Source organism: Crinia signifera, chromosome 7 (assembly GCF_055691185.1).
Source record: "Crinia signifera chromosome 7, ASM5569118v1, whole genome shotgun sequence".
NCBI lineage: Eukaryota > Metazoa > Chordata > Amphibia > Anura > Myobatrachidae > Crinia > Crinia signifera.
In genome coordinates, this window is record NC_139223.1 from 109,738,339 (window position 1) to 109,810,427 (window position 72,089).

General features: G+C 42.5%; 2 protein-coding genes across 7 annotated transcripts; one reads left to right on the top strand and one right to left on the bottom strand.

Annotated features, from left to right (window-relative positions):
* Nucleotides 1–5,911: 5,911 nt before the first annotated feature.
* Nucleotides 5,912–25,950, bottom strand: EAF2 (ELL associated factor 2). Its single transcript, XM_083153621.1, has 6 exons — nucleotides 25,697–25,950; nucleotides 17,347–17,441; nucleotides 14,939–15,075; nucleotides 14,536–14,681; nucleotides 10,848–11,072; nucleotides 5,912–6,252 (listed from the first exon to the last, which is right to left on the bottom strand). The coding sequence occupies exons 1-6, from the start codon at nucleotides 25,797–25,799 to the stop codon at nucleotides 6,206–6,208; spliced, it is 753 nt and encodes a 250-aa protein (XP_083009747.1). The 5' UTR covers nucleotides 25,800–25,950; the 3' UTR covers nucleotides 5,912–6,205.
* Nucleotides 25,951–25,962: 12 nt separating this feature from the next.
* IQCB1 (IQ motif containing B1) lies at nucleotides 25,963–58,733 on the top strand. 6 transcript variants are annotated; one of them, XM_083153618.1, is made up of 14 exons: nucleotides 25,963–26,118; nucleotides 33,485–33,600; nucleotides 33,685–33,847; nucleotides 35,519–35,648; nucleotides 35,771–35,864; nucleotides 35,936–36,035; nucleotides 36,600–36,772; nucleotides 43,917–44,026; nucleotides 45,787–45,896; nucleotides 47,839–47,981; nucleotides 48,618–48,766; nucleotides 50,857–50,988; nucleotides 51,599–51,755; nucleotides 57,889–58,733. In XM_083153618.1, exons 2-14 carry the CDS (start codon nucleotides 33,492–33,494, stop codon nucleotides 58,119–58,121), a joined length of 1,803 nt encoding a protein of 600 aa, XP_083009744.1. In that variant the 5' UTR covers nucleotides 25,963–26,118; nucleotides 33,485–33,491; the 3' UTR covers nucleotides 58,122–58,733. The 6 variants fall into 6 exon arrangements, with proteins under 6 accessions (XP_083009744.1, XP_083009746.1, XP_083009742.1 ...); XM_083153620.1 differs by having other exon boundaries at nucleotides 25,991–26,118; nucleotides 33,488–33,600; XM_083153616.1 differs by lacking the exon at nucleotides 25,963–26,118 and adding an exon at nucleotides 26,205–26,353.
* The last annotated feature ends 13,356 nt before the right edge of the window (nucleotides 58,734–72,089 follow it).

Genomic DNA, 72,089 nt, shown 5'->3' on the forward strand with positions numbered 1-72,089 from the left:
TTATCTTGAGGTAATCTAACGGATTTGCCTCCTGAAATTCTCTGGATCATAGAATCCAATTTAGAACTGAACAGGAAACCTCCTTCAAAGGGCAAAGCTGTCAATCTGTTCTTGGAACTGGCATCCGCGCTCCACGGTTTGAGCCATAGTGCCCTTCTGGGCGTGACTCCAGCTGCTATGGTCTTAGCTGAAAAAGACACAGCATCAAGCGAAGACTCACATAGATACTCTATGGTCTTTGCATTATTTGTAAACGTCTTAATAGTTACTGTTTAGAAATGTTATCAGTTATATCGGTGTTCAATTCTGAGGACCACAATCTTAGTGCCCCAGACACGGAGGCAATAGCCACGCTAGACTTAAGAAACAGTGCCGATGGCTGGTGTAATTTCCTTAGAGAATTTTCCATTTTTCTTTAAATAGTGTTCTTAAACGCTTGCTCCATCCTCTAATGGAATTGTTGTTCTAGACCATGGGTCTTCAAACTGCGGCCCTCCAGATGTTGTGAAACTACAAATCCCAGCATGCCTTGCCACAGTTTTAACACTCCCTTATAGCAAAACTGTGGCAATGCATGCTGGGATTTGAAGTTTCACAACATCTGGAGGGCCGCAGTTTGAAGACCCATGTTCTAGACGTTAGTTCCGCCACTGCCGCATCCACCTTTGGAACCTGGCACCATTTTAAAAAGTCTTCATCTTTGAACGGAAACATTTTATCCATTCTGGGCCAACCTCCCAATCTCTTGTCAATGTTAGTCCATTCTTTATTAATCATTTCTCGGACCACCTTATGAACCGGAAATGTTCTGCCTATTTTAGATCTCTGCTCAAACAATGGATCCTCCGCTGTAGCAGAAACTTCTTGGTAGTTCATAGATTTATATATTTTTTTAGCATACTCTCCACTGTGTCAAGATTGAATGATCTGACCTCTTCCCCCAATTCTCCTGATTCAGCTGTATCACCATCTAACTGATCTATATCCTCAGACGAACCACCTGCTTCATAGCTCATTCCGGCTTGTTCCCTAGATCTCTTAGGATGTTGGGACGCACTAAATTCATCCTTGGAAACAAGATTGTTTCATCCAATCCATCAAATTTTTCAGCATATCAGATTGGTCAGGTTTATCCACCACTTTATGCTGATACTTTTCACAATCCTCACACAAATTTCTCTTGGAAGACCCAGAAAAAAGTCTTATCGCAAGCCATGCAGGTACATGTTATAATATTTCTTTTTAGCAGTCCTCTTCTTCTGAACAGGAGATTGAGGCACACTATAAAGAAAGAAAAGCCTAGCTAGTATCATAAAGAAAAAAAATCTAATGCCCGTAAAATCAAAGGGCTTACCTAAAAAGGGCATTATCAGGCTGTTGGGGAGAAGGAACATCCATGATGATTCAATCCAAAAGCCAGAGCAAACAACCCAGCATGTTTCCTGCTTTTAAACTTTTCACAATTGGTGAATTGACCCTTCATATGGCAGCCAACTTAAATCATAGAGAAACGTCGGCGAGAGTAACCAAGATTACCAGCCCGGTTTCCGGGGGACCTTATTCCGTGATGCACCTTCTGTGAACCGCCGGCGGAAGTGAAGTCCAAGCGCACTTCCACCCTTCGCGTCCGTGCACCTGGAAGCTTCTATACTGTTCTGCGCTAGAGACACAAACATTGTCCGGCCAGCAGAGACGCAGTCCGCCGTACCCTCCGCACTTGCTTCAGCAAAGATTAATGGCGTCATTAAGGTAACACTCCTCCAGATACTCAGCAGCAGGGGATATTTATGTGTAACAATCACAGGTGCCTGGGATGCAGTATAGCTGCGGTTTACTACTTACTGATGGCGCTAAGCACAGCCCTGTAACTTAGACGCTTATAGTGTAGGAGGCAGGAATCTAAAAAGGCCACACTCCTCCACACTCTTCCTCTCCCCGGGGTGCTACCCCAATCAGATACACTGAATACTGAGGTAACCCTGATTGAAATAAAACATAAAGCCCTAGATGGAGACAGGAGAAAAAGACACAGGGAGAAGGGAGGAGCTGGCTATTATACCCAAGGTGGGCGGTCCCTAGAAAAAAGTCCCGTCTTAACTAGTGGAAGGAGGGGAATACCCCATGGTCATGGCTGCCATGGGGATCGTAGGAGAAATAATGTACATGGATTTATTAGTCAAAAAGGTCTCAAATGTGCATTAGACAGTATCATCCAGACATTTGCTTTAATATCATCAATTTAAATATAATCATAAATAACGTTAGATTTTGACATTTATGCATGTCAAATAAGGTAGTTTATGTGTACAATCTGTTATTTACATGCAGCCCAGATACAAGTCGTACCTGCATTTGCCACTTTTTAGGACAGTTATTACTGTAAGTTATGTAACTGTAAGCTATACTTTAAGTTATAGCTTACTTGAAAAAGAAATATATATATTACCTGTATTGCATACACACAACAGTATTACCACCAGATGGTATAATGGGGCTGCGGTATATTAGGTTGACCCTGGAAAGGGTGAAAAAAATTTCAAAAGCTGAACACATCAATACCTAATTGGTGTCCCACTTTGCTCAGTATGCTGCAGGCCATGTGCCTTATTCCCAATCAGAGTCCTCATGAATGGAAAAGTATAAAAAAAAGTTAAAAACAATGAAAAATAAGAATCCTCCCCCCCCCCCCCCAACTTTTGCTTGGATCATTGTTTTGACCATATGGTGTCTACCTGTTGACAGTCAACCTAGATATGATCTACCAGCCATCTGGACACCGGCATAATGGGTCAGATTCAGGTGCAAGTTTAAGAAAATCTTTTAGGCTTTTCTGCATAATATGAGGATTACTCAGAAGGCCGATGGTGTTGCAGAATAATATAATCAGCGGTTCAAATAATTTTTTTAATTGTTTGATATAATTTTAATAGTGTATGAAATAGCATCTGTCGGCACATGTTGACTCAAAAAACAAAGCCCATGTCGACCTTCAGTCATGTCAACCCAATTCTTATCGACCTAGTGACCGTATACCACTAACTTATTGTACATTTAAAATCCTTTAAAACCAGCCCATGTTAAGATAAAAGGAAAAGGAAACTTTGGAAAAATGAACCTGAAGCATTAAAAACTAATAAAAGTTAAACATCAAGGGAGAATTCAAATCAAATAATTTTTCAGGCTCAAAATACAGGAATTTCTCTTACTTCAGCCTCTTTTCTGCACCACCAAAAAAAAAAAAAAAAGGTTTGTGGGCAAAACCACATAGAATCAGTGGGAAATTCATGGACCTGTGTATTTTCAATGCCAATTTCTGAAAATACTGTACTGTAAGCTAATGATCAGGGATATTTTGGAAGCCTGTTGAGGTCCCTATGACAAGTCTCTGATTGGGCTTTTTTTTTATTCATTCAGTTCTGTAGCTGTAATGAGATTATTTAAATCACATTTTTCTATGCTAAAAATTTCTCTGTTACTGCACTAAAGTCAAAGTCCTTGGGTTTTATTTGGGAAACAGTTACAAAACGTATCAGGTCAGACAACAAAAACCTATAGCGCAATAATGCCCATTAATACTGCATAAAAATGGTTTTCTAGTAATAAATGCTACTGTAAAAACCATAAAAATTACTGCCATTAGGACTTCATTTATTCATGTATCTCCATTTCATGTCCCAACAGTGAAAGAAGAGTTGTCAATGACACGCCCCCTCCAAATTACCTTCCACTCGGATTGGTACAATCACATGTAAATTACAGAAAATAAATTGTTAAAATAAACCACAGGTATATCATGTTACAACATACTGACTGGTAAGACATTAATATAAAACATAATATTTCACATATAAACCACATGTACATTTTAAATATTTTATTTATGTGATACTTGAAATTTTAGCAAGCTCTGTGGCAGATTGTTACACTTTCAGAGGTGTCCTCTCCATGGGATAAACCTGGATATATTTTACTTGTTCCTACCCAATGAATAAGTCGTGAAAAAGTCAGTCTGTCAGCTGCGGCAGTGCATACACTGCCTATGTGGCAGACACGCAACTTCTAAATATTGAATTGTATCAATATGCTGGACAATCAAGCATGAGCAACAGATCAATATTTTTTGATTGGATACGGTCCATTCATCTGGGGGATTGGCTGGACAGATAATTCTATATTTTATGCCCAGCATAAGACCCGCATTGCATTGAGCAAGGCTCTCTTCCCTGTAAGCACCTGTATCTGTCACAGTGCCCTAGATGTGCAGCTATGCAGAGGTTCATCTTCTTGTAATTAATGCACACCATTGCAACAACAGTATCCAAATAAGTGTTAAGAAAGGAAATAGGGTGCACAGCACTGAGAGGCATGTTTTGGAAAGGCAAGGTACTGTGAATACAGGAGTGGAGGTTAGGCACAGATTGGACCTGAGGGAACAACACGTTTAATTAAATCATTCACTAGATTTCTCAGACAAAGTGAACAACAACTATCCAACCATTGTCTATTTATATTCAGCTTTGTGTAGCATCTTTCTATAGTCAGATATTTAATAATGCTTTATATGGAAATGTATCTCAAACACAATACACAGTTCACGGTGTAATCTGTAAGCAGCTGGAGTCAGTTTGATGTAAATATTAATAACATTTTTTTAAATGGAAACCAATAACACACACAACTGGTGTAACCTTGGCACAACTAAGTAACTAAGCACAAGTAACTTTGGCACAACTTACCATTTGCCACTAGAGTAATATCTAACAATTAGTGGAGGTCAGAGACATCTTCTCTCAGCTACAAATAATGTCCTGTAGTATTATGAAGTCTCAAATAATGTAAATAACTAAATTACAACTGTAGATTTGGGCATAGGCTGCATACTGGAAGCTACCACGTTCTTGATTTTGGAAACGTTGCTGGTTTTTAAAGGAGGGACAATCAGTTACATCTACCCTGTTTCCTTTGGACAAATCACTGCACTAGTGACAAGACACTGGTTAATTCTGCTCGGTTGGAATAAACCAACCAGAGCCTCCTACCCATCTAAGATGAAGATAAAGGGGAACTTCCATAAACAAATTCACAATTCATTTATTTTGATTAACAACCCTGCGCTTGTAACAAATGACCAAGATCAGAGAACAGTGTGCAGAATTGATTTAAGTTCTAATAGTTGGCCATATGTAGGCCTTAAAGGCCAGATGTATCAAGCTTCCAAAAGTGATAATATGAAGTGTGATAAACAGCCAGTCAATCACCTCAGATGTTACAGGCAGAGTTTGAAAAATGGCAGGTAGGAGCTGATTGGCTGCTTGTTTATCACTCCAAATTATCACTTTTTGAAGCTTGATACATCTGGCCCTAAGCCTTTTGATGCTAAAAATAAGGCTCCTCGGTTATAAGTAATCATTAGTTCTATGGACTAAGCCTTGGAGAGAGATAAAGTAGACAGAAAGTACCAATCAACTAGCTCCTGTCGTTTTTCAAACAGCCTGTAACATGGCAGGAAGCGGTATATTGGCTGGTACTTTATCTCTCTCAAAGGCTTAGTACAAAGACCCTATAATCATTTAGAAATGTACCTTGGATGAAAAGAAACACACTACACCAGGTCAGTGCAAATAGAGGATGTGATCTGGGCAGGCTTTGTTCTTTACTGATAACTGATACTGGTAAAGTCATCTTCCAAACTGCTTAAAATCATTATTACTACCAGCCATTTACAAAAGCTCCTGTAGTTCTATTGACATTATCTTGGTGAATTTCTGGAGGTCTACATGAGATGAAAGTTATATATTCATCCCCAACAGAGATGAAATGTTTCTTAGAAAAAAAAAATAGTTTTGCTTTTTTTCTCCACCAAATATACCAATACTTTTCCTCACTGGAATGAGTCCGCATACATCAACGGTACCAAGTAATGTGCATTTTATTCTGATAAGATTGTATTGCTTTAGAACAGTTGATGAAAGTTAAAAGAGAAAAATTAAATATAGCAACATGGTCATCCTGAAAGTCCAAGAAGAAAAAGGCAGTGACTGTTCAAGGCAGCAGATAGAGGGGCAATGACTGCACCGATATGATAAACAGATCATGTATCAAATATTGTAGCAAATCATTCACCTCAGTCAGTCAATAAGAAGATCTAGTGCAAAACAAATACTGAGTTAATAGAATGTGGAAAATAAACATGTCCCTCCAGGACTTAGTCATCACTGTCGCTGCCAGATTCACTTAACTGTAGATCATTTCCTGAAAGACAAAAAAATAAAATAAATTATATTATATATAATTAATACAGTCTAACACAGGGCTGGGCAACACCGGCCCTCCAGATGTTGATTAACTACACATCCCAGCATGCCTTGCATCAGTTTCAGCATGGACACATAGCAAAACTAATGCAAAGCATCCTGGGATGTGTAGTTCATTAACATCTGGAGGGCCGGTGTTGCCCAGCCCTGGTCTAACACAAATGTAAGGAAAATGATCAAAATCTAAATAGTGCAAGGATCTCCCCACAGCAGATTCATTAAGAAGTTTAGAATAAAGTTATCAAGGAGACACCAATGCCCTAAATAAAATTACCCAACCTCTATAAAAGTAATATAGCAAAACAAACAAACCAAGTCAAGGTTACTCTATTCACTGGCTGAACAAATAACGGGATTGCAGTTCTTATTCTATATGATTGATGCTTTTCTCCAAGTTCCATGGAGGACACTCAAGAAACACTAGATATAGGTGGTTATTTGCAGGATGGTGGGCTATTAGCAGTTAAAGCGGATAGCAGAGGCTCCTCCTGCCCTATAGCATAATCCCTGCCCTAAATAGCCAGTTACCAATCACAATGCCCAAAAGGACATAGTTGTGGGAGAACAGAATGCAACCCCAGTGGGCCTAGAACTCCATACAAAAGAAAAAAAGAGACAATGCCAGACAAAAAGTAAAAGGCAGGATCCAGTGTCTACAATTGAATTCAGAGAAGGATTTCATCAGGTAAGAACTAAAACCTAATTTTCTTGTACAGTCTATGGGAGGGACTGTACTTGTGCTGTGTCCAGCACAGAGCATTTGTGAAGAGGTGAAGGTAGAAAAATCTATTTAAACATTTATGATCCATTAGTTAAAAAAATAAATAATGCAAAGACTGTATGACAGGCCATTAAAATATTGCATTTTGCTACAATTCTTTATGTACTAAAAACAAACTAAAAACCATTGGGGGGTTACTTAGGGCCACATTTGTCTACTTTACCAGTGCCATCGGAAATATGCAATGGCACATAATGGGTTAATGCTCTGCAAAGCTGCACCACTGAGCCACCCAAGATGTTCCAACTGACTGGGTCTGGTGGGTCATCGGCAAGTCTGGAAGTGGAAGGTTTGCCAAATAGCAGGCCTGGCGGATAACAGTTTGAATCTGCATAGCAAGTGTGCTTTGACTAACCACACTTAATGATCTCAGAGATCTCAGAGTACAAGATGGGTAAAGAACCTGTGGTGTATTTGAAGGCCTCAGTCTTGTCCAGCTATACACCACAATACCACGCTATGTCCAAGCCAGAGATGAAACCGGACACCGCTGATTGTCCATTGGAAGTGAAGGCACCATGATCTGGATTGATATAAATCTTAAGCAGAGTACACATTAAATGACCTGTATGACCAGCCAACAGCACATGCAATGCACCAATATATAGTATCTGGTGTTTGATATTGTTTCTCCCACCCCATCCAAAAGCATGGGGTAATCAGCCACACCTTCAGGTTGGGTTAACCTGAAGATGTGACATATCCCCAAGAGCCTGCAAAAAGAAGACACACTGGCCAATTCCTAGCTATCAGAACTAGGCAAAAAAAACAATGTCTGCCAACTTTGGAGACCATCTTCAGGGGTAAATACATTCCACTGGACAGCACTGCTCTCCCTGGGAGTAGGATCAGAAACTGACTTCGAGACAAGAGACTTACAGAAATTTTGGTCAGAAAATATAGCCAGGAGGAATACAGACTTCCATGTAAGTCTCCGTAGGTCCATTGAGTCCAAAGCTTCAAAAAGAGATCACTCTGAAAATACCACAGGGCCAGGACCATAACCAAATACCAAGGGGCAACCAAATACATAAACTAGAGGTTTTATGTAAAGCACCGCCCCTGGAAACACGGCTGCACCAAAGGAATAACAGCCATGTTTTACTGGAAATAATGAAAGTGATGATCCCTTTACCTTGGGGAAAGAGACTGTGCCTTTCCTGGTGGAAAAATCTGAACCTGTAAAAAGGTGGAAAACCACTTAATTCTCCTTCCTGATTGAACAAGCAAAGTAAATTCACTAACAATGATCAAAAAAAATGTATTAAAAAAGAAAAAGAAAAAAAAAAGGACTGATGATAGGCCTTACCAGAAACTTTATGCAAATTATAATGCACACAATAGCATCAGAAAAGCCCCTGTACTGTACAACAGGAGGGTTCTCTCAACAACCACCCTGTCAAAGCCAGTAGAGATAGACCCAGGTACAGGAAAGGATCTTGAGTGAGAAGCTCAGGCCTGACCGTAAGATGCAGAGGGGGATCCACAGACAACAGTCTGCATACCATGCACAACATGGTCAATCCAAAACAACCATTATGGATATGACCTGTATTCTAGCTTTAACTTGCAGAGTACTCGAGGCATTGACCTTGGTGGAAAGAGGCTATTAAGGGAAACTTCCATGGAACAGACAATGCATCTATTAGCAAGGTTTCTGGATCTACAGAAACCTTGCAGACTATATGAATGGCTTCCAATGTCCTGTAACAGAGGCTTTGAACAGCAAAGGGGAAAAAAAGAGATAAGTGGTGCAAAAAAAACCAATACATTTTAATATTATAAAATTTCATAAAGAAATAGTATATATAGTAACAAATAAAAACAAGGATGCAAAAAAACCGATAAATTGTTGGTATATAGTGGACCTGCATTGGGTTGGAGGGAGTCGCTGATATAGGCCCGTTCCTATTATGCTGCCAGAAAGTGGGTGATGTTTTTTAATGGCCAAATGGTGCAGAGGGTAGCAACTCAGATGATGTGAGTGTTCCTGCAAATAGTTACCAAGCTGCTGGAGGAAATTAATCAATTTAAAGAAAGCATTGCAGCAAGAGTCCACATGGAGTGCAGTGTAGGTGATGTGATGATATAGTCCAATTGTAATCCAATAAAGATGAAGGGCAGCCTTGTCCGGGTACATAGCAACATAAGGTGAACAAAGTCTAGGTCCACTAGTTGACCTGACGCCTTTCGCTGTCTAAAATACCACTTTATCAAAAGGTATGACTGTCCTAAGGTAAACTTGTTGTAGAGAACTGGCCTCAAAATACCTAGAACTCCAAAATACAACCTTGAGTCATAAAGCTTCTCACCCAAGAGATGGATATTGTCCCGTAGAGAACAAAAAAAAAAAAAAAAGGAAGAAGTTCTGACCTTTAGGATCACGTAAAGGAGGGGAGGAAGGTCGATTTGGAGGCAGCTGGAGCCACAATAAATGGATTCAATTCAGTCTGAAAAAGTACATAAACCTACAAATGGTGCAGCAAGAGAGCTCATCTCATACAGAAGTGTCCTCATACATCTAGCCTCATGAGATGCCTGGCACGAACGAGTCACCAAATGATGTATTTTTCTCTAAACGGTCTTAGACATTGTGATGGGGCTAGGAAGCACAGGAAATTGTGCTGCTTAATTTGTTATGGAACCCTTTGGCAGGCACCATGAAAAGAGTGGTGCGCAAAATGGTTGGCGAAGAGAGGATTAGAAAGGATGCCTTCCCCAGGATGACCTCTGTTATCACTTCCTCCATTGAGGGAGCAAGGCACTGGATTGTCACTGTGCTGCAGACTGATCTGCGGTTTACTTTTATGCAGCAGATCAATCTGGCAAATGTAACTTATGGTGCAAAAAGACAAGGTAAAAGCTGCACATATAAACAAACAGGTGCACAGTTATTCACTTGTGGAAATAAAAAGTCAAACCACAGTACTTCAGCACAGAAATGCTCATACCTCCCAGTGATCCACATTTCTGAAAGAACCGGTGACCATTACACAGAGGTAACCTAGCTCCTATTCTATACATTAAATGAAGATTACTAAGACCAGCTACTGAATGATGAAATTTTTTTAAACAAATTTCTGCAAACACTGATCACCATAATGCAGAACAAAAATTAACTAGATACATTAGCACTAATTCCTGGCTTATTACAGACCTTATGGGAGATTAAAGCAGTGTGGTAAGTTGTTTTACCCAGAAACTGCACACATTACCTGCTGCAGTCAGCGATTCCCTGCATATATAGATGCAAGCAAGTGATCTGGATGACCGAGGTAGTATGCACCACCCCCATTTTTGGCGCTACTATTAACCAGACAGGGTGCCGAGCATTGCCAAAGCGCTGTCCATATTAAACCATAAAGGGAAAAAGAAAATGTTTGATGTAGCCTGAATATCTTTTGTTTGTAAAGATCATGTGACCAGGAATGAAATGTTGTCCAAAGCTGAACTCTATATAATGTAATAGTACTAAAAATTCCAGACTCTCCCACCCAGACGGCATAATCCCACACAAAGTCAAAACATAATATAGGTAAGTAGATTACTAATAAACTGTAATCTAAATTGGAGCCTGACCAACCAGATACACTTTTACAAGCAACCCCAGCAACCACCCCCCCCCCCCCTTGAAGAACAGGTTCTGTAGGCTGCTTACATGAAATAAGCCAGACCCCGTAGACAGATATTTAAAGCAAGAGAAGAGCTCGTGCTCAAACTGCAAAACACAAGGGTTAATGGTAAGCACTCACTCAGTGTACTCATCAGCTGGCCGCCATTGTCCTGAGTCTTTTGTCCGCTTTCAATGCTGGTAGAGGATTGGTGCAGTTGTGGCATGGATGGCGGGTGGGAAGACTTGCTTCCCTCATCTTCAGATTCACTGGAGCTGTCAGCACTACTAGAGGAGGAGCTCTTTGACTCCGATGAACTATCGGAGCTGCTCATTTGGTCAATAACACTGGCCTCCGCCATCAACTCTGCAGAGAAATAAGAACAAATGGATCAATATTGTAAAAGGTTTACTGCTCCTAGAGAACTTTCAGAGGCAACAGCAATATGGCTTTTATATATGGAGGAGCGGCTACAAAATGAGAATCAGGCTGATACTTGAATTGTAAGAAAGGATAGTATTGGAAATGTCACGGTCCTCTAATGCACATAAAATAAACTGTTCTGTTATGTAAGAACGCAGTGTTCGTAAATCAATGGAAAAATGCTGAACAATAAATTCCAAGGAATCAGTGAAAATAGCCATGGTGCCAGTAGTGTGGGGTTCGCTGCGGCACAAACGGAGTCAAGTCAGCTTTGCAAAAATTCAATTTACTGTGTACAACACATGTCTCTGTGGGCACAGAGACATGTGTTGTACACAGTAAATTGAATTTTTTTGCAAAGCTGACTTGACTTTGTGCCGCAGCGAACCCCACACAGCCTATATATATATATATATATATAAAAAAATCTATGATAAATCAGAATTATTAACAGTAATATACGCTGTCCACCAATTAATAGATATCAGACAACAGCTGCTCCCAATTAGTTTACTGGTAACTACATATCACATAAATAGTTCAGAGACTGCTTAAAACATTTTTCAAGCACATATTCATAAAGAAAAACGCAAGCATTCAAAGCACATTGTGGTAAAGTCTGGTATGTATATACTCAAATTGTAAGCAGAAAACCACAATTATGGAAGCGGTGATATGTGCAAACATCCTAAATAGTCTTGAGCAACTGCTCCCCTACATTGACGCACGCTCATAGTGAACAGTGTTCTGCAGTTCTCTCTATCTGGTAATTACCCGGTTCAACTCGGACATCATTTTATGCCTTTCATGTTTTACATTTTTCAAATGTTTCTGAATGTCATGAAATATATTACATTTTTGTGTTGTACTACACCATGAGATATATATTTTATATTTTCAGGTCATGACGATCTGATGGATGAAATAAGTACAGCACGAGAATCCTTATTTAAGCTCCAGATACGTCATATGCTCCAATTCTCTTGGTTTACATGCTACTTTGTTGAAGGGTGTAAGGAGACCTTTCGGGCGTTGCATCAGTTTGGCTGCTATTTGCACACTATTTCTCTTCTATCACTATTGTACTATATATGCGCTCAGCAATTGCCAGCTGTAGTATAACAGTTACCACAAATCAGCGGCTCCAGAGGCTTGCATGCCAATTGGTCACTCTGGAGGGACGGCGTCTGGCTGGAATGGAAGCATATATTGGACACTGGACTGCTGTATTATGGGGCCCTCTCTCCGCTCTGGGTCATGGCAGTTTCCTCAGATTAACCATGGTTTGTGGTTAAACTCATGCCGTTTTTAAAAGTCCAATCCAGTTTCAGCGGTTAGTTTCAATCAGCAACAAGATGGGGTTAAAGTGAACTATCCACCATTGAACAGTGTTATATTTAAGTACATATATACTTTACAGAAAACAAGAAAAAAAAAAAAAAAAACACACACACACATAGTTATAAATCGAGAGGGACCGATTGGCAAGAATGTCACAATGAAGTATGAAGAGACACTGGTGTATAGATCTATACAGATGTAGCTGCGCTCAACTTTGCTAATAGCTGGCATAACTAGGGTTTCTGAATGGCTCATGTTCGCACAGAGATGTATGTAATGTGTGCTGGATGAAAATAGGCTCAGCCTATTGTGCCATGCAGCATCCTATCTTGTCTAGGTAGAAATCCTCTGATTGCACAAAAAAGGTAACAAGGAAACTTGTGTTACAGTCTCCTTGAGAAAGGCCTCTGGAGGATGGTATACCGGGAACACAGACCGCTATTTTTTCCCTATGCGATACAGTTCTCCAACCATAAAAAAAAAAAAAAAAAAAAAGAGTCCGCCTTTTGTCCTTTTAACAACCTGCTAATTGTGTTCCACATTTTATATCCATTTTACCTGCTTATAATACTACACCTATTGTCTGGAGAGTGTCAGTAATTTGCCCCCCATTCAGAGGCAGTGAATGCGGATACGCCCCACATACAGTAGGGACGTATTGATTATATTGGGGACAAGCGCCGGTGGAGAGAACACACTATTTGACAACGATTCTGTACATCACTTTGAGCTCATTTGCTGTGGGGACACCTTGGCAGTGTTTCCTTCATAGGCTGCTTAAAATGTTTGTGCATTTGACTGTTTCTCAACTATTTTCACATGTCCAATAAAAGAACAGAATCTGATGAAGATACATGCACAATGTGAAGAGCCAAAAAATGTATTGCTCTCTCTAGGTGTATTCTTAGAATGAATACATGTGGATACCTCAGGAAATGCATATCTTTAATGGTGCAAATAGCATGTGATGTGTAAGAAAATACACACTGAAGTATAGAGATGTGTACATTAAGGGGGTAATTTACTAAGATGTGTATTCTACATCACATGTGATATTGCTATGGGCAGCCAATCAGAATATACTTCTTATTTATTTAGCATCCTCTCGAAGATAGTAGACAGGATCTGATCGGTTGCCCATAGCAACATCACATGTGAAGTAGAATACACATCTTAGAAAATCCCCCCCTAAGTTTCCGGATACACACAAAGGTATTCTATTTACAAAACAATAAAACAGTTTCAAAGTATTCACCAGAGGAGTTAATGCAAAGTTGTTTAAGCATAAACCACTTGGTGAAGCTGATGGACCATTCTGAAGCAGGTGTGCCTTCTACTTGTTAGCTTCCGGTGACTCAAAACGAATCCCACCCACAGATTTGTGGGAACACAAAAACGACATCTGGGGTCAGGTCTGTATTATATGGTAGATGACAAACTTCCTGGATGTTCTCTTTCTGTTCTCGATTGAGATGATGGGGCACCTAGCTTGCAGAAACTGCTAAAGTTTGTGGAATAAATGCTGTAAAAGGAACGATTCTTCCAAAAAAAAAAAGGTGTTCCTAGGGTTTTTTTTTTTTTTAAATCAATGAACAAAATGCAAAGTTAATGAACGGAAGAGAGATCTAAATCAAATCAATATTTTGTTTCACCACCTTTTGCCATCAATTCAAGGAATACTTGTGCACACAGTTTATGAAGGAACCTGGCAAGGAGATTGTGGCACTAGCCACAGATCGTATGTGGATGTAGGCTTGCTCAAATCCTGCTGTCTCTTACTAAAATGCAAATGAAGAGCTTGAAAGAAACAAGAGACAGAATGACATGACGAACATTGATCCATCGGGTGTCCGAAGGTCGATCTCGACTAAATGGATAATCATATCTAAAATGGATGACACCCTTTCAACATAAAAAACCCCTTCTGCTTTTTGAGCTACTGAATGCACTCCTTGATGTCCCTGCATGCAGACTGCCAAAACAAACTTGATTATTGGAAGTGTTGATAATCTGGATAAATAACCATGTGCACAGCTATTGAAATGGAGAGATCATTAAAACTTACCCTTTTCAATGTCATCCATAGGGGAGGTGGGAGACAGTTTTCCCAGTGGGGAAGAGTTTTTGCCAGGTGTTGGTGTCTTTGTTGCAATTCGCATCTGTTGTTGCTGCTGCTCAATACGGGACTGTATCTTGCTGCTTCCTTCAGCTCTGGAATGAATGGGAAATAAAGACTTGTATACTATAGATACACACTAGGTATTCACAGTGCCCTGGGATACTCTCTGCTAGGTCTGAATAGTGAGTATTCCCTGCCAGTAAATGGGGTGCTCACAACATAGGAAGCTGTATTAAAAAGGAATACAAAAAAGGATAGCAAGAATAGAATGCACCCTCACTTATCTTCCCGCATACAAGAGAAACCACACGCCTGCTGCAACAGATTACCAAAAGGTTACACAACATACCTGGTCTTTTTCACACTGATATTACTACTCAGCTTCTCCAGCCGGCACTCGCCAGTGTCATGATTTACAATAAGTATACATTCCCTCAGGTATGGTCGCTTTGACCCTTTAAATACAGTGACTGGAGTAGTGGATCCCTGCAATGAAATATCATTTATTGGTCATTGCAATCACTACAAGTTTGTGATAAACGCATAGAAAATGGGTTACAAATGGGAAACCCACATTATCCCTGGATATCAAATGCATATCATACTGTGACAAACTATGAACAGCAGGTCAAGATCTTAAAATATTCCAGCAGAGGTTTCAACAGCAGGTTTTAGTATTTCTTCAGCAGTTAAGGTTACTCAAATGGTTATACTAGCTATTCACTGCAGGTTACAGAATTTCTATGTACTGACAAACAATAACGGTATAAACTCCAATGGTTCCTAATTTAACCGGCCGGGTTATCCAGCATCAGGAGCATTATCTTGGTGTACAAGATAGTATTCTCAGAAGCAGCTAACAGGTGCTACTAATCAACGTAGCTGCAGTTCATTCCTGACCTCAACCAAAACCTGGACTAGATCCATGTTCAACTGCTGTCATGTGTGTAACACACAATGTTTAAGACATAAGTTACATTAGAAACTTCCCACTATAAAGAACAGAACATTTTTTTTTCCAATTTGGGAAAGATTTAATTGATACTTTAAATGTTGATATGAAAAGACAATAAAGGAAGCAAGGATTGCTCCAATTGCACCCATCACATCTCTACGATCTCTTCTTTCCTAACTTCTATGACCCCCATCTCCATCCCCGCTAACCCCCTTCACCGCAGCCTTGCTTGTACAGTACTGTACTGTACTGTAGAAGCCTTTGAAGCCCCTGGTCCCAGGAATGCACTACGCCCTGCACATGTCACCGTGCACATCACACGGCTTCTGTACACGGCGGGAGCAGCGGCGCAGACACAAAACAAGAAGAACTGGAAAGTGAGGAGCAGGACTGGGGGCATGGTGCTATAAAAGGAGGAACGGGGCTGTGAAAGCAGGACTGGGAGCATGGTACTTTAAAACGAGGAATGGGGGCTCTGAAACGAGGACTGGGGGCATGGTACTTTAATAGGAGGAATGGGGGCTGTGAAGGCAGGAATGGGGGCATGGTTGATTAGGATAAGCCCTACCCTGAAAATAAGCCCTATGGTGTTTTTTGATGAAAAAAATAAAATAAGACAGTGTCTTATTATCGGGAAAACACGGTAGGTAGCACCACTTTTTGCCAAGAAACATATTTACGGGGCATAAAACCTTAATAGGTGACTTAATAATTTGAAACAAGATTGATATTACAAGATCTTCCAAATGTTACCGAAGACCACGCCACTACCGCAGCAGTCACTGAAAATTCACTACGGTTCCAGAACTCTGAGCTTAATTGCCTCCATTTCTATGGATGGTACAGCAGCTCAGAACCTATAGGTAACTCCAACAGGCGCTTTAGGCAATTAGAGTACCATGAGGGGGGCACACAGGCACATCCACCCTCTCAGCACTGTCTAGGTGTGGGTGGAGAGGAAAATTCTAAACACATCTCCGCCACCTCCCGAATCATGTTCTACCGTTCCATATTAAAATCCCTATTATAGTAAGAGGATATAGCATCCCATTATAAAACTCATGATTGACTCTTGACTACAGAGAGGTCACACAATTTGGATACGATTGTGGCCTTAAGCCGAGCACTTGTATTTTTAAAATATAATTTTGCAATAAAAGTTACATTTTAAGATCTAGAACCACACAAGTTCTTATGTTTAAGACATTATTGCTCCAACTACTGTATGATACTGTTATTCGATGTGGACTCTCACTTCTTCTACCAGCCCACATACTATGTAACAGTGCCCCAAAGTATTTTCTTTGTACATTTCTTCTGACTCAGGGAGCACCACCAACCCCTCAAAATTATCAACTCACTTTGGATAGATTATTTCATGGTAGTTGGTTTATTTAATAAAGTATCACCTCCAACTGATATCAGCCTTGATCACATCTAGGAGTCGAGTGTGGAAACTCAACCCCGGTTTTCTGCATTAATAATGTTCATACAGGTTTAGATCTTATATCATGTAATTTCTGTATAGTATTAAAGAATACAATGGTATAAGTTTTGTATACAAAGATCGCTTATGTATGACTAAAATGAATAAGTACCACGCATAGAGCAGGCATGTCCAAACTGTGGTCCTCCGGCTGTTGTGAAACTATTCATCCCAGCATGCCTTGCCATAGTTTTAGCATTCCCTAATAGCAAAACTGTGGCAAGGTATGATGGGACTTGTAGTTTCACATCAGCTGGAGGGCCATAGTTTGGACAAGCATGGCATAGAGTGATCGTTCTAGAGACATGATGCTCACCTCAAGATTAGGTAGTGTAATCGTCACCTGTTCTCCTTTACCAACTTCCAAGTCCCCTTCACAAGACGTATCAATTGAGGCTGGCTTGAAGTCATCTAGCGAGTAAAGAAACAAACTATATAAAATATTTAAAATATTGTAAGGAGTGCTGTGAGTAAATGTTTTCAATAAGAGAGCGTACACCCGTAAAGAAAAAGAAAAAAAAGGGTCATTAAAGTCATGTTTATTTTGTGCGCCTCCCAGCGCAGGTGAATATGCATGGAAATGTTGGGACACTGTACTCCTCTCTCCCAATAAATAAAAATGTACTAGGAGTAGTTTAAATAGTAGAATTTCACATGCCATATTTAATTTTTCTAAATTTGTCAAATTATATGAGACATGTAATGCTGAAGTGTTGTGTTGATGGAAAATTTAATTAACTGGGGAGCATCAAAAATAATTATGTTTTTATGTGAATTTACCAATGTATCTCAGCTTTCTTTTCCACATGCTATCCAGTTTGGTCAACCAATTAAAAAAAAAAGATTTAGATGCACGCGCACACACACACACACACGTATAAATAATCACGGACCCCCACAGATGTAGAGAATCAGCACGGCACTGCAGCATAGTGAAATTTCAAGTTTATTCACCTCAAGGTTTCGGGGAGTTACACCCCCTCTTCAGGAGGACATGTGCAAACATACAACAATACAAGTGCTCACCTTAAAAAGGATATGAAGGTACCCTCCCACACGCTAATCACCGCTTTGCTGCCCGGCTGGCTGAACCAGGTGTGCCGTCGCCAGAGACTGTTCTCATCGACGTGCACCTTAGATTACCATGGATACCAACCAACGCTTCACTGCGAATGTCCGGCTATAAAGCCGCGACTGCACACAAAGTACGCTGCAGGGCTACCATGACAACCGTCAACCACAGTCAACACGCTCAGCACCAGATCTGTGTGTAAGGAGGGAGACCATTCACCTAACAATTAAAAACACAGATTAACATTACAACAATTACAGTGAAAGATGTAAACATAATACAACTTAATTGTTAACTTTTTAATCCACAGTTAGAAAACTATCTTATTATTTATGTTAAATCATTCCAAATAATTCTTTCATTTAGACCCCTGGGGGCCACTGTGTGCAGCCTATAAATCAAAGATGCTTCCATTCTAAGCAATTTCTTAAACCGGTCTCCACCCCTAGGAGACTCAGGTACGTGGTCGTTCATCTGATATTTCAGAGAACACAATGGGCGGTATTCAATGTGAATACCTGCGAGGTGCAGCGAATCCTTTTTACATGTCGTAACGATCGGGTGCAGTGAATATATGGATATGTAATGAGCGGCTCGGCTCCGGCGCCCCCTGCTGGCTGCTGTGTAAAAAAAAAAAAATATATAAATAAATATATAAATATATATATATATATATATATATATATATATATATATATATATATATATATATATATATATATATATATATATATATATATATATATATTTTATTATTTTTTTTTTTTTATTAAATATATATTCATGTGCTTACAGCACATGAATAAAAATAGCATGCCCCTCCTCAGAATAAAATTCCTGATTTTTTGACACCAAATGTAAAAAACAAAACACTATTTTAAAAGTTCACATTCCACTTCTCCATAAAAAGATAGCGATTGCTACTCGGTGAATCATGGCGAAAAAAACCTTCAAATGTATTCGCCATGTGGTCATTGAATAGGGTGATTCACCGTTTTAGTAAAAAATTTGCCAAACAGCACAAATTCGCCATAAAAATATGGCGAATCAGGCTCATTGAATACCGCCCAATGGGTGGTTGTGCTCCCTAAAATGCAACACCACTGGTTGCTCGACCATCCAGTGCTGCCTTAATAGAGGAACGGTGAGTCACCATCTGTTCTGTGAATTTACGGCTCGTCATCCCTACATAATAGTAGCCACAAAGACAGATAATTATATAGACTACGTACCGTGTTTCACATGTAAGTACATGTCTGATTTTACATTCAGTGGACATATGGGGATGTTTAAATTTAGACCCTTGAATTAGATATCCACAAGTGACGCACCTATAACAACCTGGTTTCTTAAATTGAACTACTCCGGGAATATTCTTAGAAAAACCTGTAATGTCTGATTGGACTAAAAGTCCCTTAGATTCCGTCCCCTCCGATAGCAATTGAGAGGTCTTACTCCGGATAAAAAACTAAGATCTTTGTCTGTGGCTACCAATGGCCATAACGTTTTGGCCGCAATCGGTAAGACTGCACTGGAGGTGTCATAATTTGAAATCATAGGGAAAACCTTTGCATCTGTTCTTATTGCTGGAACTCAGTAAGGCCTGTCTATCCAAACCCAGGGCTTTTTGTTTAGACTGCAATAGATTTTTGAGGGGATACCCTCTCTCATGGAATTTTTGTCACAACTTTTTCTAATTCAGACGACAGTTGTGACCAATCACTGCTGATTCTTGCTACCCTTACCATCTGCGAATAGGGTAAACCCTTTTTCAACAGTGGAGGGTTGTGGATGCTGGCTAGCAGCAACGTGTTCCTGTCGGTAGGCTTGGAAAAAACCTTAGTGGAAATGGAGTCATTAAGCATCACATTCACATCTAGAAAATCAATCTCAGAGGCACTACACTTAAAAGTGAATTTGATTGGGGAATCCATATTGTTAATCTCTCCCATCATGGCCTCAAACGACTCCACTCCTCCATTCCACAACATGAATAGGTCATCTATGTACCTGCAGAACATCCGGATATGCTGACTGAATCTATGCTGAAAGAACATTACATGCTCTAATTCAAACATATACACATCAGCATATGATGGGGCGACCGCCGCTCCCATCGCACATATGGATGTCTGCAGGTACATATAACCATCAAAGATGAAATAATTTATTTAAAGAACCAGATCTAATAATGATAAAAACAATTGTACATCAAAGCCAAACCCTTCAGGAAGATCACTGAGAAACATATGCATGTGCTCAAGCCCCGGAGCATGAGGAATTGAAGTGTATAGGCTAGTGACATCCATCACACACATAATAGTGTGTGCTTCGATGTCCTCAACCTTATTCAGGCGATTCAAGAAGCTTGTGGTATCTTTCAAATAAGTGTCACAGCATAGAATATGTGGCTGTAATAACATACATACAGATAGTGGTAGATGCTCAATTAGTTCAGTAGCATTTCCCAGGTGCATGACATAACATGTCTAACAATTGTGATGTAGGTTGGTAAACACTCCCCCTGGCCGAGATAGTCGGTCAACCAGGGGGATTCACAGAGTCCTTATGTAACTTAGGGAGGGTGTATAGCACCGGAATGAGGGGGCTAATCACCTTCAATGCACCAGCACATTTCTGGTCAAGGGATGCAGTGTAAATCCCGGCAGTCAGGATCCCGGCGTTCAAAATCCCGATGCCGGAATCCCGACACTTTCTCCCTCCGAGGGTGTCCACGACACCCTCGGAGGGAGAATAAATTAGTGTGCCGAGCGTAGCGAGGCACCGGGCCCGCTGCGTGGCGAGCGCAGCTAGCCCGCAAGGGGGGGCGATCCACGTCCCCCCCTTGTCAGGATTTCGGCGTCGGGATTTTGAACGCCGGGATCCCGACCGCCAGGATTTAATACTGAATCCCTGGTCAATGAGACCCACAGTCAAGGCTACATCCACTATCCCAAAAAGTTCATGTTGGTATCTCTCTGTAGGGTCACGCTTCAGCCTAGCAGACATCCACGTTACTCCATTGCCGATAGATTTCTCTGCTTTATTGTTCAATGTCTTGTATCACTATCCCGCCCCCCTTATTGGCAGGGCGGATAGTGATACTTTTATCATCACCAAGCTTTTTTAATGCCTGAAATTCAACCTAAGATAAAGTGCAATGGTGAACAGGATTAGCATTAGTATATTTACTGAATCATCATACATATCCAGCAAGCGGGTGGCACTCTGATAAGCAATAATGTAGACGACACAAGGTCTCAGTCAACGTTTCAGGGATCTGGTCCCTTTTATCAAGACATGAATAATGCTGTACAATTGACCGAGACCTTGTGTCGTCTACATTTTTGCTCATCAGAGTGCCACCCGCTTGATGGACTTGTGGGTGACCGTCCCACACAGGCAGTTCTTATTATTTCTTGCAATAGCAAACACTGTTTAATAACTGTGCAAAACAATACGTAGGAAAAACGAAACAAATGTTAAAGGTACGATTGGCAGAACATGTCAGAAATGTGAAAAAAGTATTAGAATCCCAAAACGTTTCTGACCATTTAAAAAAATCTTTCTGTGGCATTAAAATTGTGAAGCCGCACTGGAGAGTGAACAACAGAGTTGAGACTCTCAAACTGAAATGCGGTCAATTTACGAGTTAAAAACCTTGGAGCCCAGAGGTATTAACGTGGACTTTGAACTCAAATGCTTTCTTTAAGTCCAATCATAACAATCTATATACTTTATTTTTTATGTAGGAGTTGAATTACTGTATAATTAACAGCATGTTTTTATTTCTTTTTTATGTTGTCGATCTACATTTTATGGAATACATATGATATGCATTCAAAGTGTTGAATACATCTGTCTAAAGAATAACACCCTGGCTGCGGTCCACTCCGGGATAACGCTTGCGTTCCAGTACTTCAGGAAAGGACGTCCATAACTAGCCATGTTTCCGGCTTGCGTTCCACACGGGTCATTGTGCGGTCCAACTGGCGCTGGGAATGACGTCTACATATACTTCCAGATTCCAACCAGGAAGTAACGCTATGCCGCTTCTCATTATGTTAATAGTGGCGTCTCATTAAGTACAGCAGCCCGACGTGGAATCTATACAGACCGGAGGGTCATAAAGATCATCACTTTGTTGACACTATATGAAATGTTTTCGATGTCCATGTCTATATTATCATGACGGATGTATTCTATAAGTATGTATTCTGAAATTTTTTCATTTATTTTGAATGTTTGTGTAATCAATTGTCTAGAGAACGGATTCAATTCCAGCCCTAGTTTTATACATATTCCTGTAACTGAGTAATGTCTCAGGGTATATAAACCCTATCTGCTGAGGTTTCCTCCATACCTTGAAAAGGAACCTTTTTATGGCCCGAAACGCGTTGGTGAGGAGGAACTAACACCATTTTTTGTCCAGGGACCCTTGTGCCAGTTTTCCATCCAAACGGCAGCCCCACCTCATTCTCTGCTACCCGGGTGAGTTGAGGTGGTGGAGAGAGGTATATCCCTTGAGACATTATTTTACATTTTTTATCGAAGTATTTGATGTTGGATTTTTTATCTGGATTCGTGTTTTGCTGAATAAAATACTTTTTTACCTGTGGACCTTTGGAGCATTCGTGTTGGTCATAAAGTGTCCTGGACTGAGGATCAAAGATACCTATATGTGCATATAGGGCATAGACCCAAGGTAATCCCTATTCATTTGGGGACGTGGGACCAGTCGTGGATCCGAAAGATTATATGCAAATAGGGCAGGGGAGACAGGTCAGTAACACAGATTGGGTACTGTGTATGGAAATATAACTGGGCCCTTCTGACCAATCTCTCATTGCCGTGTGTTTGGACCAGAACGTCTGGATGTTTGCTGATTGCATGAGAAGAGGTTTGAAAAAAAATCTCCCTCTCGCTATCTGCTGATCTTGGACGGCCAACAGTTTTTACTATTTTTTTGTGTAAATCTTGTCTTTGGTGTGGTAACCTTGGTAATAACTGTGCTGCAGTCCTGAGGCGCAAGTTTCTACTATTTTTTCATGTACTATTTCATGTCCATGTTCATACAGCCACCAAAAAAAAAAAAGCTCATGTCAACCTGACACTCCCGTCAACCTAACGCTTGCGTCTAACTTTTATTACTGTCATTTTAGACAATGTCAACTATCTAACTAGATGCATCAATCCACAATACCATAACCGAGCCATCTATACTGTACTGCTATATAATAGAAATCTATAATGCCCACAATACTTTACTTACAGAACTTCATCTTCTCTGGAGCAGACTTTGGGGCAGATTCTATAAGCTTCAAAAGTGATAAAATGGAGAGTGATAAACAGCCAGCCAATCAGCTCCTACCTGCCATGTCACAGACTGTTTGAAAAATGTCAGAAGGAGCTGATTGGCTGGCTGTTTGTCACTCTCCATTTTATCACTTTTGAAGCTTAGAGAATCTGGCCCATTGATAGTAATTTCTGAGCTATTTAATTATTGTGAAATTGCTATTAATTGAAACCGACCCCTTCATTCCCAACATCAACATCATGTCGGGCTTAAAGATTGGATGTTTTCATTGAGTTTAACAGTTTTTTGATTAAATGTATTTTTAAAATATCAACTTGTAGAAAGAATCTAAATAAGAGAAAAAAAAAAAAGCCTTTAAAAAACACAGTACAAGAGTCATAAAAGTTTGTGCAATGGCAAATGATACAATAACCCTTATGTTTGCTTGAATTAATAGCACCTTTTTCTTTGCACTGTTGCTTCAATAAGAAATGGTTTACATTTAACACAGCAACTCATCAACAGCAATAATGCTTACCCCCCAAAAAAGTAATATGCAGGTAAAAGTTTGGAATAACTGTATATTTTCCTTTTTAATTCTTTACTGTATATAAAATTATATAAAAAAGCTTTGAGATCTGCAATTGTAAGTTAGTACTGTATATCTAAAACGATGTGTCTAGCTTCTACCACCATACAAATCACAGAATACTACTGTATGTGCATCTGCAAACACCAATAACAAGCAGTTCACTAGGGCTGAAAATCATCACAATCCACTACTTGTGACTGCACTGACCGCCTAAATAGAATACAGCTTTTAGAGGAGTATATGTTTTTGGCCAGTCTCCATGTATTTACAGTTGCACAAAGATGATCGGACTATAGTTGGCCTACTTTACAAGGTCACTCCAGCCCATAAAGGCACAGGCAAATGTGAGTGGCATGAGTACATATACCTGCATGAATTGTCATGAGTACAGAGTGTGAATTCACATTATGCCAACTTACACTGTACTCTGCACCAGCACCAACACCAAACACCCTATGAGGTATATTTACTAAAGTTGGAGTTTTAAAGTCAGATTCTAGCTAATGTCTTCTAAAAAGGTGCTAGATAAATGTTTAGTAAAATGTGATTAGTTGCTATAGGCAACATCTGCATTTCTATAACTACACGGGAGAATGCTTTCATGCATACAGCAATTAATAAGAACCTTTAGGGACAAATTAAATGGACCTTTCACTTATAGTGTAGAATGATAAACATTTCATGGGCTGAATACCTCAATGAGGTCACTAATTCATATTGAATAGGTACTGTAAACTAAAGTTTTTGTCTGACAACACAAAATGGCCGCTTTCATGGCATGAAAGCGGCCTATATATTTTTATAAAACAAATAAAAAGTTACCGTACATGCATGCAACAAAACTATTTATCCATGAGGAAGAGCCAAGATTTTTTGCTATTTAAAAGCATTACCTATTACTCAACAAAAAGTGTCAGTGTAAAAACATGTTACTCAGCACAGTTGGACATCACCCTTAATTGAGGGGTTCTCTACAGTGAGGGTATTTTGGGGTCAGTCAGCAGTGCATGCACTTCTAATTTAACCATCCAGAAACCATAGCCACACAGCTGTTTCCTGACAGTAACATGTGCTGCTCCGAAACTACTGACACCTCATCTTGTAGTTACAGCCGACACAAGACAACCTCTCCCACATGCAAACAACAAGTTCTTTATAATGCGCTCATTAGTCAAAAATAATGAAAATGGAATATAGGATGGGACAGTACAAGCTGCCAACATAAAGGACAGTCAAAAGCCAGCATACAGGACGGTCAGCTACAATTTGTGAGCACTGCAGACAGGACAGTCAACTGCAGCACAAGTAACCAGCTACAAGCAGCCAGCTGACAGGAACAGCATACTATCCTTCTGGAGACCAGTCACCAGTCTGCCCTGTATGACACATGCATACCTACAATACAAGTATTATCACACAACAGCTCTATAAAAGCGGTGTATTTTTTTTTTTTTTAAACTGTGGATTATTTATGACCGCAGTGTGTACGGGGCTTTTAGTAAGCCCGGCCTGGCACCAGTGCCCAGTTTCCAGGCTGAGTGAGCACTTATAAATGGATACGGCGCTGTATTATGAATTACGGACAACCCTGGTCGGGGACGGTAAAGATCAGAGACCATTCCACCCAAAGGGTTACGGCACCATCGGTGCAGGACAGTCTCCTCTCCAGCTGTATCCCAATAACCACATGATATACCCCTCCTCACATCTGATAGTGTGGAACCCGCTCCGGGGCTGCCTCTCAAAGCTCTCCCCGAGTTTCAGAACCCGCTCCTTCGTGTCAAACAGGGGACAGGTTGCGCCATTCATCCTGCCGGTGCACCAGCCGCCGGCACCGAACCCGTTCTGCCTTCCGCCAGCAGGCAGCGCAGCACCACAAGCCAACTACTGCGGGGAGGAACCCGGTCGGCCGCCCATTGGCTGCTAGGCGGACATGCGCGCGTTGATTTGCCAGTGTCTGATCCCACCCATACCGCCTGTGTTGCTGGGATAGGAAGCTGTCTGTCAGCGTTATGTGTCCAAAAGGAAGGCATGTTGCTAAACAGGACGCCGAGTCTGTCGCAAAGATAGGTCGTGAGACAGCAGTTCGGCGGCCATTGTTCCAAAGATCAGAACCCTGGGACTGACCGTAAGTACTTCGCCAAAATGGCTCTATCAGTAGGGACAGAAGAAGGAATCGTTTCAGCCTCTATTGTTTATATTCGTGCAGCTGTCCATACGTAGCGTAGCAGCCAGTGTGAGTCACTCTGAATTCTCTGATCAGCAACTGAGGCCTGGACTAAATGCTCAGACTCGGCTAGCGTTGTTACTGGTTGCTAAGCGACGTCGCGGATCTGACACGGACGTCTGCCTCACACGGTTAGGTGGGTATTTAGACTGAAGCGAGGGGTTCCGGCTTATTCCACTTGACGTTAATGGAGAAGAATCGAGAATATGCCTTCCATCGGGTACAGAATGTTTTCCTCCTGGTCTTTCATTTCAATAGTTTCAGGCACCTGTGGTGAACAAACTCATAAGATGTTCAACACAAGCGACTGCAATTAATCGTGAGGAATGTCGAGGAGCAGATAAGTTTGTACACATTTCTTGAAGGTTCTAAATCTATGTAAAAACCGGAACCGGAACTGGAACAGACCCCAGGGTACTTGTTTCCTAGAACGGCACCCACGATTTTGATCTTAGGCATCGCAAGGAAAAAAATCGCGTCGGTCGCATCGCATGCGGCCAAAGAATCGCATGCGATGCGACCGACGCGATTACCGGGATTTTACATAGGGAACAATGTTAAATGGCCCAATTGACCCGATTTCACATAGGGAACAATGTTAAATGGCCCACAGACCCCAAATACCCACCCTGAGGTGTGAAATGGCCCCCCCAATTGTTAACGCTACCCCACGATCAACGTCAACCCGAAGCGTGGCGAGCGCAGCGGTACGCGTCCTCCGACCTTTTCATACCCCCACTATCCACGTCGGCGTGGAGTTGAGAATAGAAAGTGTGGCGAGCCACCGAAGCGTGGCGAGAGGACGCGGAACACGCTCCCGAAGCGTGGCGAGCACACACGGATTACTTAACATGTATTCCACGTCCCCTCGCGGGGCTCGCTGTGCTCACCACGCTTCGGGCTCGTATTCCGCGTCCCCTCGCGGGGCGCTCTGCGCTCGCCACGCTTCGGGCTCGGTGGCTCGCTGCGCTGCCACACTTTCTATTCTCAACTCCACGCCGACGTGGATAGTGGGGGACGCGTACCGCCGCCCCTCGCGGGGTCGCTGCGCTCGCCACGCTTCGGGTTGACATTGATGGTGGGGTGGCGTTAACAATCGGGGGGGCCATTTCACACTTCAGGGTGGCTATTTGGGGTCTGTGGGCCATTTAACATTGTTCCCTATGTAAAATCGGGTCAATTGGGCCATTTAACATTGTTCCCTATGTAAAATCGGTAATCGCGTCGGTCGCATCGCATGCGATTTTTTTGGCCGCATGCGATGCGACCGACGCGATTTACATTTTACCATGCATTTCTATGTAAAATCGCGGGCATCACATCGGTCGCATAGCATGCCATTATAATAGCATGCGATGTACATGCGATGCCCGCGATGGGCGTCTAGGAAACAAGTACCGACCCCAGATCTCTGGACCAGACAGGCTCCATTCATCAAAACAAAACTTAAGGTGCCCATAGACTAGTAAAGCTGGCCATACATCAGAAAGATCGATCTTAAGATCGATTGCGCTCATGATTGTGTACAATTTCCCTTGAAATCCCCGGCAGTCCTTGGTGGTTTTTGGACACACAATCTACTCACAATCCATCATACAATCAGTCATACAATCCATCTGCTGCATGATTGTGTACACAAGATGTGCACACAATCTGCATACAATCCATCATACAATCATGGCCCAATTGACCCGATTTCACATAAGGAACAATGTTAAATGGCCCACAGACCCCAAATACCCACCCTGAGGTGTGAAATGGCCCCCCAAATTGTTAACGCCACCCCACGATCAACGTCAACCCGAAGCGTGGCGAGCGCAGCGGTACGCGTCCTCCGACCTTTTCATACCCCCACTATCCACGTCGGCGTGGAGTTGAGAATAGAAAGTGTGGCGAGTGCAGTGAGCCACCGAGCCCGAAGCGTGGCGAGGGGACGCGGAACACGCTCCCGAAGCGTGGCGAGCGCACACGGATTACTTAACATGTATTCCACGTCCCCTCGCCACGCTTCGGGCTCGTATGCAAATACAAATGGGACAGCCTCCCCCCTTGCTTTCCCCTTGGAAACTTCTGCACGCACCACCGCACTTGCGAAGGAGACCTGCGGCGATCCTCAGTGCGATATTACTGGCACCTGGGCGGTGAGTGACCCTCCAACTCCTGGAGAGCAGAGAGATACATCCACGGCGGCTCCGCATTTATAGGATGTGATGGAGTGTGTCAAGGCATATTGCCTGAGTATGTATAGAAAGTGTATTCTCAGGGTGTGAAGGAATATGTGAATGTTCACTTTCAAGGTGTGGATGTGTGGGCGAAGGTGCATGATCAAGGTATGGATGTGTGTTGAAGGCTCATTCTCAGGGTGTGGGTGAAGGCTCATTCTCAGGGTGTGGATGTGTGGTTGAAGGCGCATTCTCAGGGTGTGGGTGAAGGCGCATTCTCAGGGTGTGGATGTGTGGTTGAAGGCGCATTCTCAGGGTGTGGATGTGTGGTTGAAGGCGCATTCTCGGGGTGTGGATGTGTGGTTGAAGGCGCATTCTCGGGGTGTGGATGTGTGGTTGAAGGCGCATTCTCAGGGTGTGGATTAAGGCACATTCTCAGGGTATGGATGTGTGGGTACAGGTGCATTTTCAGGGTGTGGGTACAGGTGCATTTTCACAGTGTGAATGTGTGGGTATAGGCACGTTCTCAGGGTATGGATGAGAGGGTGAAGGCGCGTTCTCAGGGTATGGATGAGAGGGTGAATGGGCATTTTCAGAGCGTGGAGTCTGTGGGTGAAGGCGCAAGATAATTTTAAAAAGGAGAGGGTCCTATTTTATCGGGATGCCGTATGACTTGTTGACACTCGGGATCCTGACCAACAGGGGCTATTCTCCCTTATGGAGGTCCACGATTCATAAAGAGGGAGAATAGAACCTGTAGCAAGTGAGGCGAGCCACCAAGCCCGCACGATGACGTGTGTAGCAAGCCCACAAGGTGGCTTTTTTCTGCTCTCCCTGTTGGCATACTAATCCCGTCAGGATACCGACTATCGGCGAGTCATACTGAACCCAGTTTTTTCGCCAGGCTGTAAATTTAAGCATGGGAATCACCATGTTTTTAGTAAGTGATTCAAATATGGTGATCCTTTCATCGGGAAGTAGAACTAACTGGTGGGCAGTTGAATTAAATGTCTTCCCCCAGGGCTATAACTAGGGTGCACAAAATGCAGCAATTACATTTTTCTCTTTTCAGGTACACATTAGCTGTGAAAATTGTGTGAAAGTCCATTGGCGCACTAACCAGGACTTAATATGGGTTTAGCTGCTATGCACGGCTAAACCCTGTCTACAGTATATGGGCATGTGAAAAATGATGGGCACCTGATTAGAGCAATTGAATTCCTCTGACAGGTGCCCATTACTTTGGGCACCGTTTAAAACAATTAAAGTTTTAAGATACTGCATAAACTCTGTTTTTTTCATAAAGAGAAGACAAATGTTGTGTGGATGATACAAAAGTGTTAATGTTGTTGCAACACCCCTATATTATTAACAGGCGACACTAATATTTTAGTCCTTCTGTTTCAGAGGCTCATTAATGTAATTCAATTTCTTTATTAGTTTTGAGGGGAGTATACAATTAATTGCTCCACCTTCCTATTAGCCCCAATAATCCTACACAAGATGTTGCTTATCAGGGTTTTTTGTTCGCCTTGATAAGCAGCAGCTTTTCGGTGCTGGGATGGCAAAAGTACCCGGGTTTCACTGAGCCTGTGTTTTAGCATGACCAGGTTTTTTTTTTTTTTTTTAAGGGAGATGTAATTATATACCTCGTAAAAAAAATTATATAATTTAACACCTTCACTGGTAATCCCGAGAATTTTGCGGGCTATGCCTTAATGCCCAGGCTGACAAGCCCTGAAAATTCTCGGAATTGCCAGTGATTAGCGCCGGGCAGCGCTGCTGAGTTCATCGCTTAAGCGCTGCCCGGCTCCCTCCCCTCCACCGTGCCCCCTGCCCACCCCCCCCTTCCCCCCCCCCCCCCCCCCCCCCCGGCTGTCACATTACAGCCTGCGGCCCGGCTTGTGATAAGCCGGGTCGCAGCAGGTAGGGACGGGGGAGCCGGGGTGCAGGGCCGGGCAGCGGCTGATTGATAGTTAATCGGCACTGCCCGGACCCAGGAATGCAGTGGTGTTTTTTTTTAAAGGAGAGCTCTCCATAAAAACCTCCCCAAAAAACCCCACCACTGAAGGGGTTAAACATCTGGAAGCACTCATATTTTGCTCCTGTATGTTTCATCTAATTGTATACCAGTCTAAATCATCAATAAATTCTTGCCTAGTAGATATTTTAGGGATTAGTATCAGAATGACATAATAATGGTTAGAGCATGCTTAAATAGATATAGATGTTCGTATATTTACCACTCCTATTGCGGTGGATGCAGCAATGCTGACATAAAGGGGGAAATTTACTAAAGGAAATGTTTAAAAAAATAGGTGTATTTGTATCCAGAAATACACTTACTTTTGACATTTACTATCCCGAAATACGGGAATTCGTTTTCGTATTGATAGCACATCAATACGACTACGAATTGCCGTATTTTCGGGATAGTAAATGTCAAAAATAAGTGTATTTCTGGATACAAATACACCTATTTTTTTACAAATTTCCTTTAGTAAATTTCCCCCAAATAGTCCATAGGTGGCCACCTGGGTATTGATTTGAATGACGACTCCTGGCTTGGTTAGCACTCCATTCAGTGAAAACGGGACTCCGTCTCTGCAGAGACAACCTCTGGTGGTTGTAAAAAAAAGAGCTGGTACCAGAATGTCCTCTGTCCCTCCTGGAATGGGTCATGTTGGTAGATATGAATATGTAATGTTGGAGGGTATTTTGCTGTTTCCATGCAGGGCAGAGGACATTTCATTCAAATTGGTACCTTTTGGATCTAGCAGAAATAGACTTGCTTGCTTGATTCTGATGCTGGCGGGCCATGCATCAGAATAGTCAGAATCGGAAACGCACTGTGTGTACACAGCATATTTCTGCTAGATCGAAAGGAGGACCATGCCCCCTCCCCGCCATCCCTCCCTGCCAGCCAATGCTGACACCCAGTCTAGGCGGCCACCACATTACAGTGATTTACAGTATTTACACTATAATGTAGTATTTCATATGCAGATACAGCTGTGGATGCACCCAGAATATAGACATGCAGCATATCATTTTAGTCAACAAAAGCTGCTAGTGCATTTTATTTGCCCTGTTTTGTGAGTAAGATGCATATAGCACAAAAAGTTGCAAAAAAGACGCCCAAAGCTACTGATTCGTATCTGAATCTGTTATATCAAATTTTATCCACAAATATTCAAAGTATTGAACCACGTTGATATGTTAACAAATTGTGTAATTATGTTGTTTGTATTTTGTAAAATACACATAGTAACATGTCATATGATTGATTATTCCTACTTTGAAAGTACACTGATTAACAACGAACACAAGATAGTACTTAATGCTATTTTCATAGGTGTGTCCTCAGTGTTTGGATGAGTACGTGAAGGATTTTCTCAGGTTTTAGATGAGTATGTGAACTCATGTTCTCAGGTTGTGAACATAGGAGGGTGCACTGTCTGGGTAGGGATGAGTGTGAGATGGTGCATTGTCTTGGCAGGGGTGAGCGTGGGGGAGTGCAGTGTCTGGGCAGGGATCAACTTGGGAGGGTGCATTGTCTGGGTAGGGATAAGTGTGGGAAGGAAAATTTGTCTGCGCAGGGATAAGCGAGGGGTGGTGCATTGTTCGGGCAGGGATAAGCGTAGGGTGGTTCATTGTCCAGGCAGGAAAAAGCGTGGGAACAAATTTTTGTCTGGACAGGAGTGAGCATGGGGCAGTGCATTGTCTGGGCACGGTAAAGCGTGGGAAGGAACATCTGTCTGGGCAGGAATGAGCATGGGACGGTGCATTGTGTGGGCAGGGAGGAGCATGGGAAGGAACATTTTTCTGGGCAGGAATGAGCATGGGAAGGAACATTTGTCTGGGCAGGAATGAACATGGGTCGGTGCATTGTGTGGGTAGGGAGGAGCATGGGAAGGAACATTTGTCTGGACAGGAATGAGCATGGGATGGGGCATTGTGTGGGTAGGGATGAGCATGGGAAGGAACATTTGTCTGGGCAGGAATGAACATGGGACGGTGCATTGTGTGGGTAGGGAGGAGCATGGGAAGGAACATTTGTCTGGGCAGGAATGAACATGGGTCGGTGCATTGTGTGGGTAGGGAGGAGCATGGGAAGGAACATTTGTCTGGACAGGAATGAGCATGGGATGGGGCATTGTGTGGGTAGGGAGGAGCATGGGATGGAACATTTGTCTGGGCAGGAATGAGCATGGGATGGAGCATGGGAAGGAACATTTGTCTGGGCAGGAATGAACATGGGTCGGTGCATTGTGTGGGTAGGGAGGAGCATGGGAAGGAACATTTGTCTGGGCAGGAATGAACATGGGTCGGTGCATTGTGTGGGTAGGGAGGAGCATGGGAAGGAACATTTGTCTGGACAGGAATGAGCATGGGATGGGGCATTGTGTGGGTAGGGAGGAGCATGGGATGGAACATTTGTCTGGGCAGGAATGAGCATGGGATGGAGCATGGGAAGGAACATTTGTCTGGGCAGGAATGAACATGGGTCGGTGCATTGTGTGGGTAGGGAGGAGCATGGGAAGGAACATTTGTCTGGGCAGGAATGAACATGGGTCGGTGCATTGTGTGGGTAGGGAGGAGCATGGGAAGGAACATTTGTCTGGACAGGAATGAGCATGGTATGAGGCATTGTGTGGGTAGGGAGGAGCATGGGAAGGAACATTTGTCTGGGCAGAAATGAACACATGAAGGTGAATTTTCATTTTGTGAGTGAATTAAGATACAGAGAAATCTGTGTATCAAACAAAGTGGAAACAAGCGCTATTGTTAAATCTTTTGAAATGCTTGTGTCAGTAATAAGCTATTTCTACTGTAATAAACAGGAAGTTACATTATAAATGGCATCTATTTTTATTTGAAATTCTAAATTATGTATTTTAAAGAATGACTGTGGTAATCCATTTTGTAAACATTTGTTTTAAGCATGTTTTAAAATGACACAATTCAGATATATATAATTTTAGCATTTTTATTTAAGTTGTGAATAAAGTGATAATGTTATATATCGGAGCTGCGAAAGAGCGTTATTATGTGAAATAAATATGCTTTTGACCCAAACCCTATTTATGGTCATTGCTTCACAGCAGAAAGATGACTGAGAAGCCATCAGAGATTGTTGATCGCAGGATATTGGAACTGGCCTCTATATTAACTGAGAGCAGCAATGGATCTGTCCCGGTTTTATTGCTTAACATAAGAGGTAAACTTCTAAGTGCCCTCTGCTAAATTGGTTTTGCTTTTCTTTTGCTGAAGTTTGCTTAATAATTATTCAATTTGTTCACAGAAATTTTAAAAGGTGTGGCTGCTGGAAGCAAACCTTTGCGGAAACTTAAAGAGGATTTATATTCTTATGGCCTTATCCAGTATTGTGTTTTAGTTCTGAAACAAGACTACAGCCATGTGGAAGGAGGCTGGGTGACTGCTGCTACTCTTGCAGATGTATTGAGGTAATGTGCCATACAAGAACATCTCATTTATGCTGAGCTGCAGGTCTTTTTAGAGGCATCCGTATAATACATCATATAGGGCCTTATTTTGGTTCATTCTTTCTGACAAAATCATTCTTAGATGGGCAAAACCATGTGTACTGCAGGTGGGGCAGATGTAACATGTGCAGAGAGAATTAGATTTGGGTGGGGTTTTACTTCAAAGTGAGATCTATATTGCAGTGTAAAAATAAAGCAGTCAGTATTTTCCCTGCACAGAAACAAAATTACTCACCCAAATCTAATTCTCTCTGCACATGTTACATCTGCCCCCCCTGCAGTGCACATGGTTTTGTCCATCTAAGAAGGATTTTGTCAGAAAGAATGAACCAAAATAAGGCCCATAGTTACCTTAAACTAAGTCCACATTCTGTGAGTAGAATAATACACCAAATAAAGAATTGAAAACTCTGCGCTAATTAGCATAATGAGCACCATGGTCCATTTTCACAGGCACATAACAAATTATATTTATAAATATACAATTTTATTGGAAAACGTTGGTTGTTTAGGTGGCCACCTTATTTGTATAAAACCATAATATTTAATAAAACATAAACATAAAATAAACAGCACAAATAGATACAAACTTTTTTGGTAATAAAGCTTCTAATTACTCTTTTAGTAATACTTCTATAATTATGTGTCCGTTATCCAACTTAGGCAAATTCCAATTAATTGGGTTGATCTCCAGGAGCAATGTCAATCTCATTGACGCGTTTCACTTGCGCAAAAGTATATAGAGAGGGCAGTGGAGTGCGGTGAGGTGAGGCAGAGCCTTTCCTGTCATACTAATGTATACGCCGTAGTTTTGAGCTTATAAAGTATGCCAAGAATACATAGAATATATAAAAGAAACTTCTAATTTGTATTATTCAAATTTTTTTATAAAAAAAAAAAATGTCTATGGCAGGTGAAGCAGTGCCTCACCTGGCTACCTTTTCTGCACTTCTCTTATCAAAACTCAAGGAATCTCCATCAGTATATACTGCTGCACATGTGTATAATGCCGGCATGTACCCCATGGCTCATATGTTGTGTGCAAATCTGGCTCTGCACACAATCTAGAGACTCCTCAGCCATTTACCTCACCGCATGTCCCTGTAAAAGGGGAGGAACGCGGTGTTCGGCCATTATCTCATGAGATCGCTAGTTTTCTTATAAATAAAAACATTAAAGGTACTTGTGTACTAGCACGGCGCGCATCGCAGGTATCCGCGTCCCCTCGCGGGCTTCACAGGTATCCGCGTCCCCTCGCACACTTTATAAAATCAACTCCACGCCAACGTGGATAGTGGGGGTATGAAAAGGTCGTATGAAGCGTACCGCCGCCACTCGCGGGCTCGCTGCGCTCGCCACGCTTCGGGTTCATGTTTATACTTGGGGGGGCGTGGAGGTGCATTTAAGCATTGTAGGCACCCATTAGGGTGCTTAAAAGCACCCGTTGGGGTGCTTATACAATTTAATATCGCATATGGGTCAAAATCGCATCGCATGCCATCGGGTGTATGGCATGCGATGCGATAAAAAATCGGGCGACTAATTATCGTGGGCGCCATGCTAGTACACAAGTACCACATTAAATATTTCATGTTTTATGGTAACTTCTGCTTAAACTGTATCTTGTATTAGTACCTGCTGTTTGGGACTGGATCCTAAGAATGATTCAGAAGAGTTTTACACTAAACTACTGCCTGATGCTGTCCTGAACATGCTGGTGCTGGGAAGACGAATTCAAGCACGATACGTTCGCTCAGTCAAGGTAGTTATTGCTGTATAGTACAGGATTAAATCAAGCAAAGTGTCTCTTGGATGTGAGGTAACTTTGATAAGTCTGTGTGACATAGATTATAAATTGTCTCTGTAAATCTCTTTCTGTAAAAGGATGATGAGAAAGGAGAGCTACTCCGCAATTTCAAACTGGTGATGGATTCCATGTGTCGTTTATTCAGTGGTCATGTACAGCTAGCGGAAAATGGTAATTTAAGTACAGTGTATTTTTAAGTCTCGTGGTAATAGATTCTTTATGACGTTTTGTATCATTTCTAGTTTTCAGGCAGAAGCATTTCTTGCAGTTATTAATGACTGATGATGTGGAGACAGGAACCGTAGTAATGTCTGTGCTGCAAAATATCCTGAGAGCTAACAGGTAACATAATTTGTTCATTCATGCACATTACCAAGGATTCAATAGTAAAGTAATAGTAAGCCAAAAAAATGTTTTTTTTTTTTTTTAAACTCCTGGGTCCATGTGTTTTCGCGATCATGTTCGCAAAACTGGTCACTTGCAAGGGATTTTTTTCTCTTTGAAAGAAAATACTAGATAGTGTTGGTTTTCGGAGCTAATTACCACAGCTAAATTCTCCTAGTTCTGTGACCCAATAATGGAAACCTATAACAAAATAAAAAGTAAATACTTCCAGTCAATAAGCATGTTATACAAGGCCTAGCACCCATTGAGACAGACACTATATAGTATTATAAGCAATGTATTATTATATAATGGCTTATTTTTATTTAAAAAAAAAATTTAATAATCATCTGGCTTCGATAACATGATTTAGTTAAATTCTACTTCATTTTTTTAAATGACTAATAAAATGACTAATAAAAAGAAAACTATACACTGATCATGTTCCTCTCTCATTCATTAAGTGAATTGTTTTAATAAAATATGCACATTTCATAGGTTGCCCATCTTTATATTTTGCAGTGCAATCCTGAGTGCTGTTCCAATGGAGACCCTGCAACCAATATTGCATGAACTTGTTTACAATCTTTCTGCATCGTCCAATCCCGTCACTGGGAATGCTGCTACTCGATCATTGCTTTTAATGGTGGAATCCAGCCCAAGTGTTGCAAAGATGGTGGTCAGTCAATATAAAGGTAATTTAAATTATTCCAGGTTTATATGCCAGGAGATGGATAAAGTAGTTGCCTTGCTCTTCTTTAATTGCTCATAGATGAAATTTGATTTGTGCTAAATAATGTGAAACTTTTTAAAGGAAATTGTTTGGTGTGTATACTGTATTGTTTTCTCTTTAATGATACAGAACATTTAGTTTTCTGTTACAGCAAGAAAAGTATGGGGTTATGTAACTCTGGCAGGGTCACTGAACAGCGAATGAGAAACACCAGAATCCCACAAGAGGCTAAATGGAAATACAAGTCTTTAGTCTCAGAAATACAATCTGAAGCACCACACATATATCGGGCAGAACATATATATCTGAGGCATTTTTCCTAAAAATGGCTTCATCTCAGTATTAGAAAGAATTTTGAAATCTTTAATATAAGACATTGATCCCACTTATATTTCTCTTTATTTGACCACTGACCTCATGTGTTACCAAAATGATTTAACTTGGTCGTCTTAGTAGTAATCTAGTGATTTTGCCTGATACTGTACAGGGGACAACAGGGACGTTTTTACATAAGGTATTTCACAAAAGTATACTGTTTTACTTTTGTAGAGAAAAAAGTTATGTCTCTATATTCTGAATAGTCCTGGCACTTGGAGGACTTTATAAATGTTTCTAATGCATAGAAGTAGTTAGAAATCAGCCATTAATTAAATTATTCCTGTAAAATCTCTTGTTTACCTCATATTCAGCTCATAGGGCGGAGCAGACCATGCATACATCCAATATTACATTCTGATGCCTGTCTATTTTAGCTTAATCCAATATGGGGTAACTGCTGACATGGGGCTGTAGAGGCTTCTCAGGTGTTGAAATCTAGGATTTATCTACAGAAATAAAAATTTCACTCTACATGCAAATTATCTATTTTTTTATTTTTTTTGCATGCAGGGTAAATACTGGCTGCTTTTATCTGTAGCCCACACTATTGAACAGCTTTGTTTTTACGCTGTAATTGATATTTAAGTTTGCACACATCCTTCCCAATTCCCAAATCTCTCTACATATATGCCTAACCTCTGAATGAGACCTTAATGATGATCATACACTAGGATGATATCTTTCCAGTGTGCGGAGCAAACCATATACAGCTGTTGGTTCCCACATGCTGAAAAATGGCCAAAAAAAAACAAGTTTCATCTTCCCAGTTTCAGGTGTAGGGGAAGTTAGGTCTCTTACAAGGCAGTGTTATAGATTGGGTATGTGAAGGAGCAGCTTGCAGGATCTTCACTCCCCGACAGTATCGAGAAGGCACTAACCAATTATTAATGATAAAGTAGGATATGTGGTGCATACTTTGGAAAGGAGGTATCAACATGTGCTTTATATCTGTTCTGTTTCGTTATATCTGTCTGTCAGTGCAACTGAACTGTCTTCTGTCAGACGGGTGCCGGATGACGCTCCGACAGTGGGGATCCGGACAGTCAGTATCCTGACATAGGGATCCCGACTGCCGGTGCTCTGACAAGGGAGATCCCAACTCACAGGGGCTATTCTCCCTTGTGGGGGTCCACGACCCCCATAGAGGGAGAACAGAACCTTTGGCAAGCGTACCGAGGCAGCGGGCCCGCAGTGTGGCTCGCCCCCCTGTCGTACCACCGGCAGTCAGGATCCCGATATCGGGATCCTGACTGTCGGAGCCCCATACCACACCCTGTCAGACTTCTCATGCAGGGATGCACTAAAAATGTGATCTAAATTTCAATATAACTGCACTCTGTTTTGGTCTGAAAGTACTGCACAATGATATCATACAATCTTTACAATATTATTCTAGCCTTATATTGTACTGCTGTGAGGACAGACATAAGCAAAGCAAAGCTCAGTACGGTAATGGTTTAAGTTTAGGAACCAGATTATAGCCTATGGCTCAGCCGCCCCCCAGCAAGCCTGCTCTGGACAAATCTCTGGAGTAGTGTATGGCATAACTAATAAATGAACAGGAAATGTTCTTCAGTGTATAGCATATGCTGTAAGCTTGCCCCCTAGGGCTTTCCTCTGTATTTCACCAGTTTATTTTGGGAGACTAATACTAGCATTTACTGGTAAGGAGATTATTAGTATTTCTGAAACAATGATCTTTTTAGCACCGCTGGATTAGGTTTAAGGGAGAAGGGGGTGCCCATCCCCCTCATTGATACACTTGGAGGTTAGACTCTGGCACTTGTGCCAAAATCTACTACGCATACACAAGTCTCTAGAAAGAATGCACCCACACCAATGGCTTTATTCTAGTTCACTCTTTCTGACAAAATCCTTCTTAGATGGACAAAACCATGTGCACTGCAGGGGGGGCAGATGTAAAAGGTGCAGAGAGAATTAGATTTGGGTGAGTTATTTTGTTTCTGTGCAGGGAAATTACTGGCTGCTTTATTTTTACACTGCAATATAGATCTCAGTTTGCAGCAAAACCCCACCCAAATCTAATTCTCTCTGCACCCCAATTGTTAATGCCACCCCCACTATGAACGCCAACCCAAAGCGTGGCGAGCGCAGCGAGCCTGCGAGAGGTGGCGGTACGCGTCCTCCAACCTTTTCATACCCCACTATCCACATCGGCATGGAGTTGACTTTATATAGTGTGGCTAGCGGACGCAGATTACTTCACATGTATTCCGCGTCCCCTCGCGGGGCTCGCTGCGCTAGTCACGCATCGGGCTCGGTGGCGAGCCGCGCTATAAAATCAACTCCACGCCTATGTGGATAGTGGGGGTATGAAAAGGTCGGAGGATGCGTACCGCCGCCCCTCGCGGGCTCGCTGCGCTCGCCACGCTTCAGGTTGGCGTTGATAGTGGGGGTGGCGTTAACAATGGGGTGCATTTAACACCCCATCAGGGTGCCTGTACAATCACAAATCACATCACATGCCATTGTAATGGCATGTGATGCGACGCGATATTAAAATTGTACAGTTTGCCTCTTAGAACCCAAAAATCGGGTCTCATCGCATACATAATTAGTGGTATGCGATGGCATAAGATGCGCACCGTACTAGGAACCAAACATTTAAATCAGACTATTTGAATTGCAAAAACATTTTGGACTGCAAAAGGTTAAGTATTTCTCTGGAGATTTCTGTAACATGGCGCCAGAGGCAAGGGGCACAGTTAGAACTTTTTGGGGCCCATGTACTAAGCTTGAAAAGTGTTAAAGACGAGAGTGAAAATTAACCAGCCAATCAGCTCCTTAATGTCATGTTACAGGCTGTGTTTGAAAAATGGTAGTTAGGAGCTGATTGGCTGGTGGTTTATCAATCTATATTTTATCTATTTTTAAGGCTTAGTACATTTTGCTCAAATAGAGGATGTTAGGGAGAAAGCTAAAGGGTTGAGAGGGGAGAGTGAATGAGCGGGTATCAGGAAGAGAGGGGATCAGAGTGGGAGAAAAGCAATAGAGAGAGAGAGGGGAGTGTCAAAGTCGAGTTGCATGTACAACATAATAGAATGGTATGGCCGCCATCTTGGTTCGCAGAGTTACGTAAATGGAGTATAGGAATCAGGTGAAATAATAAAGCAAACCCTGTGCACAGCCATACTTTTATACATAAATTCATATTCCACACTTACATACAAATAAAATATAGATAAATGGTTTTAATCCGCAGCACATAGTTTGAATGGTAAAACCAGAGGCGTAGCTAGGGTGAAGCCGGTGGAGCACTCGCTCCAGGCGCAGAGATGTCACCTGGCGCCAGAGCTGTGCACTCTGCCACCGGCTCCCCCGCCATGCTCGCCGGCTCCCCCGCACTGACACTTTATTTCTTGCTGCGCTGAGTTCCCGACGCAGGAACACAGGGCGACCCCCGCCACCACTTCCGACCCCGGGGCACAGGACACACTCCTTGTGCACAGGGTCCCCACACACACTCCATTGTCACTTCCGTCCCCGGGCACAGGACACTTGCTGGCGCGTCACACAGGAGACTTTCCTGTACAGAAGCGCAGCAGTGGCCAGGGAAGCTTTTACAGAGCCGCCGCTCGCAGCTACTCCTCAGTGCAGGGAGGACATCAACACAGCTGTGCCTGCACTGCCTGTGTTAAAGCCGGGGCTACAGTCCCGTCCCTCCCTCCTTCCCAGCAGTTCATTCCTGCTCACAGCATCACACTGAAAGCCTGAAACTCCGGAGGAGACCGTCCTCACAGGCTGTAAAAAAAACTGTTACCTGCTAGTGTGTTTCTCCCTCTTCATGCTGCTGCTGTACACACGGAAAGGAATGTGTCGGGAGCAGACACTTAACTGTTTGCATCCCTTCTTTTAACAGTAAGTGCTACTAAATTGTCATGTTCCCATGTTAAAAGTGTTTCCCTTTGTTTACCAGAGCTAATTATTGTGTTTCCAACGCCAGTATTGAGTACTGGTGTGTGTTTTTTTTATTATGATAGATATATATATATATATACCATATTAAAAAAAACACACCAGTACTCAATACTGGCATTGGAAACACATTCTTCACGCCCCTCCCCCCCCCCCCATATTTATACATGTACCTGCGTGTAATATATATATATATATATATATATATATATATATATATATATATTAATATACGCAGGTGCACGTATAAATAAATATGGGGGGGGGGGGGGGGTGAGTGAAACATGCCCTTGCTCCGGGCACCCTGGCACGTGTCTACACCACTGGGTAAAACACAATCTTTCTTATACATATTTTGCATCTATGTGTTCCTTCTCTCATGCGCATCGCTCCAGTTCTGGTATAAAGTTTGCAGCTTGTAACAGCCAAATTTATGGAACAATTACATATTTAATGGTCATTTCACCATGAGGACAGTGTGGGAGATCCGGATGCAGCTGGTTTACAGTGTTGATTTACGACCCCTATGACGATGCCTAAAGAACAATAGACACAGAGGTGCATTCCCCTGCACCAATCCAAGAGAAGCGACACCTGATCTCCTGACCAATGGAGACCCTCTCTGCCCCCGCTAACTGGACACAATAAGAGTTCAAGCACATCCTAAACTCGGTCTGTTCCACTTCTACTCCCCTGGACTGTATTCTGGACAGAATATAGTGAGCTCAGATCGGGTTTTGCGCCTGCGCTATTGATGAGACGGTAACATTTGCATTCCTGTATGTGTATTCTGTAGTGTGGCTGATTGTAATTATATTTGCTGTTTTCCCCTGTTAGTTTAGAACATATATTTTGTATAATGTAACGGACTGTATACCTTGTTATTTGTTTCTAAATCTCTGTAACCCCCTGTTGTCCCTTTGGGACTAAAGTATATGATAGCGGGACTTTATCCTCTTATTCCGTAATTTATACAGAGTCTTGGCTTTTATTCACATTTAGCGACAAAGGGTTATAAGGAAATTATCCTTAAATTTGTACTCACATTTGGGTACTAAGTACTGTGAAAGGATACCGCTTCATAGGTATCGGTATAGCGTGTTTTATACACTGACAAGGTTCACTACGCTTTGTTCGCTTGTAGCTAGGAATAAAAGGTTAGTGGTTACGGACACAGTACGTAAACTGCGCACTTCATTTATTATCTATTGGATTAATCTTATATGGGAATTGATAGGAGCAAGTGACAGTGTCAAAGAGAGAAAGAGGTTGTCTCACCGCTGTAGCAACCAGCGCTAGTCACAGGCTTAGCACACTGTTCAGGCCATTACAGCTGTTAAGGAAAGCTCACTAGTGTATTCTTCTTATCAGAGCCACCCCTCTCATCTCGGGTACAGCAGTTTTTGTCAGACTGTCAGTGCTCACTTTATTGGTCCTGGCAAGTTATCCACACTGGAGTGAGTTTCTACATTGTTTCAGTGACCTATGCTGAATAGATATAATACACCATGGGTCAAATGTATTAACAAGTGATAAAGTGGAGAGAACAGCCAATCCAATACAAACTAATTTCTCAAACACAGCCTGTGTCATGGCAGTTAAGAGTCCTTTATCACTCTCCACTTTATCATTTGTTAAGGCGCAATACATTTGACACACTGGAACATAGATCTAGCAATTAAGGAGTCACAGAGAGCTCACCTCAACATGCTGGAGAGGCAGAAATGGCAACCCACTAATACCCCTCACACCAGAAAATGCAGGGACTTACCCGGGAATACAGTCCAGGGATTATGCAGGGACATTCTCGGGTTGGCCCCCTTCACACCAGTCTAGTCCCTGCATCTTCTAATGTGAAAGGGGTATGATGAGAGGCGTTGCTCACCGCTGCACTAGCCCGCCTCACCGCCCCGCCCCCAGTATCCCATTTGTTGTGAACACTGGTGTCTCCTATTTCTTATATCTGGGTTAGGTAGGTAGTTTGCTAATTCTCTGTAACATACATAAATTAGGTTGGCCAGGAAAAAACCTGTGAACAAAAGGGTTGATCTGGAGATAATTATTTTATTTCTCACTATATTCATGGATCGGTACTTATGTAATATCTGGGCTCCCGTTTTTCTTATGACACCGCGTCCCCTCGTGGGGCTCGCTGCGCTCGCCACGCATCAGGCACGGTGGCTCGCTGCGCTCGCCACACTATAGAAAATCAACTCCATGCGTAGTTGGATAGTAGGGGTATGAAAAAATGGGGTGCATTTAACATGGGAGCCCAGATAATACATAAGTACCCATGGATCTCTTAGAATTTCCTCAAATAATTTACCCATGATTGACTTTTTGGTCTATAATTTTCCTTTTTTAAATATTGGAAAAACCTCTGCTAATCGCAGTTTTTGGGAACTTTACCAGATGAAAAAGATTCTTCAAAAATGTAATGTAAAGGATTTACTAATTCCTCCCTTAGCTCCATCAGAACCCTTGGGTGCATCCCATTTGGACCTGGTGATTTATTTGTTTAGCTTTTGCAAAGCCTCTTGTAGATCTCCTCCTCGGTGACTTCTATGTTTAGTGCTATAGAGCTCCTCCCTTTTTGAAGTGCCTGTAAATTCCAATTACTGCTTCTCCGTAGTAAAAATTGATTAAAAAAAATTTATGTAATAATTCTGCTTTGTCCTCAGTAAGGCTATTTCCCTTAGTGTTGGTTAAGGGGCCTATGCTTTCTTTTATTAACCATTTGCTATGGTGTAGATTGCATATTGGTGAACACCCAGTGCGTTATGTCTCTGTAGGGCTCAGATCTCTGTTAAGCAAGCAATGGACTGGAAAAGGCTTTGGTCGAGAGCTCAACCGACTTCTAGAGGTGCTGTTTTCCAGTTCGTTCCAGCAAGAAGAAATGCAGGTAATCTGCACACAAGTGTATTAGAACATTTGGATTAATGTGCTACATTTTCTATGTGCTTAGAATGGGAGGTTCGCACAGCACAGAAAGTCAGTGCAGCCCGTGCTTTTAGTACTATATTGCATTGTATCTAGTACAAAAATCATGCTGCTGTAGCACATTGTATGCATTTGTACTAGGTACAATGGAATCTAGTACTAAAAGCAGAGAGTTCATCGCACCGTGTATGGGCACCTTTTTAGTTTTGCTTTTTTTAACAACTAACTTCTTTCAACAAGATTTTGATTTATTTGTGCTATCGCAGCTGGTAGTCATGTTTGCAACATTTATACCATGTGGCCTCCAAGAGAAGAAGTTATAACTAAAGCAGAAGCCAACATCATTCATGAGCCCTTAATCAACAGGGAAAAAATTCATTTGGTCACCTCTCCATATCAATCTTGGTTTAATAAAACCATTTGTAAATGCATTGGACAAGTCAGGTTATTGTTATAGAATTTGACGGCAGATAAGAACCACTTGGTCCCATCTAGTCTTTGAAATATTTTCCTCTGTTCATATTGAAAAATTAAGGGCAGGAATTTTGATGGCCTACAGATACGGAAACTGGTGAAGGATCCAAACGTTACCACATCTATGACTGAAACTGAATCTGGAGCATGGCTGAGCTTTATGTCTGTCATGCAAAAATGTGTAGGCAATCACAAGGCAGACAACTATCAGTCCACAACGTTCAATTTTAGCAAAGCCATTTAGATCACTTCCCATCTAGGAGTTTTAAGCGAAGAACAGGGTAAACGGTTAAACCAGGATATTCAGGAAATGGAAGAAAAACATCTAGGAAGGTGGGAACGCCACATGATGGCTGAGTCTGCAAAGGGACTGCTCACAACAAGAATACAAAACACGTCATACAAAAAAACTGTTCCTAGCTTCCTAACACTTATTTATGTAATTATCATGTGACTTTGAATATCAGTTTATTAATCAAATTTAATCTGGGAAAAAAATATGGCATGTTCATGACGAGGAGCACAAAATCAATCGAAATTGACCCTTAAATCGCTGGCAGCAGATTGTCTGTTCCGCAGTGTAATCTATAGTTCAAAATAGTAGAGTCACAATTGTAGAAAAAAAAATGAAGCCAACAATTTCACACTGGTCCCGCTCATTACATATGCACTAGCGGGACTAGTGCAGCGGCTCCCTCCACAGCGCCCCTGCCAGCTTGGCATTCATGTTATGGATAAGTAAAAGAAACACCACAGCAGACAGCGAACACCCCAGGCTGGCAATTGGAACTGCATGGGTTTTCAAAGATAGCGGGTGCTAGAATGAACAGAATGAACACTACTTTGTATGATTCTGGGGGAATAACTGCAATGTATAAAGACCACACCTTGTGCCAGAATGGGTATGGGTCATTGGGTCGACACAGTGTAATTCGACATACGTTGGGTCGACAAGCTGTAGGTCGACACTTATAAAAGTTTGACATGGCTTAGGTCGACATGGTGAAATTTCTTTTGGTGTCTGTCATCATGCCATACCATGCCCTAGTGGAACCGCCTTTTGTCTAAAAAAAAAATAATACTTTTAAAAACCATGTCGACCTAAGTCTTTTTGACCTAGGGGTGTCGGCCCAATGTACTGTATGTTGACCAAATATAGGTGGACCCAAGGACCATATCCCACCAGAACAAGGACTGTTCTTTGAGCTCTTTACTCTGAATTGTAACATGTGATCTTTCCATGAACAGAGGCTGCACTGCGCTGCTTGCGTCATTCAGGCCGTGTGGAGGGGATTCCAGATGAGGAAAAGGATGAAGAAGCTGCCCGGGGCCGTGTCCTCTTTGCAGCGGAGTTTTAGGTACAAACAATTGTAGTAGCAATATTTCAGTAATGTGTGTTATTGAGGTGCTTCACTTGTATAGAACTTTTGGGGAAAAAGGTCAATGCACATGAGCCTTTATTATGATCGGTTCGCTACATTGCGAATTCACAACGGCGACCGATTTATTCTGAATGCGCATAATCACGTATGCACATGCGCAGAACTTCAATTTGGGTGCCCTTGGAGACTTGCAGTCTCCATGGCACTTACAGTGGGGGGCGTGCAGGAGGCGGGTAGGGGGCGTTTGCATGTGAACGCCCTGTGTTTCCTGGACGTAGCCACGAAAATGCTGGGTGCGCCCAGGAAAATGCTATGCGTCTCCATGCGAATGGGGGCCGCTACCACCCTTTCGTGGGCGGGCAGCTGACGTCACCAGATGTCAGCGGCCCCCCCTGTTCACAGATCAGGGCACCACTAATCTAAGGCACCAGAGAGTGACTTAGATTAGCGAACACTTCAATAATCATTCGATGGTCGGACACAATCGAATGATTTCGGGCACCTATGCAAGTTTGCGAATGGATGTTTGTGGAAAACATCCATTCTCAGCACTGCAGGGAAAATCGGCGAATAGTGGGGGGCAGCATTAGGCCGCACGGCGGGCAGCGCTACAAGGCTCACAATGCACCATTAGTGCAACCAGAATGAGGGCCATGGTGCAATATGAGCTACCGATGTTGACTATAGAGCAAAAATCGGCAGAAAACTAAGTACATATTGCACCGTGTGTATACAGATTCCCATGCCAACGTGCACCCCGAGCGATCGGCTTTGCAAGAAAAAATAGACTGTGCAGGCAAGGCAATTTTGACAATATTATGTACAATCTAGTGTTCTATAATAGTCAAAATTGCACAGTGTGTAAAGTCAATATTAGTGGTTTCTGGGCTCTGGAGAGTTCAATCGCATAGTCAAAATCGTACATAGCCTAAATCTAACCATGTGTAAGCACCTTAAGGCCTCTATGGCATTACAAGGGTTCTGAAGCAATTAACAAAGTAATTAAACAAAATAGCAACTTACAGTACAAGACGATGTAAGACAAGAACATGGTACATAAACATTTCAGCATCAGTGGTCATAACTGAATAGGCAAAAGCAAATTCTCTCTCTAATGGACAAAACCATGTGCCCTGCAGATGGGGCTGGTAACGTGCAGGGAGAGTTAGATTTGGGTGGGGTTTGTACTTCAAACTGATATCTATATTGCAGTGTAAAAATAAAGCAGCCAGTATTTACTCTGCACAGAAACAAAATAACACCCAAATCAAACTCTCTCTGCACATGTTACATCTGCCTCCCCTGCAGTGCACATGATTTTGTCCATTTGAGAAGGAATTTGCTTTTGCAAGTGAACCAGAATCAGGCCTAATGAGTAGATTATAGTCTAATGGGGCCTACACATAAGAGATCTCACTAGATCGCTTAGAAAGTGCCCCTTCATTGCTCCGTGTGTAGGGGTCATAGTGATAGCGATGCATGGGCCAGTGCGTCGCTATTGCCTGGTGATTAACATCCAGCATGCTGGATAAATCTAGATAAATCACCAGATTTTACAGTCTGGCCAATGCCTGAAACCATTGTGCATAGTCACCCTGGTGATTCAAGGCTGTGTCCTCAGCCTCCCGAATGCATTTGGAGATGAATCTCCTCCAGCCCTCCCCTGCTGCATTTGGATTTTAATTACATGGCTGTGTGTTCCATAAATCATGAATTATGCCACACACTGCTGCAAATAGAAATAACGAATCCTGGGTAAATGGGAATGATTTTGAGGGAGTCGGGTCTCAACTTCAGGTACATATGTTGTACATATAAGGCATAATGAATTGATTAAAAACTCCATTCATTAAATGTGCATTTATCCTGTAATCTAAAATTGCTTTCTGATAATTGATACCTTTCTTACAAAATTTAGAGCTAAGCGAGAGCTAGAAATGAATCAGCAGAAGAGACTGAGAGAGGAAGAGCAACTACGGGAACAGCTGCAGCTGCAAAGGCTCAGAGCAATGAGGGAGTTTCGGGAAAAGCAACTCACTCTCCTGGAAATTGTCCATGCAGGTAAAAAACAAGGCCTTACGGGCCAAGCCCGAGTTGCCGGCCACAATTGACACTCATGTTGTGTGCATGTCACTAAGGGCCTTATTCTAGTTCACTCTTTCTGACAAAATCCTTCTTAGATGGATAAAACCATGTGCACTGCAGCTGGGGTAGATGTAACTTGTGTAGAGAGAATTAGATTTGGGTGGGGTTTTACTTCAAAGTGAGATCTACTGTATATTGCAGTGTAAAAATAAAGCAGCCAGTATTTACCCTGCACAGAAACAAAGTAACTCACCCAAATCTAATTCTCTCTGCACATTTTACATCTGCCCCCCTGCAGTGCACATGGTTTTGTCCATCTAAGAAGGATTTTGTCAGTGTGAACTAGAATAAGGCCTCAGTGCAGAAATTGGACCGTAGGGTGAGCTGTAAGCATCTGTGTGATGAAGCTGCCCCTATCCACATGTTCTGTTTCATAGATTTGATCATTTTCTGCATATTTACACCAGTCCTATCCTTCGTGCAAGAAAACCATCTCTTATACATTATATCCCACAATTCACACATACTGTAGGAAATTGTTTTGTATTTTTTTAAATTACTGTAATATGTATATACCAGATACAGCATGTATAAATAATCTGCATTCTGCAGGACAAATGGACAAACACATTCAGGAGACACAAGACAAATCTGCGCTATTAGTACAGAAACACTGGAGGGGATACAAAGCTAGAAGACAGTTCCACCATCAGAAACAAGCGCTTAAACAGTACAAGGCCGCAGTTGTCATTCAGAGGGCGGTGAGTCTATGCCAATAGCTTTCTTTAATAATACAGGCAATTTTGACACCGTAATTAATTATTTTTATGTCACTTTCAATATATTACTTTTGCAACGCTTCTGTCCTGTTTTGATTCAGCCACAAAATGCAGCTTTTTAATCATTAACATTTACATTTGTGTATTTATCTGCTTCACAAGGAGCTCCTCTCTAAGTGGGTATCCAGTTATCCAGTAAGGTTTGATGAAACATCGGGAGCAATGGGAGATATTTTTTTATGGAGTATCCAATTAGATCACCTGTGTGTAAAAAAAAAAAAAAATCGTAAAAACACAGTGGTTGAGTGGAACCTGTGTGTTTTTGCTGCCACAGACCTTAAAAGTCTGAACTTTATCAGGGACTCATTTGTCTGAGGCAGATGAAACACAATCCCAGATAAGCATCAGCCCGTGCTTGCTTATCGGGGCTAATAGGATAGCTGCTGGTGAAGCAATTAGTACCCCCCTTAGCGCTGAAACATATGTATCCTTTACACTTGTGTATCCTTCACTGTGATGTCTGTAAATGTTGGGTGCCGAATGACTGACCGACAGTGGGGATCCAACATTCATTTCTCTGACATTGAAATCCTGACTGTCAGAATCCCTACTAACATTCCGACTGTAGGGAAGTTATACCATACCCATAAATGCTATGTGTAGTTTGTAATTCCTGTGATCATAATCATATTTGATATTTTATTACTGCATTTAATGGTTTGCTATAAAAGTCTTCCTCCTGGTATGATGAATATTTTGGTGTTTGCAGCTTGCCCAACAATATTTTGGCCTTATTCAGACCTGATCTGCAAAGTTGCAGTTGTTTTGCGAGTAGATAGTCGCCACCCACTCTGTGCAAATCTGTGAATTGCTAAAAAATCGCAGATCGCCATCCACTTGAAAATCTATATGCAATTCATGGACCATCAAATTATTTTTTTTGGACTCTACCATTCATCTGCGGCAGAGACAGGCTGATCAACTCCATCGCTGACGTCACAGACCATCCCTGAGAAGGCAGATGTCCACCATGTAACGATGTCCATTCAGCTTCCTGTCAACCATCGACAAATTGCATTTATGATCGAAATGCAATTTTTGTTACTATTTGCCCTCGCACTTGCACACTATGACCCATACCCATGCACAGTCATTCGATAATTGCTTGATCTGAGAATATGCGCATCAAAGACCAACTCTGAATTAGCCATATGACCAATTGTTTGTTCTTACAGAATTATTTTGTCACTAATGCTTAGAAAACCAGTGTAAACTTTACTTTCCACTTTATTTTATACCTACCTGCAGAGCTCTGCCCTGCGGATCCTGCGTACCTCTATTCTTCTGGGTAGTAAATGATAAGCTGCCTGTTATTAACAAGTGCATTTTTGTACCCAGGTGTAATTTGTTATATTGAATGGATTTATTTTGTATCACTTTCCTGGATCCATGACAGGTGCTGTTTCTGAAGAAACTGCACTTCTCCTCATACAGTATTCATGTTCTCCAACAATACTGATTTTGCAATGCCAGAAATAGGAGCTTAGAGCCCAATTCAGATCGGATCACAGGGAAAATGTGTTCTCTAATGGACAAAATCATATGCGCTGCAGAGAGAGTTAGATTTAGGTGAGTTATTTTGTTTCTGTGCAGGGTACATACTGGCTGCTTTCTTTTTACCGCAATTTAGATTTCCGTATGAACACACCCCACCCAAATCTAACTCTCTCTGCCCATGTTACATCTGCCTCACCTGCAGTGCAGCATGGTTTTGCCCATTTTGAGAACAAATTTGCACTGTGGTCAGGTCTGAATTAGGCCCTTAGTGATCATGGGACGCAGTTTCTGTAAACAAGAGTATAGTGTTGCTGGATCTGGAGCATTGGTGGATGTGACTATTCTGGGAAGTTTTCTTTCTGTAATATCTGGATGTATGTCTACCTATAGGAAGGTTGCCCCATCTACCTATATTACAGACACATGAAGCCATTTTTCTGTATTTGCTTTTTATTTGTATTTTAAAGTGATTGTTTTAAAATTGTTATTCTAAATTTGTATTTTTAATTGTACAGGCGTTGAGGTTTTTAAACAAGCACCGAAAAATGCGAGAATCATTGTCTCCATGGAAGAAGCACCAGGATCTGACTGATGCACAACGACTGCAGCTTCAGCACAAAGTGGACACTCGCCTCCGCCTACAGCCGGTCAGGTTCTTATACATGAAAATTACAGCAATGCATTTGTTTTCCAATGCTGAGGAATTTTACATTGAATGCAATTTCATTTGTATCTAATAGTGCCATTGACACTAATAGAATTGCTTCAATTTCTAATTGTAAGTTGCTACGTTCATTCCACTACGTAACAGACTCTCAAATTAGATTCCACACATCTGTGGGTCTGTACATGGCACATTAGATTGCAGTCTATGAGAAATACAGTATTCCACTGTTACAGGTGTCTCATAGATATTTAGTAAGATCTATATAGAGCTTTCACCCTGTAGGGGGTATTCAATCCTGGATGATATTTCTGCTTGTCTGAAGACTGTCCGTTTTCAACAAGAATAGGTTGAATGTACATTTGACCTATTCAATGTCCTGTCCGATTTTCTGACTTTTGGAAACACTCCGAAAGTAAACAAAGACGTGGAATCCAAGTCTTTTTTTTTATTTTGTTGGAATCGTTTCTGGCAATGCTTTTTAAAATAGTCGGATCTGTAGCGAAATCTATCGGCCAGGATTGAATGTGTACCAGAACTGACTGGCAATGCAGTAAGATCTTTGTGGATTCCATACTGTCTATTCTTCTCAGGTCCAGCAGATGTCATTAGAGGAAAGCCAGGAGCTGTATGTGAAAGTACAGGAAAATTTGGGACAGTTCCTTCTGACAAGAAAGCAGGAACAGAGAGGAGATCAACGTAGAGAAGCATTGCTGGTCCAGATCAACACCGATATTAATATGTTGATGGGTATGATCTCCTAATCAATCTAACCTATTACATTACCAACACCATTTACTCTTTTTTGACATATTCTATAAGTACAGTTTGACACAAACAGATACAATTTTTGCACTCAACGCCACACCAAATGATCAGAAATCGCATTTATTTAATGGGAATGTGATTTTTACCAACCCCAAAATATTCTATATGCGCAACAAAGATGGCAATATCCATGTGTTTGCTGCAGATACTTGTGTTTAACATCATAATAGTAGTAAATGCTTACAAATCTAAATATTTTATACTTGAACCCATAAAACCGAACAGAAGGTGGATTGTTGACAGATGCCGACCACTCTTGATCAGCAAAGAGAGCACACTCCAGATTTCAAAATAATCCAATAGATAAACGTTATTGATACATCACCAGTTCAGTAGAACATTAAGTCGATGTTTCAGACTGATAAAGGTCTTTTTTCAAGACAGCATCAAAGCAGCTCAGCAGCAGTGCAGGGGGCAGCGTAATACTGGAGTGTGCTCTCTTTGCTGAACAAGAGTGGTCGGCATCTGGAATTTATATACGCTTTGTGGTACTTTAAGTGGCGCACCCCACTGTTGGCTACACATGGAATTCGAGTGCAGATTTTCTTGTGAGTATGTATGTATGTATGTATGTATGTATGTATGTATATATGTGTGTGTGTGTGTGTGTGTGTGTGTGTGTGTGTGTGTGTACATTATCTACACTCAGAGGTAATTTTATTAGCTATACCAGTAGACCTACTTAATGTATATTTTTAACCATATGATTGTTGTAGCAGCTTAATTGATATTTGCTTTCAAAAATGGTCAAGAGATTCAGTTGTACGGAACAAACATCAGATTGTAAAAGAAATGTGATCTAGACTTTAACTTTGGATGGATTGATTGGGTGAAACTGAGTCATCGGGGTATGTCAAACTGCTGATCTCTGGGGATTTTTATGTACCTCAGTGTTGAGTTTACGGAGAATAATAAGCAAAACCCGCCAAAAAAAACCCCACCTGCTCTCTCGCTCAGGAAATGTTCAGTTCAGCAATTTCTTGCATGGAATAACCTTCATTTCTAAGAACAAGAATAGACTGTTGAGTTTCACATGCAAGTTCTCTTTTTCTAGACATTTAAGAGCATAATAGAACCCTCAAACGTGATGCTCCAGATACTTAACTAGCTCAAAGGATGGCCAGTATTATAGCTTCTCTTACGAGCAAACACATTTTCAGTTTCAGTTAACATAATTGCACAAGGGTTTTCAAGGGTTTTATAATCATCCATTCATCTTCTAATATGATTAGCAAACACAAAATGTACCATTAGAACGCTGGAGTGCTGGTTGCAGGAAATGGGCCTCTATACACCTACAGATGTAGCGCCGCTCATCTAGTGCTGGGGCTCACCAGACTACCCCCACCGGCGAGCGGACGCTACATCTGACTGGAACGTGCGAGCGTCCCACACGCACACGCGTCCCAGTTTTCCGTCGGCGGGAGACAGGTACCGAGCGGGGAGGTGGGGGATGGCGACGAGGCAGGGGGGACCAGGGGGTAGCTCCGGTTGAAGGAGATGCACATGTGTCTTTTGCGCGAGCATCCCCTTCCGGTGGCTGGCAGGTGCTGGCGAATCTACTGCCTGCCCCTGCCTGATTGAGAGGGGCTCCATCTGTATGCAGATATTTCTTTAAAAAACAGACATTTGCAGCTAATATAGTCATTTAGATTTAGCACATTAACAATGTATAGAGTGCATTTCTGATTCATGTAATGTTATCTTCATTGAAAAAAAAGTGTTTTTTCAAAAATATCTTAGTGACCCCAAACAGATCTTCTTTCTTTCTCTCTTTCTCTTTCTCTCGTCACACATAGAAAGAGTGACTGGGCTACCTCTCTGTGTGGTGTGTAGCCTCCAGCAGTAGCTCCCTACTACATGCTGCCAGGACAAAAGTTGCTCTTATTTGGTGTAGCTCCACCCCCTGCTAAGGTTCGAGGAGCAAGTGCTTTGGTCTTCCAATCAGAGCCCAGCCCAATGCTTTGCTGAACCAGATGTCAAAGCATAGAGAAGTGAATCTTCCAAAATTGTCAGTGTTGCATTCCCCCAGATGCGAGTCAGAGCAATACAAGTCCACTGGACCCTAGGCAGATATCTGAACTGCGTTATGGACGGTTTTATAGCTGCAGTAACTATTTGTTTACAAAGCTTGTTGTGTCATCATTTATTTGTAAAGTTCCGCAAATTGTACTAGTGTCAGACAGTTACAAAACCAAACTGAATAACTTGGTGCAAAATACACAGACTGAGAAGAGCAGCTCTAATAGAGAGATAAAGTCTGCAAAAAGGCAAATTTCAACATGAAATCATAATCGTTGCATATAACAATTTTATTTTTACTTAAACATACCGTATTCGGCATAGACAGGTAAATATTGGCCCACACAATTAGCAGATAGATTAACCCCTTCCCGACATTTGACGTACATTTACGTCATGGTCGGGAAGTACTTCCCGACACATGGCATAAATGTACGTCATGGGTTTAAACTGTCACCGCGTCTATAGACGCGGTGACAGTTTGGAGATGTCTGCTGTCCCTGACAGCAGACATCCCCCCTCGCGGCGATCGCTGCGATTGGCTGTTCAAATGTGAACAGCCAATTGCAGCGTTTTCTGTGTTACCGGCAGCTAAGCCGCTCGGTAACACAGTGATCGGTGGTGATCGGTGGTGTTAAGGACAGCACCGATCACCACTGATCGCCAGCCCCCCCCTCCCACCCGGCAGCCCCCCCTCCCTCCCACCCACCCGGCTGCCGCAGCGCCAGCACCCCTCCCACCCCCCCACCAGCCGCAGCGCCAGCCCCCCTCCCACCCCCCCACCAGCCGCAGCGCCAGCCCCCCTCCCAAAGCTGGTGAGCAAAATGGGGTCACATGTGGGGGGGTTCCACTGTATTGGTGCTTCGGGGGTCTTGCTAATGCGACATAGCACCCACCATTCATTCCACCACCAAATATCACTCCTTCCCTTCTGAGTCCTGCCATGCACCCAACTGGTATTTTTTGGTCACATGTGAGGCATTGCCGTACTCGGGAGAAATTGGGGCACAGATTTTGGGGTGCTTTGTCTCCTTCATTCCTTGTGAAAATGAAAAATTTTGAGCCAGAACTGCATTTTTGTGTACAAAATTACATTTTTTTACACAAAAATGAAGTTCTGGCTCAAAATTTTTCATTTTCACAAGGAATGAAGGAGACAAAGCACCCCAAAATCTGTGCCCCAATTTCTCCCGAGTACGGCAGTGCCTCACATGTGACCAAAAAATACCAGTTGGGTGCATGGCAGGACTCAGAAGGGAAGGAGTGATATTTGGTGGTGGAATGAATGGTGGGTGCTATGTCGCATTAGCAAGACCCCCGAAGCACCAATACAGTGGAACCCCCCCACATGTGACCCCATTTTGAAAACTACACCCTTCAGGGAATTCATCTAGGGGTATCGTGTACATTTCAAACCCCCAGGGGTTTCACCAATTTTGATACAACTGAGCTGTGAAAATTAAAAAATAAATTTTTTCATTTTCACAGCCCAGTTGTATCAAAATTGGTGAAACCCCTGGGCGTTTGAAATGTACACTATACCCCTAGATGAATTCCCTGAAGGGTGTAGTTTTCAAAATGGGGTCACTTGTGGGGGAGGTTCCTAACTTTTAGCATCTTATGGTGCCTAGAAACCTACATGGTGCCTAAAAAATAATCTCATAAAAAGGAGGCTCCAAAATCAAGTAGGTGCTCCTTCTATTATGAAGCCTGTGGTTTGGTCACCGTGCACACTAGGGCCACATATAGGATATTTATGAAAACAAAAGAATTGGGGGAATCAATTTTTAGTCACATTTCTCTAGTAAAATCTACTGTGTTCCTTAGAAAAATGTATTAAAATTGAAAATCTGCAAAAAAAATGACATTTTGAAATTTCACCTACACTTTGTTTTAATTCCTGTGAAACACCTAAAGGGTTAACAAACTTCCAAAATGCTGTTTTGAATACTTTGAGGGGTGCAGTTTTTGAAATGGCATCATTTATGGGGGTGTCTCACATACAAGTCCCTCAAAGTCACATCAGAACTGAACTGGTCCCTAAAAAAATCAGTGTTTGAAATTTTCTTGAAAATTTGAGAATTTGCTATTCATATTGTAAGCCTCCTAGTGTCCAAAAAAATTAAAAGGAAGTTGAAATAATGATGGAAACATAAAGTAGACATATGGTCTATGTTAGTTATTAACTATTTTGAGTGGTATGATTATTTGTCTCACAAGCAGAAAATTTAACATTTTGCAAATTGCTAAATTTTCCATTTTTTTACGACATTTTGGTATTTTTCACAAAAAAACACAGACTGTATCGACCCAAATTTACCACTAATTTGAAGTACAATGTGTCACGAAAAAACAATCTCAAAATCACTGGGATAAGTAAAAGCAAAAAAAGTTATCCCCACTTAAGTGATACATGTCAGATTTGAAAAAAAGGGCTCTGTCAGGAACGCAAAAACTGGCTCTGTCAGGAAGGGGTTAAATAGACTTTACCTTTAGTGAAAGCATATAATAATTATTTTGGCAATATAAACATAGAAAAAAAAATATATTAAAAAAGGACTTAACACCTAGAAGATATTACTGAAGTATATCCTTAGAGTGGACTACAATTGTTATTCCTCCGGGCTGCCAGTAGATGGCAGTTATATGACACAATTCAGTTGTTGCTCCATTTGGGTACTCCTGCATCTGGGGGGCACATTTTAGCTTGGATCCTCCTTCTGTGCGAGCTGAATGTGCAAAATTCTATGGGTGAGCACCCTAACCAGGACTTTAGGCAGGTTTGGGAGCTTTGAGTGGCTCTGTGACCATATCATACAGCCCAGCAAAACCCTTGTAATCTGGTGGACCTTCATGCAATAGACAACACTTTGGGGGGTATTCAAACACAGTCGTGCTCCCGCAGCCATCTCCCGACGGGGGAGATGGCTGCGGGGCCCTATTCAATGCGGTCTTCCCCCGACAGCATTGAACAGGGTTTCACCGCAGAACGAGCCTGACAGCATAAGCTGTCGGGCTCGTTCTGCCGAGAAAAGCCGGAAATAGGCGAGCTCCTGGCCGGAGCTCGTCTATTTCCGTCATCAACTCGCGGCCACGCCCCCTTCTCGCCGCTCGGCGGCCGGGACATTGAATCCCGACCGCCTAGCTCCAGTCGAGCCAAGCGAGAACGGGACAGGGGCACGGCTGTCGAGCTTACTCGACAGCCGTTCCCCTGACATTGAATCTCCCCTTTTGTATCAATGCCTATTCCCCTATAGATTGTAAACTTGTGAGCAGGGCCTTTCTGCCTCCATGACTAGTCCCAATTGTTTTGTTTTATTTAGTCACTTTCCAGTTGCAAAGCGCAACAGAATTTGTTGCACTAAATAAGAAACGTAATAAATAAGTAATAAACCGAGTACTAATTGACGTGCACACTCAGCATGCACTCCCAGGAGGGGGTTAACCATTGAATGGCTTCAGTGCACCCCCATAAAATAGTTGAATTCCCCCCTTATAGTCTCTCAGATGAGTATGTGTAGAATAAATGTACAAATGTGTCCTTAAACATATAGCCTCCATATGCCAGACACCCTGTGTGCCACAACGTCTACTAGCATCTCTCTTTGCCATCCAGGAATAAAAAGAGATGCCCCTGGAGTTATTGCAACTCATTCACAATTCCCAGCCTATATACAATAACGGGAACATCGACTGTAAGTCTATGGATGGAGGCGGCACATGTGCCATGTTTTCGGAGTACATGATTGCAGCTTACAGCATATACCCATCCATTCACTCTGAAAAGCAGGGCACTGCCCCATACTGACCCATTCGCTGTGACCAGGGTGCTGACCCACACCCACCCATTCACTCTAAACAGGATTCTGGCACATATTCAGCCATCTGCAGTTACTTAGACTAGGGTGCTTATCCATGTTTATCCGCTGCCACTGGCGAGTGTTATGACACAGGCATCCTTTCACACTCATGATCACAGTGCTTCAACATACCCATCCATTCACTCTAACCAGTTCAGTACTTTGTTTTGCAGGTGCCCCAAGTCTTAGAGATGCCGCAGAGAAGGACATTGACTTATTTACCAGCAGATCTGTTCCTGTTTCCCTTAAAGCCAAACCGTGTCACAGCACAATGCTTAAACGTAGTCGCTGGCCCTGGTGGAAGAAGCTCAGTGATGAATTTGTCGAGGAAGGCGATATTTTGGGTGGTGACATACCTGATTTTGAGCATGGTATCATATTTATTGCGGGACCTAAACAACCCTAACTTTCAGTTCATCAGCCAGATGGTCTGATAGCTCTGTATCTCGTTACTAGCTTCTATGTAGTTTCATATGTCTCCTGAGCTGTTTCTTCATGCCACAAACCATGCAAGCCATCTCCATGAATCATCTCACTGGTTACTAGCTGTCATTAAAAAAACAACATGGAGATAATTCAGTGATACTTTTCTAGGCAATTGGAGAGGAGGCTAATAAGTATCACTGTGTTTTCACATGTAAGGTGTGATCATGAGTGTCACCAATGTCCTGAATACTAACTATTCTATTTAACGCCAAGGATGTGATGTACTAATGTTGCGGCACCTGATTTTACACCCTTCAGGGCTAGAATCAGCCCCACTTTGCACAGAAGTGCCCGGAGCCCTGTGAAGCAGGGAACACTTTTCTGCAAATCTCTGGTGCCGAAAAATGCTGCTGCGATGACTGGCATCTGTGAGTTCATTGTGCTGAATAGGATTGACCCCTATATCTGCTGACACTTGTCGTCATGTTAATATGTTGATATTAAATGTACATTTTGTGTATGTAGTAATTACTTGTTAGTGTTTTTTTCTAATATTTTATTTTTTGCAACTAATAAACATTTATTCTTTAAACTGTTGCAATGTGTGTGCAGTTTAAGTAGATGACTTCCAATATTGAAGCTTTATATATACAAATTTGATTTATGGTATTGGGTTGTAAAGGTGAGATGCAAAGTTTGTGCAGGTTGGTACCCGGGGCGCATATGAGTGGTATACTTCAAACATATGTCACATACAGTACATCTAAACCCATGTTTACAGCCATCTCTTTATGTTGGAATATATGTATGTATGTGTTTTGAAAACACGTCTTTTCTGTAATGTAATTACTATTTTGTGCCCAAATCCATATCTGCAGTGAGGCAGAGGCAGAGGCAGTGTGTGGCAGTTGTTCTGGGTTTCCACAGGGGAATTTTCTGTTGGAAGAACTGGCATAGTTCTAAGGGTATCCAGACTGATCACAGACTGACTCATGATAGACAGTGATATGGTCGACAGGGTTTAAAGGTCGACATGGACAAAATGTCGACATGCATATTTTTACAGAATTTTCAGCCGACCTGTGCCGACAGGCGGTATTACATGCCCTACCATCCACTAGGGCCTGGAGGAAGAATAAAATAGTGGCCGAAGGCCCGAAGGACACAGTACACTTAGACAGTGTCCATGACGACCTATGTTTAGACCACCTAAAAACATTAAAAACTCATGTCGACCTTTTGACCATGTCGACCTATTGACCGTGTCGACCTTGTGACTGTCGACCATTAGTGGTCAACCATATGACTGTCTATGGTGAGTCAGTTTATGATGTATACCATAACCGTTCTAAGAATGATGAGAACATCTGATCACTGATACTAATACCCAAATGTTTTATGTACAGTAGAAAAAAAATGATGGATTGATGGTGGTGGTTATATTAGTGTACAAGACACTCCATCAGCCCACAGAAGTATACTGTATGAGTAAATGGGGAGATAGAAAGATACTCATGTTGAGGCACCAATCAATCAGAGTAAGGAGGTATAATACAAGCTAAAACTAAATTGTAATTTAATGAAAAAATGTGTCCCTCACAAGACAAACAACCCGGAAATTCTATAAGAACAATCGATGTAATTAGAACTGCAGCCTAGTCAGTCGCTATAGGGGGTCAAACTGTCTCTGTCTGGGTCGACTGTTGACCTAATAGATGTTGACCCTTTGTCAAGTCCAACTAGTGCAAGTCAACCTTTTTCTGACAACCTATTGACTGTGTAGACTCTACCTAGACATTGTCTGTGCAGTAATACCCACACAACTCACTCTGTGTGTTAACAAAAACACCCATTTTTAACTATACGTCAAACATAGATAGTACAAAAGTTATGCAAGCAAATATATGTACATATGACCTTTATACAAGGTTAAATCACAAAAGCATGCAGAAACTGTGCTGTATTGCGAATGCCTCTGCCTGGTTGACAGACAGAGGCATGCATGGTGAGGGATGGAGGAGGCCTGCACTTGGGAAAACAAGCATCTTGCCTCCATTTTCCAGACGTTTCAAGACCAAGTACTGCATCTGCAATGCAGTTTCACGTGGCCTCGCAAGCCCCCTGCAACTGCAAGCCTAAGGTAAGGGCATACTTATTCAGGCTGTAGTTGCAGATCGACTGTTGGTTACGATGTTCATCCTAAACTGTGAACGCATCTCAGATTTAGCAATGGCAAATGCTGGAAGGAACTGGTAAGATTCTGCAAGCAGCATGGCATATACGATCCAACCTGAGTGAGGGCCATAGGGTGTCATATACTTTATACCCAAGTAGAACTCAATGTGCATCCCTTGGCATAAATATTATATAAATTATATGGGCAAATTCTGGCATTCAAAATCTGATAAACAGCAACAACACCAAATCACAGTAATATATGGTTCTGGCACAGAATCTATAGGATAGAAATGTTTAACATACCACTATATGGGATACAAAGGACCAGAGCCCAGTGATTTTCCTAAAAATAATGGTTTTAAGAAAAATCTGACTTGTCCTGTTGGTGTGTGACTTGTCTCATTTTCTCTCCTGTAATTGAATAGCAAAACCTTGCAGGAAAAACCAACTCCATGGGGTGTTTTGAATTTCCTGCTCTCCATTAAATTTCCCTCCATTGGTCCAAAATGGAATGGATGGGTAAATAATAATAATAATAATAAGCCTTTATAATCTGGGAAAGCCACTTCCAGTTGTGATTAACAAACATTGGGGCAGATGTATTAAGCCTGGAGAAGAGATAAACCGGAGATGAAGTGGAGATAAAATAAAAAGAGTATTCTCTGCTTCCTTGCAGTTTGTTACTACTGTGGTGGGCTCTCAGAATACAGATTCCTTAACCCGCTTATTATTTTAGGTGGCTTACCAATTTAGTGTAGTGCCTGGCCCTTTCCACTCTGTGTGCGTGTGTGTGTGTGATTCTGTGTCTCTGTACTTAGTGTGCATTATGACATCCCAAGGTTAGCTCTAAGCCTTCCCAAAAGGGTAAAGGATCTTCCAGTCTGCATGCTTATACCTGTTAAGTGAAAGGAAAATTTTTCATGCTCTTCCAGAGACCATGGTGGCATTTGTGATCGCCGTGCAGAGGCACCCCAGGAAGAGCCACCTTGTCGCTCTAACCCAGGTGAGCCTGAGTGGGCCTTGTCCCTGGCACAGGCTATGCGTGACTTGACCGCCTAATTAGTGGCGTTAAAACCACAGCAGTCTGTCCCTGCAGGAGATCCAAATTTTCAGCAGTCTGTTGGATTTAAGCGCAAGTAAGAGGGGTCCCTAACCTCTGATGAGGAGGAGTCTCAACCGCATGAGGAGCATATCTTCTTGCCCGAGTTCAGGCTCTGGTTAAAGCAGTTAGGGAAGTGCTGCATATTGCAGGCTCAGACCGCCCCCACCTCCTTCTCAATAATCCAGTGTTTAAATATACGAAGAAGGATGCCACTGCTTTTCCTCCCTCTCCTCAATTGGAAGCACCTAAGAAGTTTCTTCTTATTAAAAGCTTTTTGGATTTTTATCCTATGGCAGAGAATGATAGGAAGATTTGGAAGTCACCATCTCCAGTGGATGCTCATATTGCGCACCTGGTTCGATCTTCTACTCTACCTATTCCTGACGTAACTTCCCATAAGGAACCTACGGACATTAAAATTGAGCAATTTAAAAAGTCCATTTATGCTAATGCAGGAATGGCTATCTGCAGCTACATGGGTGTACCTGGCCATAGGGGGTTGCTGGATGCCCTTGTTTACAATCTGGATCTTGCAGATCGGATCTTATGGTCTTTGCAGATAATATTTGTGAATACTTACTGTACCTGGATGAGGCAGTTCTAGAATCTGGCACCTTTGCTGCAAGGTTGCATCTAGACGTGCCTTATGGATTCGCTCATGGAAAGTTGACAGTGAATCTAAAAAGGCGTTATAGGCCCTACCTTTTTAAGGAGGCTGTATTGGATGATTGTTGCTACTATTACAGTGTCAAAAAACAACATTCCTACTCTCAGCTGCTCTGGAGCCTAGAACTTTAGGTTTTCGTTCCTTTCATCCTCAAGGAAAAGCTAGAGGTCAGCCGTCTTCAAGGTTCTAGCCTGCCCGATCAAAGCTGCAGAAACCAAAGGGTCAACAGCCCTGGTCAGGATGTCGTCAGACCCAAAAGTAACCTGAAAAACATGAGGCTTGATGGTTCACCATCCCAGGCCAATACATTCAGGGTGGGTGGTAGTCCGCTTTTTGCAGACATTTTGGGTGGCCAACATATCCGACAATTGGATCTTTAACACTGTGTCAAGGGGTTACTCCCTTTCATTCAGGGGACATTTCCCAAGCAAATCTTCTTCAACTGGTCTTCCTGCAGACACTGCCAAGGCTTTGGCGCTTCGCAGAGTGGTTCAATCTCCGTCCCTCTTCTGCATCAAGGAGAGGAGTTTTATTCAGACCTTTTCCTTGTCCCAAAACCAGACCTATTCGGAACCTTCAGATTTCTGTAAGTCTCCAGGTTCAGGATGGAGTCACTCAGATCTATTCTGCAGGCTCTATGGAAGGACTACTTATTGGCATCTTAAGATGTCCAGGATGCTTACATGCACATTCTAATTTGGAAGGACCATCAGAGTTTTCTTTGGTTTGCAATCCAATGGCATCACTATCCAATCTGGGCCCTTTCATTCGCCTGTCCTCAGCTCCTAGTGTCTTCACGAAGGTGATGGCAGTGATGACAGCTCACCTTCAAGGCATTTAAATCCTTCTTTATTTGGATGACCTTCTTCTGATGGCAGACTCTCAGGAGCACATTCAGCTGACTGTCTGTTCTTCAGGCCCTTGGATGGCTAATCACCTGGAAAAAGTCCAATCTCATTCCTGCTCAGCGCACGATTCACCTGGGAGCCTTCTTAGACACCAGTCTACAGATGTTTTTTTCTTCCAGCAGACAAATGCAGATCTCTATAGGTGTTGGTCAAGGACTTCCTCTCTGCGATGGTTCATTCCTGCATGCGGCTACTGGGAAAGATGGTAGCTTGCCTGGAGATGGTCCAGTATGCTCAATGGCATTCTCGCCCATTACAACTAGAATGTCTTCACTGCTGGAATCTTGGCTTGGCTTGTGTTTTCCCCTCTACAGTTTCTCTTAGCCCGCACTCCACTCTCCCAACTGTCTCCTTTATTAGTTCAAGCCTGGAAGGTCTTCTCTGGGGCTGCTGCCCTAGATTCCCTCCATGCTAACTGGGCAGTAGATCTGGGTGCCTTAGAAGATGAGGACTGGGATTATATATTGGGCTCCCCCAGAGTCGCCACTTCATATGCTAGATTTCAGCAGATACAACTGTATATTTTGCACAGAGTCTACTGGACTCTGTGCAGGCTGCATAGTATTGGGATACGGTCGTATTATCAACCACTCTTAGGCCGACACCATTGGGTCGACATGCAGGAAGGGCTACAGGGTTCTAGGTCAACAGGGGACAAGGTCGACATGGTTTTAGGTCGACATAGCGTTAGGTCAACGTGGGTTATGTTGACAGGTTGCGAGGTCGACATGGGTTTTATTCACTGGTTTTTTTGAGCCAACATGTGCTGACAGGCGGTATTTCATGTCCTACCATCCAGTAGGGCATGGTGGGAGAATAAAGTAGTGTGCCGAGCACACTGAGGCACCGTGCCCGAAGCATTGCGAGTGAAGCGAGGGGCTGCGGTTGACTTCAAACAGTGTCCATGTTGACTGTGTCAACATTCGGGTAAAAAAAACAGTGAAAAAACCCATGCCGACCTCGCGACCTGATGACATAACCCATGTCGACCTAGAACCCTGTTGACCTTCCTGCATGTCGACCCAACGGTGTCGACCTAATGACTGTCGACCTAAGTGTGGTCGATAATACGATCCACACCCATAGTATTGGTGTATTAGATTAGATTAGATTCAACTTTATCATCACCCTAAACATTAGGGCAACAAAATTCAAGTTTTGCATCCATCCAAAATACAGTAAACACAATAAAACCTAAAGTACATTACCCTCCCTCTTTAACCCAAAGTAGTATTTAATTCTAAAATGGCCCTAGGAAAAAAACTGTTCCTCATCCTATTGGTCCTACTCCTAATACAGCTAAAACGCCTACCTGAAGGCACTAACACCAACAATCCGTTGGCCGGATGAGTCCTATCCTTTATGATATTATGCGCCCTACGCAAACAGCACTTCTTCTGAATATCATCAGCGACTGGGAAAGAAGTACCTATTATCCGTTGTCCCAATTGAATTACCCTCTGAATTGACTTCCGCTCCACAGACGTACAATTCCCATACCAAACAGAGATACAACTCGTCACAATGCTGTCAATTGCACAGCGATAAAAGTTTAGCAGTATACGTAATGGCAATTGTTGTCTCTTCAATATCCTAAGAAGATACAGGCGTTGATGAGCCTTCTTTACAAGACACTTGATATTTATGGACCATGCCAGGTCCTCAGAAATATAGGTACCTAGGAATTTGCAACTAGGGACACGATCAACATTTGTTCCGCTGTTCTGTACCGGCATAAACTGATTTTCTTTCTCCGGAAATCCACAACAATCTCCTTTGTCTTACTAGCATTAAGAAAGAGATTGTTGGCACTACACCACTCAGCCAAGTGCTGTATCTCCTCCCTATATGCCGTCTCATCATTATTATTAATGAGGCCTATCACCATTGTATAGTCAGCAAACTTAATAATAATATTAGAATTGTGAACCGGTTTGCAATCAGATTTAAAAATAGAATAAAGGAACAGGCTCAACACACATCTCTGCGGTACCCCTGTATTCAATGTAACCGAGCCAGAACTGTCAATCCCTGCTCTAACTACAGATGGCGCCGGCCTTATTATTGCCGCCTATGGCGATGTTTCCGACACACGCCATGGCGCATACATGTAGCGAATCGCCGTGGCGCTTCACGACGAGTGCAATATCACAGACCAACCACCAGATGTCACTTTTAAAAACCTCATTTGCGCATGCGTAAGATTTGTGCTTCAGCGCGTGCATGATGCGCAGGAATTACATGAACTTTATTATACGATGAGCACCTCTCTAATGCCGCTGGCACGAGCGTGATCCAGTCTCTTCAGCCGAGAGTGCATCATGCTGATGCGGACAGAGAGTGTCGTACATGTACGTCATGGCCGGGAGGTACTTCCCGACACATGACGTACATGTACGTCATGGCTTCTAACTGTCACTGCGTCTATAGACGCAGTGACAGTTAGGAGATGTAGCCGCACAGAGGCTAATGCGTAACATCAAACACCGTACTGTAGTTCTAAAGGTTGTACGACACGGACGCTATGCGTCTCAGTATACAGTACAGTATTGTTCTAAAGGCGGTCACAATATTGGAAACTTGGTCACAATGTACTTGTGGTCTGTCGCTTAAAAAGTCACCAATCCAGTTACACATGGAACTATCGATCCCCAGATCCAAAAGTTTGAAAACTAATTTAGCTGGCATAACCGTATTAAATGCCGAACTGAAGTCGACAAACAACAGTCGGACGTACGTATCATTTTTATCCAGATGTGACAGTACAGAATGCATCAGCAAAGAGAATCTGCGTCATCAATGCTTCTATTGCTCCGATATGCAGACTGAAATGGATCTAAGGTCGGTGAAAGACTAGCCTTTAGATGTACTAACACCAACCGTTCAAAACATTTCATTATTATCGGTGTGAGAGCCACAGGACGATAAGCATTCAAATCCATCGGCTTAGAGCTTTTTGGCACCGGGATTATGGTAGTACTCTTAGAGCATGCAGGAACAGTCGACTCGGACAGGGACAGATTAAAAATGTCAGTACCCGCCCCGGTATACCATCTGGCCCAGCCGACTTATTTGCATTCTTTTGGCTCAGTCCAGCTAAAACCTCTGCAGATGTTAATACAAGAGGTTGGCCTGTGGAAGGCAGTCTAGCCACCCTTTCACTATTGTCTCTTATCGCACCGTGCATTAAAATGGTTCAGCTCATTTAGAGAAGAGATGTCCATAGTTAATGCTGAACTAGCTTTACCTGCCTTGTAGTTGCTGATAACCTGAATGCCCTGCCACATACGGCGGGGGTCAGATCTTAACAAATGCTCCTCTATCTTTAGCTTATAGCAACGTTTAGCCCTGATAATGCCTTTCTTCAAATTTGCCCTAGCTATACCATAGGCTGCTGCATTCCCTTTCCTAAAGGCAATATTACGAGCCTTTAGCAAAAGCCGAACCTCCCTATTAATCCAAGGCTTCTCATTCGTATATAAAGTAATCTTTTTCCAGGTGGTGACATCATCAATAATAACAATAATATAATCCAACACAGAAGAAGCATACAAATTTGTATCAGCAACTACATCTGAACCACTCGGACCCCGCAATCTAAACAGACTCCGAACATCTCCTGTAATAGTGCATCGGCCCCTGCTGGCCAAACCTTAATGTCCTTAACAGTTGGTTTCACTCGTTGTCTAAGTGAAGTATACTTCGGTGCGAGAAATAGAGATAAGTGATCTGACTGCCCCAGATAAGGGAGAGCAGTCACCGTATGGGCTTCACATATGTTAGTATATACATGGTCCAGAACTTTGTCACCTCTAGTTTTGCAAGAGACCTGCTGATAAAATTTAGGGAGCACTGTTTTTAAGTTCATATGATTGAAATCCCCAGCAACTATAAAAACCACCTCCGGATTAGCAGTCAGGTGTTTGTTAATGGTCGTATATAGCTCTTCCATAGTTACCTTTGCCGTAGCATCCAGGGGGTAATATAAACTGCTATAGTGAAGATAGAAGTGAACTCCTGGAAGGCGATGCTGGCACAAGGCATCGCTGGCCCCGCCAGTGGCTATGTTACTTGTATGAATAATATGTTTAGATTGTTGTTCAGATGTCTACAGAATAAGTTTTGTTATATGTTTTTCATGTTTTCTCCCTTTTCTCTACCCCCTCCCCCCTCCTCCCCTCCTCCCCTCCCTCTTCCCCCTTCCCTTCCTCTGGCCAGGGACCTCACGCGACACAAGTATAGGAACTTAAGGGGGACAAGGTACAAAATCTCTTTTCCGCCCGTCACTTAACTCTTATGACGCCTAACACACCCACTCTCAATCTCCTATCCCTAAACGTAAAAGGACTAAATGTTCCAGAAAAAAGGTCCACCTTACTCAGAGAGCTCAGGGCTAGAAGGGCAGATGTGGCTTTCATTCAAGAAACCCACTTCAAGAAAGGGATGGCGCCTAAACTTGTCAATCATTACTACCCTGTCACTCACACTAGTAATAACCCTACAGGGAAGACCCTGGGAGTGGCCATACTACTATCCCGCGACATACATCCTATAGATGTCTCTCATCATGAGTTGATTGAAGGGAGATGTCAGTTGCTTAAATTCACACTCTTCTCCCAAAAATCCACGCTAGTTAATGTTTACTTCCCTAACACCCAACAACGGCAATTTCTGAGTAAAATTCTCCGACTTATAGAACCGTTGATGGAAGGATGTCTCATCCTTGGTGGGGATTTTAATTGGACACTAGATCCCCTCTTAGATTGCAACCCCCCCCCCCAAGTCCTTACGCACAAGAGACCATCGGAAGGTTAAACAGCTCCTCCATGAATATCAATTGGTGGACGTATGGAGAGTACATCACCCCTCGACCAAAGACTATACCTTTTTCTCTCACCCTCACTCAGCCTACTCCCGCATTGACTACTTCCTAGTGAGCCATCTCCACCTTCAACACTTCATCGGGAGCGAAGTTGGACATATAACATGGTCAGACCACGCCCCTATCAGTATTCAGATCCGGATGCCCCTCGCCCCTCCTAGGAATTGGTCCTGGCGTCTTAATGAGCTACTGCTCTCAGATGTCAGAGCCAAGAAGGAGCTAGAATCTGCTATAACAGAATACATTTCTCACAATGACAATGAGCAAACCTCTGCGATTTCCATTTGGGAGGCGCATAAATGTGTGTTAAGAGGGAAATGCATACAATTAGGGTCCTTGCTAAAAAAAGAAAAAGAAACCAAGAAGTTAGAATTGCTAGAGCGAATTAAGGCCCTGGAATCAACCCACAAGACACTCCTCTCATCAGATTCGCTCACCGAACTCACTCAGGTCAGATCCTCTCTCAATCAATTGCTGAGAGATAAAACAAAACAGGAACTACGCAAGGTTAGACACAAGTTCTACCTTTGGGGGAACAAGCCCGGTACTTTGCTGGCAAAAGCACTCAGGTCCCAAAGAGCCCAAGCATACGTTCACCACATCGCAGACCGTACAGGTAAAAAGCTCTATAACTTCCCACAGATTGCGAAGGCCTTTGAGGATTATTATACCCAGTTATATAACCTAAAGGGAATTTCCCCCAGGGTGGGTGAACCAGACCGTAGACAGGAGATTGAGGAATACTTAACATCAGTACACCTCCCTCGGATCTCGGAAACAGACATGCACTGGCTTGACCAACCCTTTACGATAGAAGAGCTGGAGAACGCTCTCAAACACACCCCCTCTGGGAAGAGCCCCGGCCCGGATGGCTTCACAGTAAGCTACTACAAAACTTTTCGTCCCCTCTTGATGCCCCTATTCTTAAAAGCCTGCAACTCAGAGTCGAATGACACCCTCTTTACTCCCCAAAGCCTAGAAGCCCACATCACGATAATCCCTAAGGAGGGTAAGGACCCTAGCCAATGTAATAGCTACAGGCCAATATCACTCTTGAATACTGATATAAAGCTCTACGCCAAACTTATTGCACTGCGCTTAGGTTCCCTTTTACCCGGGCTGATTCATGAAGACCAGGTGGGTTTTGTGACTGGGAGGGAGGCCAAAGACAACACGACCAAAATAATAGACCTAATACATTTGGTGAAATCCCAAGATATCCACACGATACTCCTATCAACGGACGCCGAAAAGGCGTTTGATAGGATAGACTGGTCATTTATGGAAGCCGTGCTCAAACACATCGGGATAGGTCCGAAATGCTACCACCGTATTTTAGCACTTTACAGCTCCCCTTCCGCACGGGTGAGAGTGAATGGAGCGCTCTCTGACCGGTTCAATATCAGCAACGGTACACGCCAGGGATGCCCCCTCTCGCCCTTAATCTTCGTCTTGTGTATGGAGGCTCTGGCGCAAGCAATCCGAATGAATCAAGACATTAAAGGCGTACAGATAGGGAAAACAGAACACAAGTTAGCCCTATATGCAGACGACCTACTGGCATCAATAACAGAACCAGTCACTTCAATGCCCTCTTTGATGTTAGAATTTGAGAGATTCGCCCGCCTATCAAATTTTAAAATCAATTACACTAAATCTGTGGCACTGAATATATCGACCCCAACCAACGTAGTTGAGGGGATTAAAAAGACATTCCCGTTCCATTGGCATGATGACCATATTAAATATTTAGGTACCTGGATATCTAAAAATAACACTAAGCTTTTCCAACTTAACTTTCTTCCACTCCTTAAAAATATAAAGGCAGACTTAGCAAAATGGTCACGGCTTAAACTATCTTGGTTGGGAAGAGTCAATACTGTCAAGATGAACATCCTCCCTAAAGTATTATACCTACTGCAGACTACCGGTCACTATCCCGCTCTCTTTCTTTAAAGAATTACAAGAGGCAGTAGGGAAATTCATATGGGGTAATCATGGGCCGCGAATCTCTCAGCATACTCTCATACAAAGAAGGGAAAAAGGGGGTCTCCAGTTACCCCATTTCCTAAGTTATTATCACTCTGTGCACCTTTCTAGGATCATTGAGATGACAAGGCCTCATCAATTTAAACATTGGCCCGCCATAGAAGGACACACAGTAGGCATGTCACCAAGAGTGATACCCTGGCTAGAGAAACCTCCCACGCTACAACACCCCACACTGTCCCCCACGATCCAGTGCTGGCGTAATTATAAAAACCTTCCTTTTTTTAAAACGGGAGTCTCGCTCTTGACGCCTTTGATCAACAATCCAGAATTTCCCCCGGGCGAAGCCCTCAGATCCCTCCCCGTGCGATACTCAATAGACATATCTTACTTAGGGCAGATCACAGATAAAGCGGGATTGAGATCCTTCACTGATATACGGAATGACACTGGTCTCCCGGCAAACCTCTTCTGGCTCTACTTACAGATCAGGCACTATGTCTCTTCTCTCCCTAAAAGGATTCAGGGATGGGAACCTACTCCATTTGAATCACTAATTCTCTCCCAAGAGCCCCCGAGGCATTTGATATCCCAGATATACCAGACCTGCCTAAGCAAGCGAACGACAGATTTGCCAGCTTACTCATTGGCATGGAACAAAGAATTGACCAGGGAGCTGTCGGTAGACCAGTGGTCAAAAATTTTTAAATACATCTTTGCCGCCTCGCCTTCAATACAGACACTAGAAACACAATATAAGATCTTATCTCGCTGGTACAGGTGCCCGCAGACCCTCCATCAGATGAATAGATCACTACCGAACTTATGTTGGAGATGTAATCAAGCTCCAGGCACTCACTTACATATATGGTGGTCCTGTCCGGCCATCCAATCTTACTGGCGCCAAGTTCACAAGCTATCAGAAAAAATAACCAACACAACTCTCTCTTTCTGCCCTGAGCTCTGGCTATTCAACCTCATAAACCTACCCATCTCCAGCTTCAAAAAGTCCTTGATTAGGCACTTATTAAATGCTGCCAGGGCAGTGATCCCATGCTACTGGAGATCACCTAATGCCCCCCCAATATCTTCCTGGCTTAGAAGAGTTGACCTTTACATGAACATGGAGGATTTAACATCCTTCCTGAGGGACTCCTCGCAGGCCTTCACCACCACCTGGATGGGCTGGCTTGCTTTCAAAGACTCCCAGGAATACACCCTGTTGATGGGAGGGAGCTCCTTGCCAAACTATGCCCCCTAGTCAGTCTCCATAAACCCCATAGGTCGCCTAAACCCCCCCCCCCCCGGCCACTACCTCTCCCCCCCCCCTCCATATAACCTTTGTCCCTATTCACTATAATCCTTAAACTTCCACATGAGCCGATCACTACCCAACTTTCTCATCTGCTATCTGCTCCTTCTCTGAGATCTCTCTGACGGTCACGGTGTCTAGTTAGGCATTGAAACGTCACTGAAGGTACCTTTACCATACAGATGGACGTGTAGTTAGGTATAAGGAAATATAAATGACTGTCCAGCTCGATTGTCGATAGCTTGGAGAAGGTGTGAACCATATACTATGTTGGGCTCTGTAACCCTGTCTTTTGATGGAAACATTATTGTACTGTTTCGATGTTGCCATTGAATGTCTGTTCGTTTCCTTTTTATTGCTCAATAAAAATTTATTGCAAAAAAAAAAAAGAAGTGAACTCCTGGGGTAACTAAAAAGGTCTGCATTTAATTATGAGAAATTCAAGGTCAGCTAAGCAATGTCTCTCTATAACAACGGAGTCCTTGTATCATCTTCTGATGATCTGTGCCAGCTGCTGACTTCTGGCATCTACTTTGGCAGTGCCCTCGGGTTTATGCTTTTTGGGAGGAAGTGAACAAATGCATACAGAATACTGGTATTAAAATTCCAGTATTGAATCCCCAAATGTGTCTGCTTGGTTTGGAGCTTCAGGAGTCTCTCCACCCTTACATATGTTTGTATGTTAATAATCTCCTTACCTTGTCTCAGGTATGTATCGCCCAAAATTTTATGGCCGGAGTACCCTCGTCCTTTGTTACCTAGACAACACTAGTCAATTCTACCCTTTCACATGAAAGATTTATGTACGATAAGCATAAATGTCAAACTAAATATAATGGGGTCTGTGGGCTATGGCGGACCTCCCGATAAGACACTGTGGCACAGATGTTAGATGAACTGTGGTACTGAA

Coding starts and splice junctions, on each gene's coding strand:
- IQCB1 (XM_083153614.1), top strand. Junction 47,982..48,617: donor CCTGGAAATTGTCCATGCAG/GTAAAAAACAAG, acceptor TGCATTCTGCAG/GACAAATGGACAAACACATT. Junction 48,767..50,856: donor CAGTTGTCATTCAGAGGGCG/GTGAGTCTATGC, acceptor TTAATTGTACAG/GCGTTGAGGTTTTTAAACAA.
- EAF2 (XM_083153621.1), bottom strand. CDS start 25,799: ATGAATGGCGCAACCTGTCCCCTGTTTGACACGAAGGAGCGGGTTCTG. Junction 15,076..17,346: donor TTACACTACCTAATCTTGAG/GTGAGCATCATG, acceptor ATTTCATTGCAG/GGATCCACTACTCCAGTCAC. Junction 11,073..14,535: donor TATGGATGACATTGAAAAGG/GTAAGTTTTAAT, acceptor ATTTCTCTGCAG/AGTTGATGGCGGAGGCCAGT.